Source organism: Bombina bombina, chromosome 5, assembly GCF_027579735.1.
Source record: "Bombina bombina isolate aBomBom1 chromosome 5, aBomBom1.pri, whole genome shotgun sequence".
NCBI lineage: Eukaryota > Metazoa > Chordata > Amphibia > Anura > Bombinatoridae > Bombina > Bombina bombina.
In genome coordinates this window covers 948,770,794-948,842,882 of record NC_069503.1, presented here as the reverse complement: position 1 = coordinate 948,842,882, position 72,089 = coordinate 948,770,794, and the positions used below count along the sequence as shown (strand labels likewise).

General features: G+C 36.5%; 1 long non-coding RNA gene across 1 annotated transcript; it reads right to left on the bottom strand.

Annotated features, from left to right (window-relative positions):
- Positions 1 to 23,414: 23,414 nt before the first annotated feature.
- Positions 23,415 to 53,521, bottom strand: LOC128659567 (uncharacterized). Its single transcript, XR_008402428.1, has 3 exons — positions 53,434 to 53,521; positions 25,589 to 25,807; positions 23,415 to 24,268 (listed from the first exon to the last, which is right to left on the bottom strand). It is a non-coding gene; the product is annotated as an uncharacterized LOC128659567 (long non-coding RNA).
- Positions 53,522 to 72,089: the final 18,568 nt, after the last annotated feature.

Here is a 72,089-nt window from a genome sequence, read left to right as displayed (position 1 = left end):
TCCTGTCAGTTTCTTCACTCAAGTGATTCCTCTGAAGCGCCTATTGAACACATCATACCTCCCTCTTGTGTGGTTGCTCAATTGAATACCACCCTTCTTCAAAGACTGCAATGTGCCCAATCTGGTAAACCTCCTAAAGCCCCCGTGGCTTCCAATATCTTTTTTGTACCTCTGAACCGACGCACTCTTGTGCTGTCCTGGGCTCATAATAGTAAACTCTCAGGACATCCTGGTTTGACAAGGACATTTAAGCATCTTTCCCAACATGTATGGTGGCCTACTATGAAGTCTGACACTCAGGATTATGTGAAAAAGCCTGCACAACTTGTGCTGCCAACAAAACTCACTGATCCTTGCCTCCCGACTTGCTCCAACCTTTGCCTATTCCCAGACAACAATGGACATACATAACAATGGATTTCATTGTGGGCAATCCTCCTTCTGACCACCATACAGTTATCTGGGTTGTGGTGGATCGCTTTTCCATCCTGGCTTATTTTGTACCCCTAACCAAACTGCCTTCTGCCCAAGAACTATCATCTCTTTTTCTCTTGCATGTGGTACGACTTCATGGCATTCCTGTGAATATTGTTTCTGACAGAGATCCACAGTTTATCTCTACCTTTTGAAGAATCTTTTGTAAGTTGATCGGAACCACTGTTTCCTTGTCTTCTGGCTACCATCCTCAGACCAATGGACTAACTGAGAGAGTAAACAGAATCTTGAAGCCTACCTTAGAGCCTTCGTCAACACTCTCCATACCAACTGGTCTGAGTTGTTACCCCTAGCTGAGCTGGCAAGAAACACTCATTGGCACTCTTCTCTTTGATTTTCTACATTTCAAGCTGCAGCAGGGTATCAACCTTGTGTCTTCCATCTTTCTGCTCTGTCCACAGGGGTTCCTGCAGCAGACAGACATGTTACTGAGCTCACAACTCATTGTCGACATATTTGCTCTTAGCTACGTTCAGCTATCTCTAGATATAAAAAGTTTGTTAGATCGTCATAGAGCTTCTGTACATGCCATCTCAGTAGGTGAACGTGTTTGGGTCTCTACTCGACATATTCGTCTATGTCAACCCTGTCACAAATTGGGGCATAGGTTTATCGGTCCTTAAAAAGTTCTGAAAAGACTGTCTCCTGTTGCCTACAGAATGGCCTTGCCCAAAACCCTGCACATACACACAGTCTTCCACATCTCAATACTCAAGCCTTACATCAAGAATAGATATACCGCGCTCCTCCTCCTCCGCTCCTGGTCCATGGTGACCCTGAATATGAGGTTGCTAAGATCCTGGACTCCAGATACCGGCGCAGACAACTGCAGTATCTGGTACATTGGAAGGGTTACTCTGTGGCGGATCATTCCTGGGTTCCTGCCTGTGATGTACATGCTTCATCTTTGGTCCCCAGAGCCCATGCTGCTCATCTTTTGAGGCCAACTCTGGTTCCCAGAGGGAACCCTTGAGAGGGGGGCTATGTTGCGCTGTGCCGCTCTAGCTGTTGCTAAGGACTCAGTGCCTGCTGCTCTTTGTGTAAGGGGGAGTCGGCTCCTGTCTGCGTGTGGTAGTATCGCCACACGCTCCCTTGTTCAGAAGCTGTTTAGTATCTCCGGTGGCACGAATCCTGCACCTATGTAAGCAACTATATTGCTACCTATCAATGCCCAAGTATAGGTTTTACTTGCTGTTCTCCTGGTTGTTATTGTATGCTGGACTGTTATACTGCTTCTGAACTCTGCTTGTCTGACCACTCTGCCTGTTTACCCCTTAACTGCTGGATTAATATACTGCTGCTTAACTCTGCTTGTCTGACAACTCTGCCTGTTTATACTTAACTCTGCCTGTTTACCCCTTAACTGTTGGATTGATATACTGTTGCTGAATTAAATGCAGGAGTAACTGCTCTTCTCTGAATAAGGAAAGAGGAATATGTGGGTCCCATGGGTGATAGATTCCTTAAAGGGGATAATCTAATAAATGTATAAAAAAAAGCGTACACTAGGACAAGAAGAACAGATAGAAATAGTCCTCTCTATCACACTCATGAAAACGAGAGTAGCAAACAAATAAGGTTTATCACAACGTATAATAATCAATGGAATGGCCTGAGGAAAGTTTTCAATAAAAAATTGGCATAATTTATAACTGCATGATAAGGTGAAAGAGGAAATTGGATAATTCCCACTCTTAACTGCCATAAGGGCACCAAATCTAAGGAATAAACTAGTAAGAAGTAAGTTTGTGAGAAGCCCATCTGAAACTGATTGGCTATGAAAGAATAGAGGTTTAAAGGGAAGCTTTCCATGTGTCAAATTCTCAGGTAATTGTAAGAAGGAATTTAATATACGTTTTTTCTTTAGTACAAAAACACTCAACCCTGAGCTGCGCAAAGGTACAAATGCAACAATAAATATAATATTATAATATTATTAAATATGTCAGAACTGTACTATGCCAGTAATTGATGTGTACACAATCTTACAATAAACAAAACTGTAACTACTATAATCTTTAGGTGTTGCTAATTGAATGAATCCTTAATAGGTATTACACTCAAAATGAACAGATTAGGCTAACCTCTTACAATTATCCACCAATGTGCCTCAGGGAGTATAGGTAGTATACTTTATTAAAGCTGTCTTGATACTGAGATCCTTTAAGGATAATAGCACTCACCTTTAATCAGTCACAGGTGCAGCTTCCAGAAATCTCCAGGCACCAAGGAGTGACAGGGCAATGGATAACTAAAAAACAAGATCACAGAAGTGCAACCTCGACTCAAGGTAGTAGTATCGCAATTTATTTGAGCACACACAACGCTATGCACTTACAGGAAATTAGATAACAAATGCCATAAAAAAACATGTATAGTTATGGCTCCAGGCTGCATAAATCACAGTTCACTCCCAAGAGTTCATTTTCCTCCAATAAAATGTTTTTTGGCAGTACCACTATTTGAGGTCACTGTAAGAGAACCCTCTCTCAAGCAGAAGAATGGATAAAAAAGAAGCTTAAATGTGCTCTTAATGCAAGCTGATCCTCATGGCAGTACACAGTTGGTCCAAAGTCGGTCCAAAGTCGTCTTGAAGAAGTCTGCGCAGGACAGATGAAACACGTAAACAGGGACAGGACTGGTGTATGCATCCATTCTTCTGCTTGAAATGGAGCTCTCTTACAGTGACCTCAATTAGCGGTACTACCGAAAAACATTTTATTGGAAGACAATGAACTCTTGGGAGTGAACTGTTGCAACCATTTCTCCCTTTCCTTGAAAGCAGGATTTACATGAATGTGGTATATCATATATCTATGTGATCAGGGTGTCTAGCATTAACTTTTTAGAAATATAAACAAAATTATACTAGGAGCGCTCAAATGGCTAAAGGTTTGTAGCAGACCTAGTGATGCGTGCAATTAATGCTTAAACAAAAATGATGGCGGTTACCAATAAAGTAGAAGTTTAATTAACCTCATATATATTAACAAACAATTTGCGGCAGATATAAAAAAACAGAAAAGAAACAATGTTAAGAATAATAAAAAATCGGATGTCTCCGATATTAAAACTGTATCATATATTGCCACCACCTGATTATAAAAAAATTCAAAAGCAGATGTGTGATAATCTAGCACTCTCCAAACTCATGGAGCTCCAATACTAGTTGTTCGTTATGCTGGCTGTCCTAGAGGTATAAAGTGCATATTACCTTGCTCCTTGAGTACAAAATTCAATACGGGAGACACCAAACATACAGAGCTGCTTAACCTCCATAGACGCTCAAATCCCTGATCGTATATGACCACGTGTGTAGGGGCTTGTCAAGGTGCTTAGTGCTTATTGGTGTCAGGGTGCCAGGAATCAGACTGAGACGAGAAGTGCAAAAATAATCACACCTTTATTAATATAAAAAAATAATAAAAAGTCCACAAGTCAAATAACAAGCCAGGAGTCAAAACCAGAGCTGGTAGTCAGATGAGCCAAGTCAGGAGCCAAAGCGAATAGTCAGACGAGCCGGAATCAGGAAGAAGAAAAACAGCAGAGTCAGGAACAAGCCAGGGATCAGGAACCAGGAAGGACGTCAGGCAGCCAGGTAATACACAGGAACTCTCACAAACAGGTCTGAGACAACGCAAAGGCAAAGCATACTGAACAGAAGCCCTTTAAATAATAAATGATGACATCACAATTCTGAGACAGCATCCTGTCTCATATGGATAATGCTCACTAGTCTGGCCATAAAAGGAAGTGCAGGAAATGAGCAGCATCCCCCACAATGCACCATAGTCAGGAAGAGAGTTGAGTAAAATGGCTGCCAGCAGCACATGGCAAACAAAACAGGGAAAAACCCTGACAGTACCCTCCCCTCAACTACCCCTCTCCCGCGGAAGGACAAAAGGCTTATTGGGGAAATGGGCATGGAAGGCACGGAGGAGGCGAGAGCATGAACATCAGAGGAGGGAACCCAAGAACGCTCCTCCGGACCGTAGCCCCTCCAGTGAACCATATACTGTACACGGCCCCTGGACATACGAGAGTCAATAATGCTGCTGACCTCATACTCCTCATGGTTGTCAACAAAGATAGGATGGGGAAGAGGCAACACAGTGGTTAACCGATTACAAACCAATGGTTTCAAGAGGGAGACATGAAAAACATTTGAGATGCGCATAGCAGGAGGAAGGTCAAGAGCGTAGGCCACAGGATTAACCCTTCGGAGTATTCGAAAAGGACCAACATAATGGGGAGCCAATATATTGGAAGGCACATGAAGGTTCAAGTTGCGGAAGGACAGCCAAACTCTCTCACCAACCTGGTAGGAAGGTGCAGGCAGACGCCTACGATTAGCCTGCATCTTTTGGCGCTGCATAGAATGATGAAGGCAATCCTGAATCCGCACCCACGTGGAACGGAGTTGCTGGAGATGCTCCTACATAGCACAATTCTCTGCAACAGACAGAGGGTACACCTGGCCCTGAGGAGGAATGGCCCCGGGTTGCAGGTCTATGGTTCAATCGTAAGACTGTTGAGGAGGCAACGTACCGGCATGAACCTTGTCAAAAATGTCTAGTAACTCTTGGTACTCCTCTGGCAATTGAGATACCGAAGAAGTGCACAAGACTTTAACTGGTTTCCAAAGACAAGTGGAAATACATTGCGGGGACCACAACAAAATTTCGGACCTGCACCAGTCGAGACTGGGATTGTGCTTTTGGAGCCAGGGATAACCCAGAACAGAGCAGCATCCCCCAAAATGCACCATAGTCAGGAAGAGATGTGAGTAAAATGGCTGCCAGCAGCACATGGCAAACAAAACAGGGAAAAACACTGACAATTTGCTGATGTCAATATTCTATTTCATATGACTTTCCAGCTGATTTTTCAGTCTGATCCTGAAGTAATAGCCAACGGTATTGGCTCACAAATGCCAACAGCACGCAGGATACTCAGAAGACACCCAAGGAAAATCCCATAGGAATCTTGCTCCAGCAAACGGAGGTAGAGCTTTAGCACCTAAACAGTGCAATGACTTGATACGCTGAGACACAGGCTTCAAATAAGTGTGCTGGTTTTGCGGGTGTAAGTCTTTGAAATGTACTCATCAGCGAGTCCCGGCAGGCAACTTATATTCCCAAAGGAGACTGTGTAGGAATTCAGGAATGTCCTACTGCAACTATAAACTAAACATCAACACGTTTCTCCCTACGTGAGGGCTTTTTCAAGATGAGGGAGTTGCGGTCCCAAGCTTCCTTTTAAAGTCTGTTCCACTGTTTTCATTGGACAAGCTTTCTAATTAATAATAAAGGTGGTATTGGCAATAAAGGTGGTATTGGCAATATATATATATATATATATATATATATATATATATATATATATATATATATATATATATATATATATATATATATATATATAGTGGAAACCATGGTTTAAGCAATGCAGTCTAAATATAAGACTAATTCAAATAATTAAATGGAATTAAAACAGACTACAATAATGCAAAGTTAACGTTTTATTATTATTGCATTATTCTGTAAACTAGTACAGTAACATAGGGATTGAATCCCACTATGGGGTTGCCCCACAGAGACTTAATAAAGGAATTTTTGATTCACTGATATTTAGTGCTGAATTACCTTTCTTTATCCAGAGCATATCAATATGCTCTACTTTTCTTCTTTTAAATATTATGAATATATATATATATATATATATATATATATATATATATATATATATATATATATATATGTGTACATTTGTATGTAAAGTATCTCACAAAAGTGAGTACACCCCTCACATTTTTGTAAATCTTTTATTATATCTTTTCATGTGACAACACTGAAGAAATGACACTTTTCTACAATGTAAAGTAGTGAGTGTGCAGCCTGTATAACAGTGTACATTTGATGTCCCCTCAAAATAACTCAACACACAGCCTTTAATGTCCAAACGTTGGTAACAAAAGTGCGTATACCCCTAAGGGAAAATGTCCAAATTGGGCCCAATTAGCTATTTTCCCTCCCTGGTGTCATGTGACTCATTAGTGATACAAGGTCTCAGGTGTAAATGGGGAGCAGGTGTGTTAAATTTGGTGTAATTGCTCTCACACTCTCTCATACTGGTCACTGGAAGTTCAACATGGCACCTCATGGCAAAGAACTCTCTGAGGATCTGAAAAGAAAAATTGTTGCTCTACATAAAGATGGCCTAGGCTATAAGAAGATTGCTAAAACCCTGAAACTGAGCTGCAGCACGGAGAGCAAGACCATACAGTGGTTTCACAGGACAGTTGCACTCAGAACAGGTCTCGCCATGGTCGACCAAAGAAGTTGAGTGTACATGCTCAGCGTTATATCCTTAGGTCTTTGGGAAATAGACGTATGAGTGCTACCAGCATTGCTGCAGAGGTTGAAGGGGTAAGGGATCAGCCTATCAATGCTCAGACCATACGCTGCACACTGCATCAAATTGGTCTGCATGGCTGTCATCTCAGAAGGAAGCGTCTTCTAAAGATGATGCACAAGAAAGCCTGCAAACAGTTTGCTGAAGACAAGCAGACTTACTGAAGACAAGGACACGGATTACTGGAACCATGTCCTGTGGTCCGATGAGACCAAGATAAACTTATTTGGTTCAGATGGTGTCAAGTGTGTGTGGCGGCAAACAGGTGAGGAGTACAAATACAAGTGTGTCTTGCCTACATTCAAGCATGGTGTTGGGAGTGTCATGGTCTGGGCCTGCATGAGTGATGCCAGAACTGGGGAGCTACAGTTCATTGAGGGAACCATGAATGCCAAAATGTACTGTGACATACTGAAGCAGAGCATGATCCCCTCCCTTTGGAGACTGGGCCGCAGGGCAGTATTCCAACATGATAATGACCCCAAACGCACCTCCAAGACAACCACTGCCTTGCTAAAGAAGCTGAGGGTAAAGGTGATGGACTGTCCTAGCATATCTCCAGACCTAAACCCTGTGGGGCATCCTCAAACGGAATGTGGGGGAGCGCAAAGTCTGTATTATTCACCAGCTCCATGATGTCATCATGGAGGAGTGGAAGAAGACTCCAGTGGCGACCTGAGAAACTCTGGTGAACTCCATGCCCAAGAGGGTTAAGGCAGTGCTGGAAAATAATGATGGCCACGCAACATTTCCACTTAGGGCTGTACTCACTTTTGTTGCCAACGGTTTAGATATTAATGGCTGTGTGTTGAGTTATTTTGAGGGGACAGCAAATTGACACTGCTATACAGGCTGTACATTGTAGCAAAGTGTCATTTCTTCAGTGTTGTCACATGAAAAGATATAATAATATATTTACAAAAATGTGAGGGGTGTACTTACTTTTGTGAGATACTGTATGTGTTTATATGTGTATATATGTCTTTAAATACATATATTCACATATAAATACAAATATAGACATTTACATAAATATATATATATATATATATATATATATATATATATATGAATATATACTGTATATATATAGTATATACACACATATCCATCTTTAGACATGTATATGTATGTATCTCTATTTTAAAGCCCTTTTCCTGCCTTTTTTAACACTTTAGACCTCATATCTTAGAGCCCTTATAACTTTTTTGTGCAATATTTTTTTTAAATAATTTTTGTTAGATGGTGTTATTATGAGTGTAACTGTACTTTGTAATGTATTTTTTTATGCAACCATTTTGTTTTGCAAAACAGTTACTCAGAGTTCAAAGGACCCTTAACTTCAAAGTTCTGAGGACCCTTAACTTCAATTGTGCTCAAGCGATCATGTTATACGAGCAGAAAATAGCACAAACACCCGGAGATAAACCCTTTTTCTCTTACTTGTAACTGTTTATGTGACACTCCGTGGTTGATAAACAGGACTTTTTAAGGTTATAAAGTAAAAAAGTGTATATTATGGGTTCAATGGAGCCTTTCTTTGTGTTTGGCATTTGACAAATAAGTCAATTCTGTTGTGGTGTCAATCTTTATAATTAGAATCCCAACTTCTTGATGTTCAATGGCTCTGACATGATTTGTAAAGTAGTTAAAATGCAATTGTTTAAAGGGACATAAAATGCATTATCAACACTGAAACTCATAAAATATAAACTTTTTAAAATTGCTACATAATGTTAAGAAAACCTGTGTTGCTCTTTTTAAAAAGTACAGAAGGCACAGCTGCCTCTGGCATTATCATTTTAAGGGCAGAATGCAAGCTCATGTTCCATATACTTAAAGGGATAAAAAAGGTCCAAATTAAAAAAAAAATATTCAATTTTAAATATAATAATTTTTGCATTATTCTTTTTTCATTAGCAAAAATACATTAAGTCAAAAGTTATTACTGTTTTTCAGTGGCATACACAAATAGGCAGCGAGGGCACGTTTACAGTATTCAAACTCCACACTTTCTCAGAGATTCAGCAATGGCTTGTATGATACAGATTAAGGGCCACTTTATGGCCCATATTTATCAAGCTCCGTACAGAGCTTGAAGGGCCGTGTTTCTGGCGAGTCTTCAGACTCGCCAGAAACACATGTTATGAAGCAGTGGTCTAAAGACCGCTGCTCCATAACCCTGTCCGTCTGCTCTAAGCAGGCGGACAGGAATCGCCGGAAATCAACCCGATCGAATATGATCGGGTTGATTGACAACTCCCTGCTGGCGGCTGATTGGTCGCGAGTCAGCAGCTCTTGTGAGCTGCTGGTGCAATGTTAAATGCGGGGAGAGTATTGCTCTCGGCATTTAGCGAGGTCTTGCGGACCTGATCCGCATTGTCGGATCAGGTCCGCAAGACCTTTGGTAAATTGGGGCCTATGAGTGGTGTGCTAACAGTTGCGCACAAAGAGACATTGGGTTTATCGCGGCTGTTTGCAATGGTTAGAAGTAGCGCATGTATTACAAGTTGAAAGTAAGCACTATCGCTTGTATATGTATATATATATATATATATTTATGTTGAAATTATATATATTTATATTGAATTTTGCAAATAAAATATACATTTGTCAAACATTCCGACTTAGATTATCCAATTGTTTGATGATACAATTCTCAAAAGTACATAATCTTGCAAGAAAAAATAACAGTCAAAAACAAACCTCTAATGTGTACAGTCATTACAGAATAATACTATTACTAGATATTAGCAAAAAAAAAATCCATTTGTAATTGCGATTGTAATTGCAGTTGTCGTGGGCATTTGCTCGTAATGTTATACAGAACTTTTATTGTATCATATTTAATCTCTATGTCTTCTATTCGATTCATAATACATAATGAAAGGTTCCCATCTTGTTATGAATCTCTCTGTATCGTTAAGGGTTTCAGCATCTACACATTCCATGTTGTAATGATACTCTTATTTGTTTTGTATTGTGTGATTGATTGAGACATAGCACCCTTTCTGTGGGGAATTCATGAGGCTTGGGGCCCACAACAGTCTAGCTAGGAAGTCGGTTTCCATAATGTTTGACTCAATATGGATCCATTGCATTTTATGATGTATTTTAAACCAATGCAGGGTCTGAGACATCCTTGTTGAATAATATTATGGAATTAAATTTGGTACTCCCACTCCTCCCTCCTTCCTACTGGTACACATCACTTCTTTATTAATTCTAGCTCTTTTCCCTTGCCAAATAAATCGTAAGATATTAATTTGAAGTTTATGTAGTTCTGGGTGAGGTACTGTGATAGGAAGAGCTCTAAACAAATATAATCATTTTGGTAGTAAGGTCATTTTAGTTGAAATTATTCTACCATATAGGGAGATTTTAAGTTTGATCCATTGTATGATTAAATCCCTAATGTGTTTAAACATGGGTATGTAATTAGCTTGGTAGAGGGTGTATATGTTGGTGGGTAGATTAATCCCTAAATATTTGATCGACTTTTTAGCCCATTTAAACGCAAAGTTTAGTTCAAGCAATTTTTTAGTGTGTTGTGGGAGTTTAATACTTAATGTCTCACATTTTTCCTCATTAACTTTATAGCCTGAGAGGTTTCCAAATTGTTGCAATAGCTGATACAGGGGAGGAAGGGACAACGGTTTGGATAATGATAGGATGATATTGTCCACAAATAGTGACAACCTGTGCTCCTGCTTACCGTCACCAATACCTGCATTATTTTGATTATCTCTAATTTTAACTGCCAGTGGCTCTATACAGATTGCAAATAGCAGAGGTGAGAGCTGGCAGCCTTGGCGAGTGCCATTATTAATATGTATTGATTTGGATTGGTAACCCGGCAATTTGACAAATGCAGTTGGGGATGAGTAAAGAGTAGCAAGGGCGTCATAGAAAGCTCCCATAATGCCTACTTTTTTAAGGACTGCAAACATGTACTTCCAATTAATTCGATCAAATGCCTTCTCTGCATCCAGGGCAAGAAACAGAGAAGGTGTTCCCCGAACAGTGGCAATAATGATCATATCTATCACTTTACGTGTGTTATCTAATGCTTCTCTACTGGTCACGAACCCTACTTGGTCTAGGTGTATTAAGTTGTTTAGAAGAGAATTAAGACCATTTGCTAATATTTTTGTAAATAGTTTTATGTCTTGATTTATCAAAGAAATAGGCTTGTAATTTTGGCAGTGTTGCTTGTTTTTGCCTGGTTTCAGGATCACTGAAATTCTTTCCTTTAGCATTTCTTTAGGTATTTCTTTACCTTGTAGTATGGAGTCAAATACTTGTACAAGTTGTGGTATCAAGATTGGTTGCATTAGTTTATAAAAAAAATCCCAAATACCCATCTTGCCCTGGTGCTTTTGAATTTTTTAAAGTTTTTATGCCTAGTCTAACTTCCTCAAAATTAATAGGGTTATTTAGGGATTCTCTTTCCTTTTCCGTTATTGATGGCAAGGCGCTATCTTCCAAAAATGTGTCTAATTCTATTTTTTTATCTGTGTCTACTTTGTTTAGCGGGAGGTTACATAGCTTATGATGGTATTCCACAAATATATTTGTGATGGATAATGGATCATTAGTTGTTTTATTATCAGGAAGTTGTAGTTGAGGAACTGTGGTAATTTTAGTAATCTCTTTCAGTTTGTTAGCCAGCATCTTGTCCGGTTTATTACTGTAGATATAATATTGTGTATCTATCATTTTGATTGACCTAATTGCATCTTTATTCAAGAGTTGATCTAGTTTTTCATTTTTCGTCTTAAATTGTTTTAGTTACCCTTTTTTGGGGTTATTTAGTATTTGAGTCTATATAAGGTTAAATTCTTATCTTAACTCTGTCAATTTCACCTCTCTAAGTTTATGTTGCTTACTGGATTCTATCATCAATAAACCTCTGACATAGTCTTTCAATGCTCCCCATTTGTAGATATGTTTTTAGGTGGTGTCTTTGTTAAGCGATATAAATTCTTGTATTTGTTGCTAAAGGCAGCTCATAACCATGCTATCCTGAAGTAAGTTTGAATTTAGTGTCCACGATTTAGTTCTATTTGGGTTAATCATACCTGACATAGTGATTTCCACTACGGAGTGGTCGGACAAAGCACAATTTAAAATTGTAGCTTTACTGAGTAGGGGGTATCAGCATCTGCCTCATAAATATATAATCAATTCTAGAGTGTGTTTTGTGCATGGGAGAACTAGAGTGTGTTTTGTGTATGGGAGAATAATATGTTTAATTGCGTGTACCATTGTTAATCATTCACCAGCAATCTATCAGATTGTGATCTAAAGAAAAATATTTTAAAACTCTGCTTGGTGGCTAAGTTGTCTTAGGTTGTGGGGTGTTTGGGGTTGTCCTATCCATTCTATTGTCCATAGTGGTATTGAAGTCTCCCCCTTTATTGGTCTTGTACATTTTCCATAGTGTGATTTGCTTACTGAGTCTTGAAAGAAATATAGATTGTTGCTCATTGGGAGCATATACATTTACCAGTAAAATTGGGGTGTATTGTATTAGGCCTTTGAGTATTAAGAATCTACCTTCTTTATCTCTTATTATTGATTCTTCCTTAAAGTTTAACGAGGAGTGAAGGAGTATTGTAACTCCACATTTCTTTTTCAAATTTATTGCATGATATTGTGTAGGGTATGTTCTATTCCAGTATTTAGGTGTATATGATCTGGTAAAGTGTCTTTCCCGTAGCATTACTACATGTGTTTTTAAAGATTTATATTCATTAATGGCCTTTTTACGTTTTATGTCAGGGTTGAGCCCTCTGACGTTGTGTGAAACTATCTTAATTGGCATAGTGGTGAAAAAGAGTGGCTTTAAGATAACATTACCTTCTAATTGAGAATTAACTTCATGGTATAAGAGGAAACCCTTGACTTGTTGGACTGCTTTACCACATAGAGAGACAAAATCCATGTAGAGCTGCTGGAATTCACTATTCCCAAGGAGGACTCCTATGTTATTTCTTTGTAAAAGATGAAAACTTTCAGTGAAAGCATATAGTATGTAATACCACATGTACATGAAACAATTGCATAGTGAATGGAGTATCATAATAAAGTATGATTTGGAATAAAAACTATTTTAACAAACACAAGAAACAATAATACAGGTGTAGGAATGTCAGTAATTCTGACGTACTTTATGTGGGGGAACTGATTGATGACATGCTTTTTAACAACTCAACTAAGCATGAACAGAACTATTCCTGGACAGGTACGTGGGAAGTAATGGAAAGGTGTATAATGAGGGCAGGTGGGTAGGAGGGGAAAGGAGGCAGGGAGAAGGGAGGTGAAGGGAATGGAGTGGGGAGATCCTAAGGATCTCGAAGTTACCTTAAGTTACAATGAAAAACTGAAGGACCAGAGTAACATGACATAAGTTAGCGCTCTGGAATACAAAACAAAGTTAAATAGTATTTAAGTCTCCAATAAAAGTAAATTAACAAACCGGAACTGATTAGCCTTGAACTCTCAATTGTGATTTACTTACTGATCAAGTGTTTGAGGAGCAAACATTCTTAATAAGGTAAGTTCACTTTGTATTGTAGTCACTTACTACTACTTTATATCAGTCTGGATCATCTTCTTCTAATGAGGATTCTAAATCTTTAGGGCCACTTGGAGTGGATTTTCTTTGCTTAGTGTTTGCAGACTCTCATACAGGAGTCAATTCTCTCTGGAATGTTTTCCTTGTTGCTTTCGTAGATGTTGGTATGGTGGTTGTTTCCATAGGGATCTTGCGTCTAGCAAGGAGAGTGTAGACTTCTTCTGTCGTTGTGCAGGTATGGGTGATGTTTTGAAAGGAGAAGACCAGTTTAAAAGGAAAGTTTCATCTATATCTTATGTGAGCCTTGGTGAGTGCTGTTGTTATTGGTTTCATTTATCTTCATTTTCATAGAATAATTGGAGCTAAGTCAGTGAATATTTGTATACTGTGAGCTTCATATTTTATGCTTTGGTTGGTTCTGGCAGCTTTCATGATGAGTTCTTTCACGTGAAAGTAATGGAGTTTGGTGATAACATCTCTTGAAGTGAATTGCTGTGGCTTTGTTAAAGCCCTGTGAACTTGATCCATTAGTAGCATGTGTGCTTCTATTTTGGGAACCAGTTGTTGGAAGAGGTCTGTTATGGTTTCATTGAGATGTAGGATTCAGGGAGAATACTGATGCGGATATTTGACCTGTGTGATCTATTCTCCAGAACTTCAATATGGTCTTCTAATTTAGTGATTTAACCCAAATTATCTTGTATAGAGTGACGGAGTTGGGGAATTTCCTCTGCTATATTGTCTAGTTTTTCTTCTAGTTCGGCTGTGCGTCCGCCAATTTCTCTAATATCTAGCCTTATTTCTGAGATAGCTGTTTTAATTCCTCCTGGAATAAGGATTTTATCTGGGTTAGGACTTCTTTATTAGGAGGTGTTATAATATTATGGTCAGCCTCTATATGTGGACTCGTTGTAGGGCTAGTGTTAGATGCAAGGCTTTTATCTAATGATTTTTGCTTTGCTTGAGACTTTGATAAACTCCCTAACTCTCTGCGTTTTATTCTTTATCTTAAAACAGGCCCTTTTACACCAATTATCACTTGTTTTATTTCTGCTTTACAAGATAGGTTAAGCTGGAAATTTTAATGTAGTCTTGAAAAATGCTCCAGATCAATGGGTAGCTTGAGGAAAAATCATTAGGAAAAACTGTCCATGCCTGCTAGTAGTTATTCAGATAAGTCATAGCGTTTTTCTACATTGCTGTATCTTGCCACCATTTCCCCTTTAAGCATATTGATTTACATTAAAGCTCCCTATTAAGGGTGAAAATGCTAGGATGTGCAGGTGGGGATCTGTGTTATCCACACTATGTCTGTTCCTTTCTCTAATGACTAATTTGGCCCTTAATTTAAGTTAACCACGCTGTCTTGTTCTGTAGTATATATCAACTCAGAGTCAAGGTAGGGAACTGTATTGCTACTTATAAAAGGGCCGTAAAAGGAACCTGATAGTTTGGTCAATAATCAAGATGTCATCAGAAGTTTAGGTGCTGTTATCCTGAACTGTAATACACTGTGTGGTAAGCAAACTTACTTTACTGTGAGAGTCAGCAGCTTCTATGTAGCTTGGGATGACTTATTTATAGCCCGGTATCTGTATTGCAGTGAGAGTAAAAAAAAATAAGATGGCGTTTTTTTCCCGCCCTGTCTATTTCACAGGCTGTGTTTCCACTGCAGTAGTATATGTGTCAGTAGGTCATTGGGGGATCAATGTTATTAAGTATTTCAGGCTCAGTCCTGTCCCCTGTATATTTGTGGTCTCTCATCTGGTCTCCCTATGTGCAGCATGGTTCAGATTTAGTGCTGGTATGTCGCAGCTCCCAAACAGTTCCAACTGTCTCCTTCGTTAGCAAAGCGGTCTGTGACAGTTGCAGTCACATGGGTCATCCTTTCTTAAGATGGGTGTGCGGTCTCCTGAGAAATCGTTTGAGCGGAGCCCCAAACCTCAGACGCTGCTATGCGGCCTAAATGGCCTTGGGCAGTTCAAGTTGTGTCTGAGGGTACCATGTGCTGTATAGAAATCCTCTGTGGACGTCTTGGGTGTTATCTGTCCCTTATTTGTTGCTTCAGGGTGAGACGTTTTGCTTTTAAAGCAATTAAACACCTAAATTAGGCAATCCTTTAGCGGAGCTCCTACAGGACACGTCTGTCTGTAATGGCAGTTGACTCCGCCCCCCCATAGATATATTTATATATGTGTGTACATATGTATTTATATTTGTATATATGTATTTACAGACATATATACACATAAAAACACATAAATACATATATAGACATATATATGTGCATTGGAGTCCTTTACAGTCAAGTAAATGAAAAAAATGTAAAATCATATTTATGCAATAATAATTTTATTAAAGTGTTTAATTATGTATTTACTGTAAATATTACTCGTGTTCTTCACATAGGGGAATAAGTATATATATATATATATATATATATATATATAAACTGTATACATCTAGACCTATTTATTATCATAATTATTATTATTATTATTATTATTATAATACTATATTTATTAAGCGCCAACATATTCCACAGCGCTGTCCATGGATACAATTCATTTAAGTAAAACAATACAAGACTTGTAAAATACAGGACAATATTTATAAACACATACAGTAGGGATTGAGGGCCCTATTCCCGTGGGAACTTACAATCTAGAAGGGTAGGAGGTTGAGAAACAGGAGGTGAGGACTGCAAGATTGAGAAGGATGTTAATACAGAGTTAGATGAGGGAAATGTTAGGTAAGTGAAATTCATTTATTATTGAGTTGGGTGGTAGGCTTCCCTGAACAGAAAAGTCTTCAAGGAGCATTTAAAGGAAGAAAAGATTAGGGTAAAGCCTGACAGCACGAGGGAGAGTGTTCCAGAGGGTAGGTGCTGCACGACAGAAGTCCTGCAGTCTAGCATGAGAGGAGGTGATAGTTGCGGATGCAAGGAGCAGGTCATTGTTGGATCTTAGTGGATGGGCTGGAGTATACTTGTGTAGTAGAGAGGATAGGTAGAGGGGAGCGGCGTTGGTGAGAGTTTTGTATGTAAGGGTGAGAATTTTGAATTTAATTCTGCTGTGAATGGGGAGCCAATGAAGGGACTCACAGAGAGGTGCAGCAGATACAGATCGACGGGAAAGGTGGATCAGCCTGGCAGAGGCATTTAGGATGGATTGAAGGGGGGAGTGGTGGGAAAGAGAAAGGCCAGCGAGTAGGTTATTGCAGTAATCAAGTCGGGAGATAATAAGGGAGTGGATTATTTGCTTTGTGGTGTCAGCGCTCAGAAAAGGGCGAATTTTGGAAATATTGCGTAGATGATTGCAGCAGGATGTAGAAAGTGATTGTATATGGGGGATGAAGGATAGGTTTGAGTCAAGTGTGACTCCGAGGCAGCGGACTTGGGGCGATGGGGAAATGGTGATGCCTTCAACAGGGATAGAGAAGTCAGAAGTTGGTGTAGAGCTTGAGGGGGGGATAAGAAGGAGCTCAGTTTTGGACATGTTAATCTTTAGGTGGTGAGAGGCCATCCAGGAAGAAATACCAGATAAGCAATTGCTGACATGAGAGACGACAGAGGGAGAGAGAGCAGGGGTGTCATCAGCATAGAGATGATATTTGAAGCTGTAACTGTTGATCAGTTTACCCAGCGAAGAAGTATAGATGGAGAAGAGTAGAGGACCCAAAACAGATCCTTGAGGTACTCCAACAGACAGAGGCATAGGAGAGGAGGAGTCGCTGGCAAATGACACATAAAAAGACCTGTGAGAAAGATAGGAGTGAATCCAGGAAAGAGCAGTGTCACAGAGGCCAAAAGAGCTAAGGGTCTGTAGGAGGAGGGGGTGGTCAACTGTGTCGAAGGCAGCTGAGAGATCAAGTAAGATGAGTATAGAGTAGTGGCCAATATTTTTAGCAGAAAGAAGATCATTTGTGACCTTGGTAAGGACAGTCTCAGTTGAGTGTTTTGGGCAGAATCCAGATTGCAGTGGGTCAAGCAAGGAGTTGGCGGACAGGAAGTGGGTTAGGCAATTGTAAACTAGTTTTCAAGGAGTTTTGATGTTAGTGGAAGCAGTGATATGGGGCGGTAGCTTTCAGGAGAATTAGGGTCGAGGGAGAGTTTTTTAAGTATGGGAGTGACTTTTGCGTGTTTGAAAGAAGATGGGAATGAGCTGGTAGAGAGAGATAGGTTAAATATGTGGGTAAGAGCAGGAGTGAGGGTAGAAGATAGGGAGGGTATTAGATGGGAAGGGATAGGGTCGAGTAGGCAGGTAGTGAGGCGTGAGGAAGATAGTAAGGAAGAAACTTCATTCTCAGTGGCTGGATGGAAGATAGAGAGGGTGGCAGAGGGAGTAATTGGGCCTGTTGTTGCAGTATTACAGGTTGGTGTTGGGATGTTGCTTCGGATAGTATGTGTTTTGTTTAAAAAGTAGACTGCCTGGTCTTGAGCACTAAAGACAGGCAGGGGTGGTGGAGCAGGTGGGTAGAGGAGAGACTTAAAGGTGGAGAAGAGTCGTTTAGGGTTTGAGGAAAGAGTAGATATGAGAGAAGAGAAGTAAGTTTGCTTGGCTAAGTGAAGGGCGGAAGTGTATGAATGAAGAATAAACTTAAAGTGTATGAAATCGGGTTCAGAGTGAGTTTTCCTCCAGACACGCTCAGCAGTATATTACCAAAATACCATCAGATATACTGTTTATATAAATACTGTATGTATTTATGAATACATAGAACATATTCTTGTATGTGAAGAACATTGGAATGTGAAATATTAATATTTTCATGTTGGTTTGCGTGTGAGTAGGGTGTTAGGTCTTTTTCCACTTTTCTTGCTCCACTGATTTATATGGGGGAATACGTTGACGTGATTGCTATATTCTAACTTCAGATTTTTTTCTTGTATCTGTTTAGCGCTTGTGTGAAACCGTTTAACTTTCAACATGTATGAGTGCTATATGATATGTGCAAAAAGCTTAGTTCTAGCACAGATAACGCACATAAGGGAACAATAAATAGCACTACACTCGTAATCTAGCCGTTGTTTTCACTAACGCAATATATTTCACTGCCAGCTCTCTGAGCAGTCATGCTCCTAGATTACGTGTCTTTGTCGGTAAGGCTTGTGGTGCTAACGAGCCTTTTTTTCCCACCACTCCCTTAAGACAACGCTGGTATTACAGGTTTTTTTAAACCTGGCGTTAGCCGCAAAAAGGTGAGCATAGAGCAGAATTTAGCTCCACATCTCACCTCAATACCAGCGTTGCTTAAATCCGCGGTGAGCTGGCTAAACATGCTTGTGCACGATTTCCCCATAGGAAACAATGGGGCTGAGCTGGCTGAAAAAAAACCTAACATCTGCAAAAAAGCAGTGTTCAGCTCCTAATGCATCCCAATTGTTTCCTATGGGGAAATGAATTTTATGTCTGCACCTAACACCCTAACATGAACCCTGAGTCTAAACACCCCTAATCTTACACTTATTAACTGCCGTCCCCGCTATCGCTATCGCTGACACCTAAATTATATTATTAACCCCTAATATGCCACTCCGGACACCGCCGCCACCTACATTATACTTATTAACCCCTAATCTACTGCCCCCAACATCGCCGACACCTACATTATATTTATTAACACCTAATCTGCCCCCCCCCCAACGTCACTGCAACTATATTAAATTTAATAACCCCTAATCTGCCGCCACCAACATCACCGCCACTATTATAAATTTATTAACACCTAAACCTAAGTCTAAACCTAACCCTAACACCCCCTAACTTAAATATAATTTAAATACATCTAAATAAATTTACTATAATTAAATAAATAATTCCTATTTAAAACTAAATACTTACCGATAAAATAAACCCTAAGCTAGCTACAATATAACTAATAGTTACATTGTAGCTAGTTTAGGGTTTATATTTATTTTACAGGCAACTTTGTATTTATTTTAACTAGGTACAATAGATATTAAATAGTTGAAATAAATACAAATATACCTGTAAAATAAATCCTAACCTAAGTTACAATTACACCTAACACTACACTATCATTAAATAAATTACTTAAACTACCTACAATTAATTACAATTAAAATAAAGAAACTAAATTACAAAAAAAAAACCCCCACTAAATTACAGAAAAAAAAAAGAATTACAAGAATGTTAAACTAATTACACCTAATCTAATCCCCCTAATAAAATAAAAAAGCCCCCCAAAATAATAAAATTCCCTACCGTATACTAAATTACAAATAGCCCTTAAAAGGGCCTTTTTGCGGGGCATTGCCCCAAAGTAATCAGCTCTTTCACCTGTAAAAAAAATACAATACCCCCCAACATTAAAACCCACCACCCACACACCCAACCCTACTCTAAAACCCACCCAATCCCACCTTAAAAGAACCTAACACTACCCCCTTAAAGATCTCCCTACCTTGAGCCGTCTTCACCCAGCCAGGCTCAAGTGGACCTCCAGAGGGGCAGAAGTCTTCATCCGATCCGGGCAGAAGAGGTCCTCCAAGCGGCAGAAGTCTTCATCCAGGCAGCATCTTCTATCTTCATCCATCCGGAGCGGAGCGGGTCCATCTTCAATCCAGCCTACGTGAAGCCATCCTCTTCAAACGACGTCCTAACACTGAATGAAGGTTCCTTTAAATGACGTCATCCAAGATGGCGTCCCTTGAATTCTGATTGGCTGATAGGATTCTATCAGCCAATTGGAATTAAGGTTGGAAAAATCCTATTGGCTGCCCCAACCTGAAAAGGGCATTTGGATGGGCATTGCCCTTAAAAGGGCAGTTAGCTCTTTTGCAGGCCCAAAGTTTCTAACCTAAAAATAAAACCCACCCAATACACCCTTAAAAAAAACTAACACTAACCCCCTGAAGATCGATTTACCGGGAGACGTCTTCATCCAAGCCGGGCCGAAGTCCTCAATGAAACCGGGAGAAGTCTTCATCCAAACCGGGCAAAGTGGTCCTCCAGATGGGCAGAAGTCTTCATCCAGATGGCATTTTCTATCTTCATCCATCCGGCGCAGAGCGGGTCCATCTTCAAGACATCCGACAAAGAGCATCCTCTTCATCCGACAACTAAAGCTGAATGAAGGTAAATTTAAGTGACGTCATCCAAGATGGCTTCCCTAAGATTCCGATTGGCTGATAGAATTCTATCAGCCAATCGGAATTAAGGTAGAAAAAATCCTATTGGCTGATGCAATCAGCCAATAGGATTGAAGTTCAATCATATTGGCTGATCCAATCAGCCCATAGGATTGAGCTTGCATTCTATTGGCTGTTCCAATCAGCGCAGTTTCTGAGTAGTGAAATATAGTTAAGTATCCTATTACAACATTAAGTCTACATATATCAACACAAATGATATGATGGATGCCAGCTCAAAAGAAAAGAAAATGCCTGATGCGCATTTGCTTGTAGCCAGTCTAGCAAACTTAATAGTCGACCTACTGATTGTTTATACCTTACTCAGTTTGGCTACCTGCTCTAATACAATCTTAATCTAAGTTTTAATACACCACACTTACTTAATTTCTATCATTCGATAGCATGACTGTTTTATATACCCTTAATAAAAGTTATATTTTATAATTCACTCAGACCTCTCTGCTCCCACATGCATGGGCATGTCAATATGTATAGATACTGCCTTTTCTGAGTGCTCAATCTTGTTGTCCATCTTTCTTTTGCCTTTGTCTATTAGATTAGGTGTAATTAGTTTAAATATCTGTAATTTGTTTATTATTTTCTGTAATTTAGTGGGGGGGGGGGTTTGTACTTTAGCTAATTTAATTTAATTTAGGTAATTGTATTTAATTTATTTAATGTATTTAATTATAGTGTAGTGTTAGGTGTTAGTGTAACTTAAGTTAGGTTTTATTTTACAGGTACTTTTGTATTTATTTTAGCTAGGTAGTTATTAAATAGTTAATAACTATTTAATAACTATTCTACCTAGTTAAAATAAATTCCAACTTGCCTGTAAAACAAAAATAAACCCTAAGCTAGATACAATGTAACTATTAGTTATATTGCAGCTATCTTAGGGTTTATTTTACAGGTAAGTATTTAGTTTTAAATAGAAATAATTTACTTAATGATAGTAATATTTATTTAGATTTATTGTAATTATATTTAAGTTAGGGGGTGTTAGGGTTAGACTTAGGTTTAGGGGTTTATAACTTTTATATAGTGGTGGCGACGTTGGGGGCGGCAGATTAGGGTTTAATACATATAATGTAGGTGGCGGCGGTGTCCGGAGCGGCAGATTAGGTGTTAATAATTATAATGTAGGTGTCGGCGATGTCGGGGGTGGCAGATTAGGGGTTAATAAATATAATTTAGATGTCGGCGATGTTGGGGGCAGCAGATTAGGGGTTCATAAATATAATGTAGGTGTCGGCGGTGTCCGGAGTGGCAGATTATGGGGTTAAAATTTTTATTATACAGGGAGTGCAGAATTATTAGGCAAATGAGTATTTTGACCACATCATCCTCTTTATGCATGTTGTCTTACTCCAAGCTGTATAGGCTTGAAAGCCTACTACCAATTAAGCATATTAGGTGATGTGCATCTCTGTAATGAGAAGGGGTGTGGTCTAATGACATCATCACCCTATATCAGGTGTGCATAATTATTAGGCAACTTCCTTTCCTTTGGCAAAATGGGTCAAAAGAAGGACTTGACAGGCTCAGAAAAGTCAAAAATAGTGAGATATCTTGCAGAGGGATGCAGCACTCTTAAAATTGCAAAGCTTCTGAAGCGTGATCATCAAACAATCAAGCGTTTCATTCAAAATAGTCAACAGGGTCGCAAGAAGCGTGTGGAAAAACCAAAATAACTGCCCATGAACTGAGAAAAGTCAAGCGCGCAGCTTCCAAGATGCCACTTGCCACCAGTTTGGCCATATTTCAGAGCTGCAACATCACTGGAGTGCCCAAAAGCACAAGGTGTGCAATACTCAGAGACATGGCCAAGGTAAGAAAGGCTGAAAGACGACCACCACTGAACAAGACACACAAGCTGAAACGTCAAGTCTGGGCCAAGAAATATCTCAAGACTGATTTTTCTAAGGTTTTATGGACTGATGAAATGAGAGTGAGTCTTGATGGGCCAGATGGATGGGCCCGTGGCTGGATTGGTAAAGGGCAGAGAGCTCCAGTCCGACTCAGACGCCAGCAAGGTGGAGGTGGAGTACTGGTTTGGGCTGGTATCATCAAAGATGAGCTTGTGGAGCCTTTTCGGGTTGAGGATGGAGTCAAGCTCAACTCCCAGTCCTACTGCCAGTTTCTGGAAGACACCTTCTTCAAGCATTGGTACAGGAAGAAGTCTGCATCTTTCAAGAAAAACATGATTTTCATGCAGGACAATGCTCCATCACACGCGTCCAAGTACTCCACAGCGTGGCTGGCAAGAAAGGGTATAAAAGAAGAAAATCTAATGACATGGCCTCCTTGTTCACCTGATCTGAACCCCATTGAGAACCTGTGGTCCATCATCAAATGTGAGATTTACAAGGAGGGAAAACAGTATACCTCTCTGAACAGTGTCTGGGAGGCTGTGGTTGCTGCTGCACGCAATGTTGATGGTGAACAGATCAAAACACTGACAGAATCCATGGATGGCAGGCTTTTGAGTGTCCTTGCAAAGAAAGGTGGCTATATTGGTCACTGATTTGTTTTTGTTTTGTTTTTGAATGTCAGAATGTTGAGATGTTATATTGGTTTCACTGGTAAAAATAAATAATTGAAATGGGTATATATTTGTTTTTTGTTAAGTTGCCTAATAATTATGCACAGTAATAGTCACCTGCACACACAGATATCCCCCTAAAATAGCTATAACTAAAAACAAACTAAAAACTACTTCCAAAACTATTCAGCTTTGATATTAATGAGTTTTTTGGGTTCATTGAGAACATGGTTGTTGTTCAATAATAAAATTAATCCTCAAAAATACAACTTGCCTAATAATTCTGCACTCCCTGTAGTGTTTGCGATGCGGGAGGGCCTCGGTTTAGGGGTTAATAGGTAGTTTATGGGTGTTAGTGTATTTTTTAGCACTTTACTTATGCGTTTTATGTTACGGCGTTGTACCATAAAACTCATAACTACTGACTTTTAAATGCATTAGGACTCTTGACGAGGTAGGGTGTACCGCTCACTTTTTGGTCTCCCAGGACAGACTCGTAATATCAGCACTATGGAAGTCCCATAGAAAAAAGACTTTACAAAGTTTACGTAAGTCGTTTTGCGGTAAGGCCAAAGAAGTGTGCGGTGATCCTAAACCTTCAAGACTCGTTATACCAGTGGGCATAAAAAAGCAGTGTTAGGACCTCTTAACGCTGCTTTTTACCTTAATGCACAACTCGTAATCTAGCCAATAGTATTTCAAATTTTACTTAGAAGTAACTAACCATTGCAAAAAAGTAAATAATTTTGCAGATTAACGTGTTTTGTTTCCATGATATCTCTTCTTATGAATGTAAAGTAAATTGTTTTTTATCAACAAATAAGAAAATAAGATTCACATTATTCAAAATTATTTCTCCCTAAGATCAGAAAAGTGTGGCCTAAAGTTCTAAAAGTGTATGAGGATTTCTTGGACTACAATATTTTTTGAAACAATGCTTGGCATCATTTCATTGAGTGGTTCATGAAGGATTTCCACACCCTTGACTGATTTCAAACACAAGAGTTATCTTGGAGTGAGGACATTTGAATGATCATTTTTCTGCCAGGGATTCCATTGCAGAGCATTTGTTAGACATCTATAAATGAATAGAAAGAGAAAAAAATATTTTAAATGTCATCTGTCATTTACTGTTATAACGCATTATATGTTACATAATAATAGCAGAAGACCTGATTATCAAAAGCTTTCTGCTCTGGTGATATTATCTAAGTCTCACTAATACAGTGAGGTCCTATAACAGATTTTAGAAAGGCAAATGTTACATTGAGAGCTGTTTACCTAGCTATGCAGGGTTCTGGGTGTGATCGAGAGACACCAACATTGCAATGTAGTACTGAAAAAATGCCAACGATTCTGTTGTATATCATTAACTGACTTTTTCTTGTGGCGTGAGTAATTTTTTGGGGGGCAAACCTTTGTATATAAAAAAAAATGTAGCCTTCATACCCATTCAACAGTGCCAATAGTTATTACCTTACCACCAAAATGTTGAGATTTAGCAGGAAAATGTTAGCATAAATGATAATTATTGGGTACATAGCATCTTAAAAAGACATGAAACCCAAAATATTTATTTCCTCATTAAGACAGAGCATGACATTTTAAAAAACTTTCCAATTTACTTTTTTTATCTTATTTGCTTTGTACTCTAAATACCATTTGATTCAAATCATACCTAGGTAGGCTCAGCAAAGCACTACTGGCACCTATATTCTGATTGTTGGCTGTACATATATCTTTTTGATTGGCTCACCTGATGTGTTTAACTAGCTCCTTGTAATGAATTGCTGCTCTGTCAACAAAGGATACTAACAGAATAAAGCAAATTTAGAAGTAAAAAACAATAGAAGTAAATTGGTTTAAGGTTTCTTAAAGTTATAAACTGTTATAAAAAAAATTAAAGAGACAATATTCACCATTAAACTTACATAATTCAGATAGAACCTCAACATCTAATCCAATTTTCTTCTATTATCAAATGTATATTGTCCTCTTGGTTAAAATACCTAGGTATTCTCAGATGCACGATATGGCACCAGTTTTTAAAACAATTTGTAACATTTATTTTGACCTTCATATTTCTTTAAATAGTTTGAGCTTGACCTCAAGGCTTATAAGCAGGAACTAGCACTAGTACAAAGTTATCAAGCAAACTCATACTAATATCATTTTTTTAAATAAATGTTTTTATGGGTAAACTAAAAGAAAATAATTAATTAGACAACAAAAAATATTTGTATTTCTTTGTTTGCTGCGGACACTATCAAACCAGACATGGCAAAGTAGTAATAGAAAAAAATCACAAGGGTCAGTATGAAGAAAAAGAAAAAAAAAATCAGCATATAAACATAAATCTTTAATAACCCAGCAAAACAATTTAAAAACTTTAACTTACAATACTTGCTTTGGCTTATTACATTTTTCAATCTGTGTTTGACAGGCTTCTATCCATCTTGCATCTTTGGACTGCAACCACGCTGCTTGATGTCATTTGTCAAATTAACAAAGAAAAAGGAAAGGATTTTCTTGTTCAGTATGGGATCTTGTAATGACTCAACCTGGTTTCAACACTTGTTTTTTATCTTGAGGAAAAACAACTATGAGGATTCGTGTTCTAAGGGAGACATAATTATCAAAATTAGTTGATAAGTTTGGTATAAAGGCATTTGCTTTTGAAGAATACATTAGTGTGTTCAAGCAGTACTTTTATGAAAGTCAGCAGAACTGGAGGAAGTTTTCTATTTTTGGTCATGTATTATGAAGGTAAGGAAACATCAAAATCATTGTGCAAATGTTAATTTTAGAACTAACTGGAAAAACACCAGTAGATACTGCAAAAAAAAAAAGCAGTAAGATGTCATAGCTTTCAAGTCGGAAATAACAGTCAGCTAGATTATGAGTTTTGCGTTATGAGTGAAAAAGCATCGTTATGCTTCATAGCGATGCTTTTTCCCTAACGCCGCTATTACAAGTCTTATCAGAATAGGTGTACCACACACCTTTTTGGTCGTCACGCATCTTCAGTATCACACTTTTAAAAAAGTCATTTTTTAATGGGACTCCCATAGCGCTGGTATTACGAGTTTTGTTGTGAGGCCAAAAAGTGACCGGTACACCATATAATGACAAGATCCATAATGCCATCTAAAGTCAGTAGTTATGAGTTTTATGCTACAAAGCTGTACCATAAAACTCATAACTAAACTGTCACAAAGTACACTAACACCCATAAACTACCTATTAACCCCTAAACCGAGGCCCTCCCACATCGCAAACACTATAATACATTTATTAACCCCTATTCTGCCGCTCCCCGAAATCGTCGCCACTATAATAAACCTATTAACCCCTAAACTGGTGCCCTCCCGCATCACAGACACTATTTAATTATTATTAATCCCTAATCTGCTGTCCACCAACACCGCCGCTATAATAAACGATTAACCCTTAAATCTCTGGCCTCCCACATAACTAAATATATTAACCCCTAAACCTAACCCTAGCATAACCCTAAGCCTAAATCTAACCCTAACACCCCCTAACTTAAATATAATTAAATAAATCTAAATAAAACTTACAATTATTGCCTGAATAATTCCTATTTAAAACTTAATACTTACCTATAAAATAAAACTTAAGCTAGCTACAATATAACTAATAGTTACATTGTAGCTATCTTAGGTTTTATTTTTATTTCACAGGTAAGTTTGTATTTATTTTAACTAGGTAGACTAGATAGTAAATAGTTATTAACTATTTAATAACTACCTAGTTAAAATAAATACAAATTTACCTGTAAAATAAAACCTAACATTACAATAAAATAAAATAAATTAAATTAATAAAATACAATTATCTAAATTACAAAAAAATAATTAAACACTAAATTACGCAAAATAAAAAATGAAATTATCAAAAATAAAAACTAATTATTTCTAATCTAATAGTCCTATCAAAATAAAAAAAACACCCAAAATAAAAAAACACCCTAGCCTACACTAAACTGCCAATGGCCCTTAAATAGACGATCAACTTAAAGTTTTTGAAGACCGGACACCCATCCTCATCCAGGTGGCAGAAGTCTTCATCCAAGCGGGCAGAAGTCTTCATCCAGACGGCAAATTCAATCTTCATCCATCCGGCGTGGAGTGGGTAAATCTACAAGACATCCGGCGCGGAGCATCCTCTTCTTATGATCGCCGCAGGAAAATGAAGGGTCCCTTTAAGTGATGTCATCCAAGATGCCGTCCCCTACTGGATCAGCCAATAGGAATTAAAGGGGAAAAAAATCCTATTGGCTGTTGCGATCAACCAATAGGATTGAGCTTTCATCCTATTGGCTGATCCAATCAGCCAATAGGATTGAGCTCTCATTCTATTGCCTGTTCCAATCAGCCAATAGGATGAAAGCTCAATCCTATTGGCTGATTGCAACAGCCAATAGTATTTTTTCCCCTTTAATTCCTATTGGCTGATAGAATTCTATCAGCCAATCGGAATGTAAGGGATTCCATCTTGGATGATGTCACTTAAAGGGAAACTTGCAGCAACAATCGTAAGAAGAGGATGCTCCCCGCCGGATGACTTGAAGATGGACCTGCTCCACGCTGGATGGATGAAGATAGAAGATGCCATCTGGATGAAGACTTCTGCCCGCTTGGATGAGGATGGATGTCCGGTCTTTGAAAACTGTAAGTGGATCGTTGGGGGTTAGTGTTAGTTTTTTTTAAGGGTTTATTGGGGGGATTTTTTTTAGCATAGGGTTTGGGCAATGCAAAAGAGCTAAATGCCCTTTTAAGGGCAATGCCCATCCAAATGCCCTTTGCAGGGCAATTGTTAGCTTAGGTGGGTGGTGGGTTTTACTGTTGGGGGTGTTTGTAATTTTTTTACAGGTAAAAGAGCTGATTTCTTTTGGGCAATGCAATGCAAAAGGCCCGTTTAAGGGCCATTGGCAGTTTAGTGTAGGCTAGGATTTTTTTTTTTATTTTGGCTGGGCTTTTTTATTTTGTTAGGGCTATTAGATTAGGAGTAATTCGTTTTTATTTTTTGATAATTTCGTTTTTTATTTTGTGTAATTTAGTGTGAATTTTTTTTTGTAATTTAGATAATTGTATTTTATTAATTTAATTTATTTTATTTTATTGTAATGTTAGGTTTTAGTGTAAGGCAGGTTAGGTTTTATTTTACAGGTAAATTTTTATTTATTTTAACTAGGTAGTTATTAAATAGTTGATAACTATTTACTAACTAGTCTACCTAGTTAAAATAAATACAAACTTACCTGTGAAATAAAAATAAAACATATGCTAGCTACAATATAACTATTAGTTAGATTGTAGATAGCTTAGGTTTTTTTTTAAAGGTAAGTATTTAGTTTTAAATAGGAATTATTTAGGTAATAATTTTAAGTTTAATTTAGATTTACAGGTAGCCCTCAGTTTACTCCGGGGTTAGGTTCCAGAAGGAATGGTTGTAAATCGAAACCGTTGTAAATTGAAACCCAGTTTATAATTTAAGTCAATGGGAAGTGAGGGAGTTAGGTTTCAAACTCCTCTCAAAATTGTCATAAGTAACACCTAATAAATTATTTTTAAAGGTTTGAAATTAAGATGTTAAATGCTAAACAGCATTATAAACAGTATCAAATAACCACACCACACAGAATACATAATTAAACTAAGTTAAATGAACAAAACATTTGCTAAACTGCATTATAAACCTTATGAAATAATCACACAACACAGACTTTACTAGCATTTTTCTGCAAACAGTTCTTTTTATGCATTCCACTCTGGACTGATTTATAGACAGGAAGATCTTGTTCCTATGAAAGCTGCTCGATAGCTCATGTCTAGCTAGATTAATTAATTCTAGCCTGTTTGTGTGCTTGGCTTTGCATATCTTTGCTGCAACACAAGCGGATATCTCCACCTACTGGCTATTTTAATCAATGCAATGCTTCTCAATGCTTTTCAATAGCAGTCACAAATTGACGGCGCAAATTGAACCGGCGTAAATCGAGGGCCACCTGTATTTTAATTATATTTAAGTTAGGGGGGATAGGGTTAGACTTAGGGGTTAATATATTTACTTAGTGTGGGGGCGGAGCCAGCTATAGAAGAAGTAGGACGCACAATTTATGGGCTCCTGAGAATCTTTTAGATTTGGAGATATAAAGCATACATTTTAGTAAAGTTTCTGACCCATAACTATTTCTGGGATGAGCAGCCATAGCGGAGACTGATCTGATAATTCTTTAAATGCACAACACAGCATTTATTTGGACCACAGGCACTCGCGGTGACCACGAGGTAACAGGGGCTGTCGGCCTCACAATCGCGGCTTGGTGCAGGAAGACCACGAGACTATACAACTAGAAATGGAGGATTTCTATACACAAGTATGGATGCTGCTTGGCAAATTTGCAGAAAAGGCGCAGCTTAACCTCGTTCACCCAAACACTGTACATGGCACTGAGCTCACAAGAGAGGTTGATGTAAAGGGGGCAAAGGCAGATAATATGGCCTACGCAGTGATTGCAGACACTGTTGACATAGCGGACTGTAAGCTGGAGCCCGTCAAGGAGAGCGTGTTACCTCCTATGGTCTCGTGGGCAGAGGCACTCCATGCAGGTGGTCATCTCCTGAGGAGTGCAGCGGCAGCGACTCTCTCTACACATGAAGCGGTGACCGAATCACTATACCAGCCCATACCAGTTCACTCATTCACTGCCCCACACGCGGATCCTACGACAGCTCTAACAACTCTGCACTATTCTCCACTACATGAGCGAGGGAAGCTGCGTTCCTCCATGTCACCAATTGCTCTGTCTTTGTGGTCCATCAAACTGGCACGGGGTCATGGACTTTGGACATACACTGTGACTTTGTTTGCAGCCTCCTGCTTTGGACCCTACCGTATCAAAGATGACAGTGGATGGCCATATCTGTGGGGACACACTAAAGTTGGAGTGAACTGTGCACCAGCGAATTGACAGCCCATACCTACCACAGCCTCACTATTTCTTATTTACCATTTTTTTGGACCGCTCTGAGTCTGAACATTTACCCCCCCCCCCCATTGTCTAATGGGACTGTTTGTCACGCTCCTATATATATTCTACTTGCTGCCGTTATACTATAGCCATAAGACCTTGAAGTAATCAGATATTACAGACAATAACTCTAATACTCAGCACAGTATTTACTGGATATCTTCTTTTTTATATTCTAACCACCTCACTAAGTACTCATTTGTTGTTTTCCATAAGTTTACTTTTTCTTGTTTTGTTTTTTGTTTGCACCAATATGCAATCTATGTACCCTTTATTTGTGTGTCACTCCAAACACTTCCTTTGGTATAACTGTACATGCTTATGTTGACATGATCTGGCACCATCTTATATAAGACATGTGGGTGTTAGGATTACTAGTATTAGATCATTGCTTCTTGTAGCTGCCTTAGATTTACTAATGTTGGTTAGAACCTTATTTTCTAGTTAATTTTCCCTGTATAGTCCCAAGCTGATAATTGTGTGGGATAAAGAGCTATTCACCAGACACAATCTTATTCTACTAGGGAATTCTAATAATGTTTCTAGGTAGGGCATTGTATACATATTTTTTGTAGTCATTTGCATACCTCAACAATACATATAGTTATAAATAATACCTAGGTTTGTAATAAGTGTGTTTTACATCGAGATCTGTTTGGAGCTCAGAATTATAGCTCATTTATTTTAGATAGATTTCTGTCAGCTAAAAAATACTTTCACCATAATATATTTTACTAGTAATATTTCTTTAGATACTTTAATATAGTTAGTCTCTTTTAGAATATCAGTTTAGACTTAATATATCAACAATTGTAAAGGTTTTTATTAATATGAGAAGATTGTTTCAATTAAAGGTACAGATGCGACTGTATGGGATTATACAATATGGGAGGCATATGCTCTGTGGGCATTTACTTTATGGTCTCTATACTCATGTACTAAACTTGTTTACATAATACTCATGGAGTATCTTATACATGATCATATTGTATTTAATGGGATGGATATAAATAAGGAAATATTGTGGATGGATATTTGGTACAATCCTATATAAGTTAATCTGGTGAGAGTACATGCACCGCTGGTCCTATATCCACTTTATGTATACAATGCTTTTCACAGATTTAAAGGTTAAAATTATATACTCACTTCTGATATCACTGACCTACCTTCCTACCTACTGAAAGTCTTGTCCCTATTTTATTCTGCACAAATTTTAGTGTTTAACTCATTTGAGCCTGTGTCATATTTGTAGTTGTCACTTCACATTATTTGAAAAGTATATTATTTATATATCTTAGGGGTCTGCCTTTTATTAGGTTGGTTTAGTGATATTAAACATAATCAACTTTGGCACAGAATCTTTGCTAGTTAAGATAGGTGAAAGATGACCATTTTATCATAGCAGTTATTTTGAATTATATTACACTTATTATATACTATATAATTGTACTACTGCCAATAGATTCTGTGTAGGAGGGTCTCCACACTGTTTTAAACAGGTGTGTCTCTCTGGGTATTCTATGTGACATTTAAATTGGTGTTGGTGCGGCCGTGTCTTCAGCGGCCGGGATGACATGGCTGGCACTACGAACAGTTGAACCCTATTATACCTACTATATCCTAGATGGATAGAATATTTACTCCCTCTAGCCCTTTATATATGAAGCTGCCCTCTGAGAATTATTCACAGTACCATATCCAGATAGACATACCATATAGCTGCTATAATTCGATGAGACATGTGTATATTTCTTTTCCATATACAAGCCCACTATGCGTATAGATTAACTCCCACCTAAATAATGCCTTATCACATGTTGTCCAAGTGGGACCTAGGTTCACGACATATCTGGTATATTACTCTTGCTACAACATGACTATACTTGTCATCTTACCTCTATCTTACCTCTATCCCTTCCCACCTAGAGATTATCTATTCTTATTCTGCTCTGATATGGGCGTGAATATATTACCCTATCTTTTGGAATTCCATACAATATATAAAAAATCCAAACACAGATCAATGCAGATATCTAGTTTTGTTTTAAATATGCACTTATCTTTATTTTAATTGCAATGGTTTGGACAGCAAGTTCAAGCTGATAGATTGGCTTGTATACTCAATGATGACAGTATTTATATCCCTGAGATATATAATATTACAGTTTGCTAAGCCTTCTTTCAACACATAACTCTCCCTAAATATTAATATCTGTAAGTAGGCTACCTATTTTTTAGACCGTTAAATTATTAGCACTGAGTTAAGTAATTATATTCTTCCGTTGAGCAGTTTTAAACACAGAGGAAATTTTTTGCTTGCTGGTGACCCCCACAGGTTGCTAGCATTTCATTCATGATACTCTCCACATAGACAGGTTGCTGAAACATGCTTATTTTTAGCCTTCAGGCTACAGTTTCCCATGTTCGTATATGAACGCACAATATTTCTCCCTCTGTTTGAGTAGGAACTATGTATCTTATCATAACCAAATTCGAGGTAGTAGTCATCGCATATAGTGGAGCAAAACTTCACCTCTAACCCTCATATCTCTAGTTTTGTATTGTTACTAGTCTGGGAGCATGGCATATGTAGCCCTACTGTGCTGGACAAACTACTGGTCTCATATGTAACCCATTCCTTTCTAACATTTCCTCGGAGTCTCAAATACCCATGTACTACTATATAAAGTAATATTGCTCTGTATGGCTATAGCCTGCTTATTTAATTCATATAACCTACTACATATATATACTCACCCCCCCCCCAACCTATAACGTGTCCCCTTGTTAAGGAGAACTAAATACGCGGCTATTCTTGCCTATGCCGCAATCCTTATTATAATTTTCAACATTACCTACAAATTGAATATGCTAAATAATTTTTCTCTCCTACCTTGAGTTAATATTTCAGTTAGGCCCAATAGTGGCCTATTGAGTTACAAGAAAAAGGTTTTAAGTTTATTTGGTATGCATAATATAAAGCATTATAAAAATGAGGTTTATCATTTGAGATCCATAAGTGGTCTCCTAGGTTTGAAAACACCTTTTTTTGCTCAAATATCTCTGCATATGTTAGAGGGTCCATGAGAGACCTACTATATCATTTAAAAGGTTCCTAGGTGACAGGCATTCCATTTATATAATGTTCACATGGTACATATACTATCAACCTTGTGTTTTTTTATAATCCAATTTTTGTTGTCGGTACTCCTTGTAAAACTGATATTTTATCTCATGTGACATAAGAATTTATTTATACAATGTTGTATGCCTTTAAATGAACTTCAAATAAAAAATTATTGTTAAAAAAAATATATATATATATTTATTTAGTGTTAGTGATGTGGGAGGCCAGAGGTTTAGGGGTTAGTAACTTCAGTATAGTGGCGGAGACATTGGGGGTGGCAGATTAGGGGTTAATAATTGTAATGTAGGTGGCGGCTATATCGGGAGTGGCAGATTAGGGGTTAATAGTTTTATTTCGGTGGCGACGATGTTAGGGACATCAGATTAGGGGTTAATAACATTATGTAGGTTGCAGCGATGTTAGGGGCAGCAGATTAGGGGTGTTTAGACCTGGGTTTTATGTTAGGGTGTTAGTTTTAAATGTAACTTTTTCTTTCCCCATAGACATCAATGGGGCTGCGTTACGGAGCTTTTGTTTCCATGATCGCAGGTCTTAGGCTTTTTTTTAGTCGACTCTCCCCATTGATGTCTATGGGGAAATTGTGCACAAAGGACGTCAAAACACTGCTTTTTATTTTGGGTGAGGTATGGCGATCAATGCAACCATATCGCCTGCACAAGCCGGGTTTTACAAAACCTGTAATAGCAGCGCTATAGGGAGGTTAAATACCGACGCTTTTATGGCAGTCATTCATTTCCCTATAGCGCTCAAAACTTGTAATCTAGTTGAGTAGAACTAATTAATTAGGTAAGAATATCAATCATCAAAACCTTATATACTGTAAAAATCTGCAAAATTATTTTCTTTTCTAACCCTAGAAGGTAAAAGAAAGCTTCACAGTTAATCTTCCACATGTGATGTTACTATGGGACCTATTTTTTATGGTGCGAGCTGACATGATCCGATATAGCGGATCATGTCCGCTGCACATCGATAAATGCCGACAGTATACACTCTTGGCATTTATCATTGCACCAGCAGTTCTTTTTGACTGCTGTTGCAATGCTGCCCCCTGCAGATTCCTGGCCAATCAGCCGCTAGCAATCAATCTGAACGTATTTGATTGCGTTGATTTCTGTTGATTTCTGTCCGCCACATTAGAGCAGGCGGACAGGTTATGGAGCAGTGGTCTTTAGACTGCTGCTTCATAACTTCTGTTTCTGGCAAACTTAAAGGCTCGCCAGAAACACGGGGCATCAAGCTCCGTACGGAGCTTGATAAATATGCCCCTATATGTGTATTACATGAAACCTCTGTAAGAATATTGCTTGCTATTCAAAAATCCATCCCATAACTCCTTAAGGCCCAGTCTATGTACAGCAGTGTTTCTACTGCAATCCACTAGTCCTACTTTGTTTAGGGAGACACTTTACACAGAAAAAGAAACTGCAACACCAACCCAAAGAGAACAACAGCAATAGGAACCTTGCAGAAGCTATAGAAGGTTTAGAGAAGCTGAAATCTTCTCCCCACAAAATAAATCTTTATAACAATAAGCATCTGAGGGATGTCAGCTGTGTAACTAGACCATAACTGGACCCTTAGAGGGAGAGGTGTCAATGACTTCTGAGAGGAGCCTGGGCATTGAGAGTATGGTTAGAGTCCAATAAAATGTGAGATGTAACGCAGAGATACAAGTAGCTCTATTGGTGGCTAAGGGGATGATGGCCATATTGTTGCAATAGAAAGATAATGCCATAGAACTCCCAGCTTTATAAATAAAAACAAACATTACAAGGTTTTTCAGAGTTACAATCTGTATTACCATATTCCAAATATGTATAACTAAAAATCTAGAAGAAAGTGTTTTATATAATAGAGGTGACCCAAAGATTTCCTAAAAGTTTTTCCTAAAGAAAAAAGAGATTCACACTCAACTGAGAAAGGACAAAAGATAAAATGTATGTACTTGTCTACAAGGCCAGTGCCACTGGAGTGCAGTCTCTTTTACCTGACTATGACTTCCACAGTGGACAAATATACTGTAGCATATTGGTCTGATTCTTCCAAAAGACAGTCCAGCCTGAAAATACCAGGCAATACTCCTCTGAACAAGGGAAAACAACAAACCCCAGATGTACGTTTCAGCCTCTATGAGCCTCATCAGTGAGGTCCAGTTGCATTTTCTAGGGTGAGCAAGGATCCCATGTCTGTTCCACTTTTACTTTTAGGGAGACCACATAGCAATTTGCATACACAAACAAATATAGAGATGCTCATAACTGAGACAGAACTAAAGATGGAAAAACATCTGTGCTTGTCCACAAGGCCAGTGCCACTCAAATTGTAGTTTATTTTAGCTCACTTTTCTTTACACAGTTATTACTTTAATCCAAGTAGAATGAATATTAATTCAGCTTTGACTGTTTCTCACACCTGCAGCACCAATGGTAATGAAGATGGATGCTAGCTAGGGGATAATAAATATGTATCTAAGGGCACAGACCACTGTTAAATATAAAAAAGGTATTTCTTGAAAAGGACATGTATAGGTTAAAATTTAATTATGACTATCATATTTACAAGTTTTTTTTGTCTCTGTTTTGATTATTACATTTGTAATTAAATGTGTCCCCCAGGATAATAACACTTAAATAAATAAATAAATAAATAAAAAATAAATAAAGAATATATAAATGAAATATGACATAGCACCAAACAAAATCAGATGATAAATTAAATCTGACTTTGCGAACATACTGCTTTTCATATTTAGTCATTCTCTATTTTTAAGCTAATATCCTTGTTATGCTAAATTATTAACTAATCACCTACATGTCTCTAAAAGCATCTGAAGATGTACTGTTTCTCATGTCTTAAGGCATGACATGGTCATATGTCATTATTTTCCCCCATGCACTCTCCAGGAAATTTTGGATCAAGATCAATTTGCCTTAACTCCAGATAATTTGTTATAAAAGTTGACTAGTTTTATAATCCTTGAACTATTTTCTGACTAGAGATTCTGATTGGAATCTGTTGTGACCACTTGCCACCTTGGTTTTTCTAAGGAATATTTACTATTGAGATTGTGACCTTTACTCACAAAGTAGATAAAACTAATGTTCCACTAAGAATTCTGAGGTAGTTTGTTTACAAGATCTTTACAATAATGTATCAATTAACAAGAGTTAGATGCATTTTAAAGAGCATAATCACTGAGGCACATACTGAATGTGACTGTATAACATTATATGAGGCAGTACAAAGCATTCAAGTTGCTATTTAGGTAATGCTGGTTAAAATGTTACACAATTTACAATGAATCAAGCAATTAAATGCAGCCTCAGGACTCACTTTCCATTGAGCCGTAATTAGGTTTGTGCAGGGTTGCATACTGATAAATTTGCTGTCGGGAGCAATTTAGTTTATCAACTGCTTCCGATGGTTAATACACTTTTGGTGGCTGTCAATACATTAAGAAAACTTACACCCAGCTTAACTAGGTGTAACAGAGGAAAAATTAGCTTTTTGAGGCCTATTTCCCATTGACATTTTAAATCTTGCAAATAATGTAAGTGTTTCCATGTAGAAAAAAATTGTAATATGTAATATATGTTGTTATCCCATGTTTAGGGATAGTTGCACTTATGTTTTTATGGAAATATCAGTATGTATTTATATATAGAAATATATGCATGCACATATCTACGAAATTCAAACTAGACCTGTGCTTAGGGCAGTGAGATTACAACTTGCTTTGACCTGTACTGATGTTATGCTCTTGATAAAGGCTTGTTTGCCAAAACGCGTTGAGCTATATTTGAGCTATATTTTAATAAACCCTCAAGCTGTATCTGAAGCCACCATTGTGATGTTTTTAATAAAAGGCTGATTTAAATTGATATCTTCTGAGTATAACCTGTGTGTGCGCCTACCATACTGCTTGAAACGTGCTACACCATTGTGAGCTTTTTATTTTGGAGGCGGAAGAAGCCAGGTTCTCAGAGGAAAAGAGTGACTATAGCCTCATGTATGATAAATAATGAATGCCTATTGCATTGTTGTTTTAATATGCTTAATAAACATGTGAGACATTTTCAACTGAGTTAATGCTCCTTGGACTGTGTGTTTCTTCTAGGAATAGCCAAATCTTACCTTTCCATGCTGGTCCTATTTGCATACTGCCCCCTTTTATCCTCAATGGACTATATTCAATAAAACCAGTTTTATTGTGTTTTATTGGGAATTGTATTGTTTTATTTATTTTTCTCCTCATTTTTTTATGCAAATACCTAATGTCCAGAAACTACTGCATGAAGAACTTCCCTACCAAAAGCCGCTTCAGAAGAAGCAAAAACATAAAAATTGTAGAATATGGTAAAGGTATGTAAAGAAGAACAAGCTGCTGGCTTGTACATTTGTTCAACAGAAGCTTTATTCTTAAAAGCCCAGGAAGTAGAAACGTATCAAGTAGAATGGGCAGCAATGTGTTTAGGATGAGACTGCCCCGCTTTCAGGTAAGCCTTGTGAATAAAAAGTTTCAGCCAAGAAGCGAAAGTATGGTTGTTGCTTTTTGACCCCTTTAAGAAGCAAAAAAAAAACAAAAAACTTGGATTGTATAAAATATTTAGTTGCCTGCAAATATGATTTTAAAGCTCTTACAACATCCAAATTATGAAGAAGTCACTCTATAGAATTCTTTGGATTAGAACAAAGAAATTGAACTACAATCTCCCGATTAATATTATCCAAATGCACCAACTTTGGCAAGAAATCAAATTTAGTCCTTAAAACCATCTTTTCCTGGTGAAAAAAAATATGAGGAGGCTCACAAATAAGAGTAGACAACTCAGAAACTCTTGCAGCAGAAAATATTGCTAAAAGAAAGAAAATTTTCCAAGAAAAAAGCTGATTATCCAAATTGTGCATAGGTTCAAAAGGAGAAACCTGCAAACATCTTAAAACCAAATTAAGGTTCCAAGGAGGAGAAATTTGCTTTATCACTGGCTTAATCCTGACTAAAACTCTGAATGTCAGGAATCTTAGCAATTTTCTTTAGTAGACGAAGAAGGCTTTTTTTAATGTTAATCCTTGTTCCAATTAGAAATTGATTTCCATTAGGATCTTGAAGGATTTTTGGTTCCTAGATTGACAAAAGTAAAAATAAAAATGTCAGTAGCCCTGTTCTTTCCCTTCGACTACTTGTCCTGAGGAAGAAAATCTCCCTTTCCTACAGTAACAATAGAAATAATGATGTCAAGACCAGGCCCAGACAAAATATTTCCCTGAAAAGGTAGAGTTAAAAGTTCCAGAATTAGAAAAACATGGCAGCTGACCATGTTTTCAACCACAAGACCCTGGATAAGAAACACATTGTGGGGTTAAGCTACTAAAAGCAACAAAACAATAATTGAGAAGATCTGCTAAGTGGGAGATGATGCTAAGCAGGGATGGGCCCATAGGCAATGCTGGTCTAATTACACAGATGAAGGGTTGCACTGCTGCGCTGGATGATGTACCAAGTTTTTGGTGACACTAAGTAGTGCAATACTACTGAAGAGTTTGCAGTGTTCACGCTGAAATAAACTGTATGGATGTAATGTTTATTTATGTAATGTTCCCAATCCCATGTTATTGCTCTAACTGATCCAGTCTTTTGCCATGCAGAAATGAAGAAGGCTGCCTAGCGTATATTTAAGATATGTACTAAATCCTTATATTTAAACATTTTGGATAGAGGCACATTTTGAATATTTATTTGTGTTCTCTTATTTTCTATATCATATATCATACATCTCTATATGATAGCAGGACACTCTCCTTTGAAATAGATATATTCCTCTTTAGCTGTAGGATAGCTCAAGATTTGTAGCTTGTTAGTATGTTACAAGGGGTCTCCATCTAGATCAATTTACCAAGCATTGTGATATATGTTACTCCTTCACTCCAGCCCCTGTAATTCTACTCAGTTTTCCCTATATTTATAATGATGTATAGTGGTTATAGTATTCCTTAATTTAGAGGTGTAAAATGATTAATTTGCAAACTGCTATAATTAGACTGTCTATTTTTATGATGGGAGCTATAAGTTAACCTTATTTACTCTATACGTCTGTATAGTATATCTGCAATATGTTATATTTCAAAATATATTTTCAAACTAAAGATGCTCCAGATTATCTAATTGTTTACTATATTTTCTTTAGATGTCTATTATATCAGATCCTAGAGTGGTCTCCTTAATTGTCAGTACAGGTATAATCTTCCTGGATATTCAGAAGGTCCAAGAGTGGGAGTAACCTTCTGAGAAGTTCAGATGTTTTCAGCTTAGATGATATATTATAAAAATATGAAATGATGAGATAAATGAGAAAGGGCAAAGACTCCTCTTTGTGCAGTATTATAAAAACAGTAGTAAAATGTATTATGAACAGTAGCACACTCACGCTTTCAAACCTCAACAGATATGAGGTATAGTAAAGGCATCAAAACATGTGTAGTCCCACAAGAGAGTCCAATAGGATATCCCAGTACAAACTCACACTGTTACCCAGATCGTCCCAGGCAGCATAAGAATGTCCAGCTGTAAAGTCTTGTCCTATGGCTCCAAACAGATGGGCAGACTATGATAATCTAAACCACCACAAAAAGAAAAAGCTGCACACCTTCTTTATGCTACACTGAACAGCTGAACCAGAAGCCAGGTTTCATGGGATCGGCTTGTTCTTTTTGTGGCGGTTTGGATTATTGTAGTCTGATTATCTGTTTGGAGCCATAAGACAAGTATTTACAGCTGGACATCCTTATGCTGCTTGGGACGATCTGGGTAACAGTGTGAGTTTGTACTCTTGGACTCTCTTGCAGGACTACACGTTTTGATGCCTTTACTATACCTCATATCTGAGGTTTGAAATTGTGAGTGTGCTACTGTTCATAATACATTTTACTACTGTTTTTATAATACTGCACTTAGAGGGAGTCTGCGCCCTTTCTTCTTTTTCTTATCATTTCAGCTCTATCCAGCACCCAGTGCTGTGTTTCAAGAGTAGCTGCAACTCTGGCCATTGATTTGACTACACAACGGCTGTCATATATGGTTAGATATCCTTTGTTGTATGGAACAATATTACAGGGCACTCGTGTATTGCTTACTTACTTTCTATTATTAAAATATGCATTTTTTATATAATTTTTCCTTAGACCATCTTCTACAAAAGATAAAAAATAGTTGAATAGAGGATTCCAGACTTCGCTACTGGTTAATTTACTTTTGATATAAGTAACTGGTTTTGATGTATGTACCATGTCAGCTGTGTTTCTTTTTGTTTTGTGATGTCTGTATGTTAATGCTTAAACCTCAATAAAATAATTTTTTTAAAAACTTACCAAACAAACAAATGAAAAGGAGAAAAAAATCCCTCTACAAAACAGTCAACTCTAACATATGTAATAGACAAATAAATAGAACAATACAATAGAAAATAACAACTAGACAACCTTTTCATCTTTATAAAAGCTACTGAGAGATTAAATACTTTAATCAGGCAGTAGAGTATTTATTAATTCAGCATAATGGGTCTAAGTGTAGATGAAAAATCCTGAACACACCTCTATAACATCCTGGAATGCTCACTTCCAGTCCCTCACGACACCTTTCTTTCTACCCAGTAAAACTACTTTATTACTATAACAAAACAGACATGAAAATATTCTACAATAACAAAAATTTAAATAAACCATTTTGCAAGTGTGTTGTGTTTTCATGTTAAAGGATTGTGTTTGATCTGTGAGACATCATGTATTGGCACTCTTATGCAACTATATATGTAGATGTAAGGAGCGGCCACTAAAGAAAATCTAGAAAATATAAGTGAAGTGATGTGCAATAAATTTACAAGGCCCCTCATCAATATTATGAGCATCTAGGGTTCTAGGCCATTAAAAAAACTAATGAACAAAATAATAAACAAATAACAACAACAACAGTAATAATAATAATAATAATAATAATAAAAAAATAAAAAAACGTACAGTTTAGATGAGTGTTATCAATCCTGTATAAACCCGAATTACTGTTTCATCACAGCTTTAATCTACAATATACAAATGCTGGAAAACAGTGACATTTTCATTTCAATTCAAGCACAAGTGAAAAATGAAGTGAATGATCTGAAAGACAGGTTGTATTTTGGGAACAGGGATATTAGGTGATTCCTATTGTTCCACTGATATTTTTGTCTTAAATCAGAACAGCTAAGACTGATATGTATATTCCACATAGAGCTTGGGTGTCCAAACCTTTTAATCATGACACATTACATTTTGCTAGGTTAGTGAAAAAAATGTATTAATATAAAGAAAGCATATATATTTCATATATTTTGTTTTTTTAACAAAATATTGGCTAGATTACGAGTTGTGCATTAGGGTAGAAAAGCAGCGTTAAGAGGTCCTAAGGCTGCTTTTTTACACCCGCTGGTATTACGAGTCTTGAAGGTTTAGGTGTACCGCACACTTCTTTGGCCTTACCGCAAAACAACTTACATAAACTTCGTAAAGTCTTTTTTCTATGGGACTTCCATAGCGCTGATATTATGAGTCTGTCCTGGGAGGCCAAAAAGTGAGCGATACACCCTACCCTGTCAACAGTCCTAACGCATTTAAAAGTCAGTAGTTAAGAGTTTTATGGTACAACTCCGTAGCATAAAACTCATAACTAAAGTGCTAAAAAGTACACTAACACCCATAAACTACCTATTAACCCCTAAACCAAGGCCCTCCCGCATCGCAAACACTATAATAAAAATTATAAACCCTAATCTGCCGCTCCGGACACCGCCACCACCTACATTATATTTATGAACCCCTAATCTCCTGCCCCCAACATCGCAGACACCTTCATTATATTTATTAACCGCTAATCTGCCGTCCCCAATGTCGCCGCAACCTACCTACACTTTTTAACCCCTAATCTGCCGCCCCCAACGTTACTGCCACTATAATAAACATATTAACCCCTAAACTGCCGCACTCACACCTCGCAAACATTAGTTAAATATTATTAACCCCTAATCCACCGCCCTAACATCACCGCCACTACCTACATTTATTAACCCCCAATCTGCCACCCCCAATGTTGCCGCCACACTAATAAAGTTATTAACCCCTAAACATAAATCTAACCCTAAATCTAACACCCCCTAACTTAAATATAATTTAAATAAATCTAAATAAAATTACTATCATTAACTAAATTATTCCTATTTAAAATGAAATACTTACCTATAAAATAAACCCTAAGCCAGCTACAATATAACTAATAGTTACATTGTAGCTATGTTAGGATTTATTTTTATTTTACAGGCAAGTTTGTATTTATTTTAACTAGGTAGAATAGTTACTAAATAGTTATTAACTATTTAATAACTACTTAGCTAAAATAAATACAAAAGTACCTGTAAAATAAAACCTAACCTAAGTTACAATAACACCTAACACTACACTATAATTAAATAAATTAACTAAATTAAATACAATTACCTAAATTAAATTAAAATAGCTAAAGTACAAAAAAACCCCACTAAATTACAGAAAATAATAAACAAATTACAGATATTTAAACTAATTACACCTAATCTAATAGCCCTATTAAAATAAAAAAAGCCCCCCAAAATAAAAAAAAACCCTAGCCTAAACTAAACTATCAATAGCCCTTAAAATGGCCTTTTGCGGGGCATTGCCCCAAAGTAATCAGCTATTTTACCTGTAAAAAAAATACAAACAACCACCCCAACAGTAAAACCGACCACCCACACATCCAACCCCTTAAATAAAATACTATCTAAAAAAACCTAAGCTCCCCATTGCCATGAAAAGGGCATTTGGATGGGTATTGCCCTTAAAAGGGCAGTTAGCTCTTTTGCTGCCCAAACCCTAACCTAAAAATTAAACCCATCCAATACACCCTTATAAAAACCTAACACTAACCCCCTGAAGATCGACTTACTGGGAGATGTCTTCATCCAAGCCGGGCCGAAGTCCTCACCAAAGACGGGAAAAGTCTTCATCCAAGCCGGGCAAAGTGATCCTCCAAACGAGCAGAAGTCTTCATCCAAGCCGGGCAGAAGTTGTCCTCCAGACGGTCAGAAGTCTTCTATCTTCATCCATCTGGCGCGGAGCGGCTCCATCTTCAAAACATCCGACGAGGAGCATCCTCTTCATCCGACGACTAAAGCTGAATGAAGGTACCTTTAAGTGACGTCATCTAAGATAGCGTCCCTTCGATTCCGATTGGCTGATAGAATTCTATCAGCCAATCGGAATTAAGGTCGAAAAAATCCTATTGGCTGATGCAATCAGCCAATAGGATTGAAGTTCAATCCTATTGGATGATCCAATCAGCCAATAGGATTGAGCTTGCACTCTATTGGCTGATTGGAACAGCCAAAAGAATGCGAGCTCAATCATATTGGCTGATTGGATCATCCAATAGGATTTGTTCTACCTTAATTCCGATTGCCTGATAGAATTCTATCAGCAAATCGGAATCTAAGGGACGCCATCTTGGATGACGTCACTTAAAGGTACCTTCATTCAGCTTTAGTCGTCGGATGAAGAGGATGCTCCGCGACGGATGTCTTGAAGATGGAGCCGCTCCGCACCGGATAGATGAAGATAGAAGATGCTGTCTGGATGAAGACTGCCCGTCTAGAGGACCACTTCTGCCTGGCTTGGATGAAGACATCTGCCCATCTGGAGGACCACTTCACTCGGCTTGGATGAAGACTTCTCCCAGCTTCGTTGAGGACTTCGGCCCGGCTTGGATGAAGACGTCTCCCGGCAAGTCAATCATCAGGGGGTTAATGTTAGGTTTTTAAGGGTGTATTGGGAGGGTTTTATTTTTAGGTTAGGGTTTGGGCGGCAAAAGAACTAACTGCCCTATTAAACGTAATGCCCATCCAAATGCCATTTTCAGGGCAATGGGGAGCTTAGTTTTTTTAGATAGTATGTTATTTAAGGGGTTGGTTGTGTAGGTGATGGGTTTTACTGTTGGGGGGGTTGTTTGCATTTTTTTTTACAGGTAAAAGAGCTGATTACTTTGGGGCAAACTATAATGTTTATTATAGTGTCGGCGACGTTGGGGGCGGCAGATTAGGGGTTAATAAATGTATATAGGTTGCTGCAACATTGGGGTGGCAGATTAGGGGTTAATAAATATAATGTAGGTGTCGGAGATGTTGGGGGCAGCAGATTAGGGGTTCATAACTATAATGTAGGTGTCGGCGGTGTCTGGAGCGGCAGATTAGGGGTTAATAATATAATGTAGGTGTTAGCGATGTCAGGGGCAGCAGATTAGGGGTTAATAAGTGTAAGATTAGGGTTGTTTAGACTTGGGGTTCATTTTAGGTTGTTAGGTGTAGACATAAATTTTATTTCCCCCTAGGAATCAATGGGGCTGCATTAGGGAGTTTTAAGCTGCTTTTTTGCAGGTGTTAGACTTTTTTTCAGCTTGCAATCCCCATTGATTCCTATGGGGAAATCGTGCATGAGCATGTTACACCAGCTCACCGCTGACTTAAGCAGCGCTGGTATTGGAGTGCGGTAATGAGCAAAATTTTGCTCAACGCTCACTTCTTGTCTTTTAACGACGGGTTTCTGAAAACACTTAATACCAGCGCTGCAGGTAAGTGAGCGGTGAGACAAAACTGCTCGTTAGCACCACACAGCCTCTAACGCAAAACTCATAATCTAGCCGTATGTGTTATAAGCCTACATGTATAAAACAAATATATAAATATTAACATCTGATCCAACCCAAAATTAGAGGAATGGAGCACTCTGTATGTTTTAAACAAAAAGAGATTAACGAGGAAAGTACCAAATTAAAAAATTGGCTGGGATGTGAGCCCAGGTTGGAAGATCCTGATATATAGAGAGCATAATCAGATAAACCAGAGAATAATATGTTTTATTATGGAATTTTTTTTTTTTTTTTTGCTTTTTTAAGTTCAAGCTTCATATGTTTTATTAACACAACTGCAGTAGTGTGATATGATGATTGATTTACTAGTTTAAAATGAACACTTCCTCTAATAATTTCTCTGCCAATTCAAAATTGCTACAAAAGCAAAATCAGATCTGGTAGTGAATCTCTGATTTACCATTATAGGGCTAAATTACAAGTGGTGGGCTATTTTGCGCTCCCTCTATAGCGTAAACTTTGCAAGACAGAGGCTTTTTGTGTGTCGGTAGCATGCGTGTTACAAGTTTAAAGAAAAAGTTTGCAAGATTACAAAATATAACAACAGGTTTAACCTCTTCTCTCCATAGAAGTCAATGGAGAGCAAAGAAGAATAAAAAACTAACACCTAATGCTAACCCGACAGGAGTTAGGAATAGTACACATTCCAATGTTCTTCACATACAGAAAAATTGACTTTTTATTGTAAATACATATTTCTATATATACCTAAACATCTATATCTACTCCTTTAGATATATAGATTTCTATTTTACATAAACATTCTCAGATGTAAATAGAAATATATATTTAATAATACAAAGTACATTATTTTCTATGTGAAGAGCAGAGGAATGTAAAATATGCGTTAATGCGCATCGGGGTTTGTGATTAGGTGTAACGCGATCTGGCTAGCGCGCAAGAATAATTGCTAACTTCAATGCACGTTATTGAAATATTTAATATAAAATATTAAAAACTATTAATAAACAATGAACTTTTTATTATTAAATATCTAATTCTATATATATATATCTGATAATGTTAATGTAAAATAAATATCTATAACTATATATCTATAGGAATAGATATATAGGTATAAATATATATAGATTTATATAGAAACATGTATTTACAATAAGAAGTACATTATCCTGTAAGTTAAAAACATTGGAATGTTAAATATGTACAGTTAATATACGGTAAAACACATAAATACTTAAATACATAGCTACACACATATGCACACACACACACTCACACATATATATATATATATATATATATATATATATATATATATATATATATATATATATATATATACATACATACATACACATATTTACTGTCTTTATATGCATATATATGTTAAAGTCTTTGGCAGCCCTTTTTTTTTCAAACACCTTATACCATAAATCTTTGAGCCCTTATAACTTTTAAATATGTTTTTGAATCATTTTAAGCAAATAGTGTTTATATGAGTGTAACAGTAAGTTTAAGTGTATTTCTGTTGTATTTAATGCAACTTTCTCCCCCCTATTCAAGCTCTCAAGTCACCTGATGAATATAAATCACGATTGCGCTCCAGCAAACGCGTTTACTTTTAACTCACAATGCTTCTGCTATTTCTGTCTTGTGCTAAAAGCCCATAAAAACACGATATTGATTGCACACAACAGCGTTTCAATAGTAATCTAGCCTCTAATTGCAAATAATATGCAAATGTATTGAATACTGCTGAAGGTGTAATTACATATTTCAGTAATTATCTTGTTACAATAAAAGTATACACATTTACAAATACTAATAAAAACGAACTATAGAAATAAAAACTAATTTACATTTAAAATAACTCAAACAACAATTCTAGTGTAAAAATAAAATGCTCTGCTTACCTAAATTAATGTGTATATGACCAGTGGCTGGAGAACAGGTGCCTGCTCCTGATTGGCTTAGCAAGTGCATTCTAATCACAAGTGCACAACTTTGACAACATATTTCACCTATTTGTGGGGTTAAACAAAAAGTAAAGGAACGCAGTTTATTTTTAAAAATGGTCTAAATAAAAGAGAGCACTTTATTTTTACACTGGAATGTACCTTTCAAACAAATAAAAAAAAATGGCTAACAACTTGTTTTTTGGTGACGTAGTGTGAAGAACACCACTCTTATCCATGTAAGGCTTTCACGTTCTGAATGATTCCTTGTTATATCTTACTTAGTATTGATCTTACAGGCATCCCTACCTATACTTTACCCAGTGTGGTCATTGAACAGTATAAAGGTTCAATAGGAAGATCAGCTCCTCATCCACTTTTTCTCAAAAGCAATTTGTATTATGGATTTATTTTAATAGTGTACAGTGGCAGTTGCTGTTTTTACTATTAAAAAACGGTTTGATTATCTGACCTTGCTTACTTTATCTTTTTAGGTTCTGTGCACAGGCTTTAAAACTAATCAATAGACGGGAATTCCTACACAGCATTATGTTGAAATCAATCTCAATTCAGACTTATTTATACTTCCCTTGCATGATTCAATCTCTTTTTTCCACCTAATTGTTTCTGCATTTTTTAATAAACTATTCCTGTTACAGAATAATGCATGCAGTTTTGCAAGTTCAATCATTTTAGAATTTCTTGGAGTAAATAGTAAAATTAACTTAAATCCTCCAGCAAAGTTGTTCTAAATTTGTATTCCATGGGAGTACAAACTGGAACTGGGTAATGACCTTTTTCTGTTCACTCACTACATAGCACAATAAATATTCATCATTCCTCCTTGCAGTTTTCACATTATTATTGTTCCTTGAGCCTCTGAATATACCATGTTCAAAATAGTATACAGGTTAAAAAAATATATAAATAAAGCAATAAATATGGAAATAAAATTCTACATTTACACAAAATCAGTGAAAATAGCTTAAAGAAATGTGTTTATGTTAAACATAATCAATTACAAACGTCTGTCATCAGATTTGATCTTAATCCCATGTGAAAGGTATGAAAAAAAAATAATCTTTTAAATTCTGTTTTATCCTAACACAGTCTTCGAGTAATAACGGTTACTCATAAAAAATGGCAATAGATTTTGTTCTTACTAAAACTAGTCACATAGTGGTGGTGATAATAAATACAAATTTAAACAGTGAACACACTGTTTGTATCACAACAGCCAATGTTATGGCCCTATCGAAAGCCAAAAACTATTTTGTACCTCAGTAGAATATTAATTATTATTAATATTAATAATAATTAGATAAGAATCACATTTGTATTATTTTAATTTTTGTTTTGTTTTTCATATTTTTCATTTTAATTTCTTATTTTTGTTTTTTACTATTTTTTTCTTGTCCTATGTGTTGATGTGTTTGTTTCCTACTAAATCATTTATTAATAAATAATAACTAAAAACAATTTCTGCAAAAAGGGTATCTGTCATTATAAAATGCATACAGAAAAAGAAGCGCAGTCTCAGGAACGAACACCAGCTCAATAACTTGTTAGCTTGTTCTATGGCGATTTTACTACCTGTGTGCAGCTTCTTTTAGCCCAATAATGCTTTTCACAGAGAAGAATTGGCATTATTATTCATGATCATCACTTAGGGGCCTGGTATGAAAATAAATCACTCACTACTCAGTGGAAGATAATTTAGTTAGTTACACAATAGTCCTAGAATTAGTAAGGCTCTTAGCAATTAATGGCCAACACATATCATTCAAAGAGTTGAATATGTTGGTCTTTAAAAAGCCACATAGTAATTTTAACCTATATACTAGACCCACAACAAAATCTCTGTTGCAATTTACACATTTACAAGAATGTCAACAAATGGAGAATAGGGAACCGAGAAGTGCACTGTATGATAAAATACAGGATGTATGTTTTCTGGCGCATAGAATGAGGATTACAGGGGGGGACCTACCTACCTCAATCTTATGCAAAGCTCAAGTGAGAAGCCCCTTGATGTGTGGAACATAGATTCAGATTTTTTTTTTAACACTTTACATTTTAAATAACAAATCAACTCTTAACAATGCACTGGATTAAAGGTACACTTAATTAAAAAATGTTCTATCATCCATATGAAAATGCATAATTTAAACATGTTAAATTATATATACTTTTTTTTTTTACTTTTCACATGGTACATATAAATAATAAGCTATTAAAATTTAAACTGAAACAAATACATTTGGGTCTTGTCCCTTCGTATGCTAGTTTCAACCCACGGGCCTCTATTTATCAAGGTCTGGAGGACCTGATCCGACAGTGCGGATCAGGTCCGCCAGACCTTGCTGAATACGGAGAGCAATACACTCTCCGTATTCAGCATTGCACCAGCAGCTCACAAGAGCTGCTGGTGCAATGCCGCCCCCCTGCAGACTCGCGGACAATGGGCCGCTAGCAGGGGGTGTCAATCAACCTGATCGTACTCGATCGGATTGATTTCTGGCGATGTCTGTCCACCTGCTCAGAGCAGGCGGACAGGTTATGGAGCAGCAGTCTTTATGACCGCTGCTTCATAACTGCTGTTTCTGGCGAGTCTGAAGACTCACCAGAAACACGGGCCATCAAGCACCTTTCCGAGCTTGATAGATAGGCACCATAGCCTCACAAAACTTGCAGGGAGATTCAAACTCTTGTTCCAATTATGTGCTAGGTTACAAGTCAAGTGCAAAAACGCTGTATGGAGCTAAAGCATCACTGGAATGCAATCCATACTGCTTGTATTTTGCACTGGCATGGTTAATATTTATTGTGCGTGTGTTAGTATAGTGGGTGCCTTTTTCAGGTGTGATAGAGCAGGCGCATAATTTCACTCAGATAATAGATTTCTTTCAAGGACTGCAATAACATTTATGTTGGATAGTGCTCAAGAGCAAAGCTGATAGAGTGCAAAAATTGCTTTCAAGTTGTGGATGTTATTTGTTATACAGCTTCTCTGTTTCTGAATGAAAAATAGTATGTGGTAACAGTTGGTTTTCAAAAGCACTAAAAGAGTAGGGGATAAAATTATATAGTTAAAAATTTTAAGCAAGAAACTTGTAATACCTGACTGTGCATTAATAATTATGCAAGGCCAAGCACAAGCTCCACTTATAATTTAGGCCACAATGTATAACCTCAGACTGCAAAGCCCTGTAACCCCTTACTGCAGCTTAAGACCTCAGGTGAGATGCATAGCACTGCACCTTTCTTTACATCAGCTATATACCTACAGCTTTAATATCAGATTCCTGCACTGTCTTACACTAGCAATACATCTATCATTTCAGATAAGATGCATGACAACCCCTTATGTCACTTATCAGCCATTTACCTCAGGCAATATGCATTGTTCTTCACCACTTTATATAATGTATACGTTTAGGCCCTCAGATAAGATGCATGACCCTTTGCCCCAATATGCCTCTACATTCCTTTACCTTGATATTTTACTTGTGCTTTTATTGCTGTTTGCCTGCTTCTAATATCTACTGCAAACTAGGGCTGTAAACCTGGCACCTTTGCTGCAGACCGTCACCTAGCATGCTGTCTAAGCTTGCTAATAGTACCTCATATGAGGACAGAAAGAAGAGGGAATAAAAGGGAGGAGAGATCTCTATACCTGGCGTTGGCATAACAGCTATTGGCATAGAAAGATTAATTGTCATTGATAAACCAAGAGTCTAATTCCGCATGTAATGTGTTTAGTAAAGAATAGACATGAACATTTGGCTTTGGAGAAATTAGTATTCATCTGAATTTATACTGATTCAGTTATTAACTTTAAAAATGAATCACCAAATAAAATAGTGAACAAAACAAATGAAGAACAAACAAATATGTTGTTCATTTGTTTTTGGGTAGTTGTCATGCAAAGTGGAGGGAAAAGGAGAATGAAGCTGTTTGGCTAATCAGCATCTTCATTTGCAATGGGTCTGACCATTTATGTGTCTTATGTCCCCTCCTACCATGGAATTACTAATTAATGAAGTTAGGGATAACCAGTCAGGCACAAATGTTAATTTTAGTCATACAGGCTTGAAGGCTCAAACCCTAATCTAGCATAGAAAAGTGGAAGACTAGGGGAAGGGCTGCCAATTTAAATCACTTTGACTAGAGCTATTGGTACAGTTGTGTGCTCAAGGATTGTTACAGTTATTCAACATCTTGTTTGCTCTCCTCAAAGAATATTTTGCCAAATTCCAATATGGAACTTATTAGACTTGCTCCCAAATTTATACACATTTTGAAGGGTCAATTAACATTTACTTTATCTATGCAAGGATGAAGGGGCAAAGCTACATAGAACGCTGTAGCAACTTTAAAAAAGTGACATCTGGGGATGTTAAAATTAGTTGTATATTTTGCTTCCCATTGGAAATAGTGGGAACAAATTGAAATAATCAACACATTTCTTTAATGAATATTCTGATTAAACAAATGACTGCACAAACAACATTTTGCAGATCCAAACTTTGGGAAAAATCAGAAATGTATTTTATTTGACTAAACAAATTTTCTTGTATATAGAAAACTGAAAAATAAGTGATCAAGCATCCACATATTATAAGGGGAATAGTATATTTAGTGAACAAGTTCAAGTCAACAAGCAGACGGCATTATTATTTTTTAATAGTAATCTGTAAGAGCTCAGATTGAAATGTTTTAAAAACTTACAAAAAGATTAATAGCTCATTTTGCAAAGGATTTAAGGACAAACAAATAGAAAGGGGAAATTATTTGCACATAGCTTTTGCTTCTAAACAAATTTCACTTGTGTTTATAATTGACTGACTGTATACCCACAATTCTTCATAAATCTTTTGCTAGTTTTTAATTTCCTAAGCAATAAACACACAGGAGTAGTCCTGTGTGTTTATTGCTTAGGAAATTAAAAACTAGCAAAAGATTTATGAAGAATTGTGGGCATATATCACATCCAAGGCAACTCTTCTCCCAAAAAGACGTATATATTCATTGTGTGGTACTTTGCCTCTCTTACCACACAATGTATATATACGTCTGAGCTTCAGGAAGCTCCAGAAGTGTCGGCTGTTAAGTTACAGCTGAGAGCTGGAGTTTCTGAGTTCCAAGCATCTGCCTACATATGGAACTGGAGCATGGTCCGGTTCCATATGAGGGCAGATTCCAGATCATTACAGATGCTGACACTGATATTTTGCTTGTACCGGCGGGAGGTGCAGGAGGGAATCCAAGAGGCTGGTGGGAATTCCAGCAGCGAAGGAGGGAGGCAGAGAAAGGGGGATGTCCCTAAATAAAAAATTAAATAAATAAAGGGTGAGGGAGGTATGGGGACTCAGTGCACTACACTACAGAAAACAGGTTGGGTGGGGGGTTGCAAAAAGGGGGGAGGTGAGCTACTACATTACAGAAATCAGAATTTTATTTTAAATATTTAAAAAGGAAAATAATAAACTGTGTTTTATAGGTACTGGCAGACAGCTGCCAGTAACTAAGATGTTGGGAACTAGTTAGAGGGGGGAGAGTTAGAGACCTGTTTTGGGGATCATGGAGGTTGGAGGGTAATTGGGGATCCTACACTGCAGAAAATATATAAAAATATATAAAGAAAATCATTTTAATTTAAAAATAATGCCTTACATTTTCACATTGGCAGACTGTCTGCCGGTAAGTAAGATAAGGGTGACCAGTGGCGGGTGAGGGAGGGAAGAGAGCTGTTTGGGAGGGATCAGGTGGGGATAAGGGGGTTGAATGTGTCAGGTGGGAGAGTAATCTCTACACTAAAGTCTAAAATTAACCTTACAAGCTACCTAATTCACACCCTCACTGCTGGGAATAATAGAAGCGTGGTTCACAGCTGCAATTAGCGACCTTATAATTACCAAAAAGCAATGGCAAAACCAAATATGTCTTCTATTTCTAAACAAAGGGGATCCCAGAAAAGCTTTTACAACCATTTGTGACATTATATTACACAAGTGGTATGTAAATAATTTCAGTGAGAAACCCAAAGTTTGTGAAAAATTTAAAGATTTTTTTTTTTTTTAAATATATATATATATATTTTTGACAGGTAAATAAAAAAAAAAACAAGGCTCTATTTCTGTTTAAATGGAGTGATAGCAAAAATGATAAATATTCTCCGGTATTTTGGGCAAGTTCTTCTCTGAAAGTCTCGGTAGTGAAGGTATTAAAGTCAACACAGAATCTACCAAAACTTACAAAGTGATTTACAGTTCATGCCAAATAACTGCAACCAAATAGTGAACAAAAATATATCTTTTGCTGTACCAATATTAAATAATGAAAAGATCACAGGTTAAAAAATCATATTTACCTGCTGCAGTAGATTTAAGGTGTGCTTTATGATTGAGGCCATCTGGATTTCAAAATAATGATTGGTCTGTTGGATCTTGAGATTTTTTTAATGCTCTGACATTGATGTCAATTCTTTTTTTAATTTTCAAGGATATATCTGGGATAACAGATTGTGAGAAAATAATAATAGTTATATGGTATAAAAGAGTAAAATTTTATAAGCTCAGACTCACCAAAAGAACAATAGAAATGTTTTAATCTGCTATGTAGAAATACAATAGAAGTTACATTTTGATACAAATATTTGGGGATTTTAGCAAATTAGCTGTCTATTAGTGTTTTCAAATGTCTTTCTTCTTGTACATATTAATGTCAAAATCTGTTGTTTTGGATGAACAAGAAAAAAAATCTATATTCAAACATCAGATCAAGGCTAAAATTTTCTTTTTAAGTAGCTAAATGATTACAGAAAGGAATCACATTTTCATAATGCCTCAGTTCAGAGTTTAAAAATCTAGATTATTTTGCAATGGAGCCTTGCAAATATAACTATGAAAAGCAAATCAATAAAATGTCTATTCCTATCTATTCACTGGGGACCTCAGCTGCACAGCCGTACAAAAATCAATGCAACAAATTATTACAATTTCCAGGCACCCACTAGAAGCCATGGACAAGTATTTCAGAAGCAAAAGACTTGTGCTCTGTATCTTGTTATATTCTCTGTGCAGTGTATTCCTCATTAAGATACAACTCACTATAATGAAATTCACATACCTAATTTAATTTGAGAATATCTTACAATGTGAGATATATTTTTTTATAAATAATTAAGCATTAAAAAAATTTGTGTGTAAAACACAAAATTATTAATCAAAGAATTCTTCATAATAATTTGAATTATGGCCAATTATTTGCCGTTAAGGCCAAATTATATTATTGTGTATGGATTAATAAATATTAAATAAATTATGTATTTTAGTGATCATGTCTTATTTTTGTATATAATACTAAATAAAATGAAGATAAATGCAGTCGTTTAAAATATTATTTATCAATTACCTGTGTTAAAAAATATTTTCTTAGTAAGCTGCTACATTAAACTGTTTGAATATACTTTTGTCACAAATGTAATATTAATTTCTTACTTTCCTCTGCCAATAAAATTCATAGTTTTGGAAAAGTGTTTATTCAAATTAACTAATTCATGCATACTAAAAAACAAACAAACAAACATAAATATAGTAATAATACAAAACATATGGCATTGACTCTAAATATAGTAATAAAGGAATATCACTATTCACATAGTAAGAGGTGACTGTTAGTTTTCAGATATTGTTAGATGTTGTAGGGCATATTATAACTGCTTTCTAAAACATAAGTATTATATTTATTTTACTGGAGATAAATTGCCTATTGCACAACAACACTGAACAGATATTATGACTATAGCCATATTCCTCTCTTTGAATTAAATTATGTAAATCTATTATCTGCACTTAATATTAGATAACTAATACTCCAAAAGTTATAAAGACTTAAAAAAAGAAATCTAACACTTTCTTAAGTCAGAACATGCCCATGTGTTTATGCATGTGGGTGCGTGCATTTTTTATATGTTTATATTTAATACAGAAGTGGTAATATTTCACTATAGTTTAATAGTTTACCACTAAGTTTTAAAAGTCACTAGTTCATTCAATGTTAGATATAGGAAAATATCTAGTTACTTGTTTGTCCAACTCAATTTATTACTAGTCCAAGACTAGTGGAAATTTCATGGGCTGGAAAAATGCACTAGTCACAAACTAGTAATAAATTACAGAAGCTGAGAAAGAAATTACATTTTTACCTACTTGTAACATTGAGTGTACTAGCAACATTTTTAAATAACAGCATTACAATATTTATATATACACACGTTCTTTAGGTGACATAGGAAACAAAATTCTGCAGCCCAGGGTTTGAGAAGTAGTATGGATGATATATTTAGAAAAAAAAAAATAATATATATTTTAAAAAATCATACTAATAAACTGGTGTATATACAACATGTTGAACAATTTACCAAGATTTATATTGTAAATTTCTCAACATAAGAAAATAAATAACTTGCATACCATTTCCTGAAACATAGTAAAAGCTGCTTGCAGGTTCACATTGAACATTATTAAAAAAATTGTTAAATTGTCTGTCTTTATAAACTTTTAAAATGTATTAAAAGCATTCATTTAGAATTTTAAAAGATAAAGAATTGTTTTTTCTTACATTTCTTAGTATTTTCAAATAAAAGAGATTTGTAATATTCCCTAAAAACACACAAACATATATACTGACCATTTGTGACCAATTTAATCAAAGGTGGCTTTTTTTTTTAACAATTTCTTTTTCATTGAAAGAAGAGGCAACAGGAAAGCAATTAAGCACAGAATTTGGTATAATTTGGTTCCATCTTGAATTGAGTCAAATACTTTGGCAAAGAAACGCAGACAATGAGAGCCATATGTAACCTTTGTACTTTGTAGTGTTCTAAAATTAAAGCTTTTCCTCCACATCTTTGCATTAGAAAACTTCTAAAAATGCCCAACACCTTGATGATTTAGTAAATCTTTAGTCAAATTAAATTAACGCAAACCTTGATCTGAAGCACAACACAATGTAACAGAAATGCGGACTTTTACAGAGAATTTACAGGAAAAAAGCAAAAACAGGTGACAATAATATACAAATGCATAAATAACAAAACACAGTCTTATATTTTAAAAGTTTTTTGCAAACCAATTTTCTTTTTATCTTTAAATAATAATAATAAAAAAAAAATATTCAAGAGGAGAGCCCTAGTATGCTTAAAATATTAGTGACCACTCACTTGTATTCTCTTTTTTCTTCTTCTGAAGATCTGATACGTTCTTTGAGGGTCTTCATGTCTGTCTGGCATTTTCTGCTGTTCTGTTCTTGGTAGACTGTTTCAGCTATTTGCTTGCTTAGCTGCTCTTGAGTAGTTTTCAAGCTGGAATCCAAGAGAAGAAGTTTTTCTTCTTGACTGGCAAGTTCCTGAGTTAAAAGATACCAAGGTTATGACACTGTAAGTTTTAAATGAACATATATTACAGTGTTACTTTACTCAAATGAAAATGACATAAAAAAAAGCTTAATGGTAGATCAGTCAAATAAAATTATGTTGCAAGCGTGTGACTTTAATAAAAATAGTATATTTAAGTGGAAAAAACACACACTTTAACTCTTAATATGTGCTAGCTGTGAAGTTGTACCTAAATGTATTCTTTATTATTTTATTGAAAACAAAATATTTTGTATATTTTTATGTTCTTAAATGAATACATTTTATTAACAAATATATATATTTATATTTTTTCACACTGATAACCTGATTTTAATTAAACTTAAATTATTGCTTTGCAAAGGCAGTCTAGTAAACTCAAGGTCAACCAATAGATGGCGCTCAGTTATCAGACCAAGGCTGTACACGGCAATTCTGATTTTTTTTTTTCCTTCAAAAAATAAGCAATTTTAAGACAAAGACAGTTCCCTTTGTTCTTTTCTGACCACAGTCCAAAATAATATGAGATGCCAATTTAAATGCAATCTTCACTATCTAACACACATTACTATTGTCTGTTTATTGGAAATATTAAACAAATAAATAAAAAAACTAATTTAAAACACATGCAAAGTACAATTATATTTAATACCTATCAACTACAAAATATACTACAAAATGTAGCAATACCATTTACCCCATTCTATGCCTGTTATACAGTACCTTGGAAGCAAATCTTGAATATCATAAAAAATTAAAAAAACAGGACATATATAAATAAAATAAATGAAAAAAAAAAAAAGAAAATGGTCATATAAGCAAAATACAAATAGCATGATATGAGCACATTGCTACTTTTTTCCCCTTGATCAAATGGGGCAAAAGAGAATACATCTCTATCCATCTATCTATTATCTCTCTATCTCTATATATTTGTTTAACTAGTCTGATAATTGATAATAAAATTGGCTTTTTTCTTATACATGCATGTGTGTGTTTGTGTCTGTCTCTGGGTCTTTGTATATTTATACATTGTATCCACCATACAGTAAGTATGTGCTAAAGAGTTGATATTGATTGAAAGCCCTATGTGTTTTGTCTCCTTTTTTTTAACTTAACTTGCCTGAACCTGAGAGACAATCATGTTAACTTAGTGAATTATCATCATCTATCTAGAAAAGTTGGGTATCATGCTGCTTAACACCTTCTAAAGAATAAAGGCACTTTTTTTTATTATACTACCTTTTAGCTTTACTATTTAGCTCATTTTAATGATTTAACTATGGCTTCTGTGTGAGTGTGTTTGCAAAAGTATGTATTAGAGTATATCTGTGAGGCCCTGTGTGTATTGTGAAAAAATGTGTGTGTGTGTGTGTGTGGGGGGGGGGGGTTATATGCAGGCCTGGAAAAATGTTTGTATGGTTCACCTGACAGAAAATACACTACTGTCCCCACAATACTGAATAATTTTAATAGCTTGCATTGTCCTGTGTTCAAATGATGTGTGATTATTTCTATCATTCAAACCTTATGTGTTATCTATCTATATATCTGGGCTACTTAAATGTTTATATGAACACTGTAAGCTTTTACAGTGAATGATGCACAATATCAAAATAAAATGATGGGAGAAAATAAAAAAACATATTTGTATATATATGTGTGTGTGCGTGTGTGTGTAACACAACATTTGGACCTAGCTTTGTAATGTGTATGTTATGTTTATTGCTTGTGTTAATAATTCTCCCCACTTGTATAATTATCTATAAACATTTACAATAGACAGTCACTCAGTGTCTAGAACCATCTTAATACTAAACATAGGAAACAGCAACTATTTTGAATTTCACCAAATCTTAATTTACTTTTACTAACTAGTAAAGTGCAAAAAATACTTGGTTCATATTGCTATATTAAGCTTTTTTTTTTTTTTTTAAAAGCCTGCCATGTCCCATAAAACAACAGAGGGTTAAGTTCCCAATACATCTGCATCTCTTTGAGCAAATGAGTGGAACGTTTAATAATTTCAACACGTGTTGAAATACGGACGCAATCTAATGAACAACTTTAAGTGAGACTCCTTTCAAAATCTAAGATAAACCCTCCAGGCTGTAAAACAAAATCTCACTAAGGGGAAAAAAAGAGGGGGGGGGGGGGCTGCTGCCATTACCCAATAAAGAAAATGTAATCACACAGTAAATCAGCTTTTTTTTTTCTCCCTCCAAAGCAATGTTTTTAGGCTTTGTAAGTGTCAAGTCTTGAATGTTTTAGATGAGGCAACATTTTGTTCTCTAACCAGGTGTGTATCAGCTTATGTAGAAAACATAAACGTTTGAAAAGTAATCACGTTTTCCTGACTTTCACAGCAGGAAATATATATAAAAAAATGAAATACAAATGGGAATTATAGCTTCATGTTCATTGCCCGAATTTCTGGCAAATTACAAAAATGAAAAGAAAGCTCTTTGGATCAGGATTTCATACATCACAGTGGTTGATGAAAAAAAAAATGTCTGGAAACATGTGTTAGCAATACTTACACATGAATAATTTGAGATTAATAAAAAGATACACAAACACCGAACAACAATACTAGAGATTGTCAAAGAGAAACAAAGGACAGAATTTCTGCAAAATAAAAAAAGAAATAAATATGAAGGCACATGTAAAATAGATGTAATATATATGTATACCTATCTATCTATTTATCTATCTATCTATCCATCTATTTATCTATCTATCATCTATCTATCCATCTATCTATCTATCTATCAATCCATCTATTGTATATCTAAATGTCTGTCTGTCTATCTATCTATCTATCCATCCATCCGTCAATTGTGTATCTATCTATCTATCTATCTATCTATCTATCTATCTATCTATCTATCTATCTATCTATCTATCTATCTATCTATCTGTCTATCTGTCTATATATCTATCTATCTATCTGTCTTTCTGTCTATCTAACTAGCTATCCATTTGTCTGTTTGTCTATGAGTGTGTATATATATCAAGTGACTATATATAGGGAGACATAGACACATGCCCACAAGTGTAAATAACAGACATGTCCAGACAGCACAGTATATATCAGCAGCACTTTCTACTGTGCCTGTGATAAAATGGGGACATTTATGATCCTGTAAAATGGAACTCAGAAGATTGTCTGCCAATAAGAGTTGTCCTAAATATGTGTTTTCACAATAATGCATGCACAATAAAAGTGATTGGAATTGCATGCTCTCATTCAATAACAATGTTATATCACAAAGAGAACAATTACATGCAATTGTCAGCACCAGGAATAAAAAAGGCAATAACAAGCACTTCCCTCACAGCAGTGCTCACATGTTGTTTGCTACTAGGTATTTCACAGCTTAAGAAATAACACATACAATTAATGATTATGAAACAACAGATGGAATAGCTCCAAAATACAAGCATTAAAAATAACGTAAACAAATTCTACGTCAATCAGTTTTTAATAAATCAATCTGAATAAAAAAATATAGTACATTTGCTTTCAATTCAAAATAAACTGATGACAACAAAGCAATTTAAGCTAAGTGACTTTTTGTGCTAGATCAAAAAAATAGCTGTATTACCTCAGTAATATGTTTGTGAGTAAACTAGTAATATCATTATGCATATTTATTTATCTTATTATTCACACGTTAAATCTCTCAAATAATCATTACAAATAAAACCCAACAAAACACATTTTACTTTAACATAAAACATAGCTTTGTGCGCTTAACCTGTAAGCATTTATGCATTTACAGTGGCTTGTAATTCATTTGTGTTGGTAGTGGGTTACAGCTAAGGGAGTGTGTAATAATTTATTACCCATTGTAGAGAAAGGGTTAAATTAGTTTGCATTTACCTATGCCCTGGACTTGAGCTCTAGTTGATCCCAAGCCAAAGGCACTAGCAGCTGCATAGTTTATTTACAATCCCTTTGGCAGACTTACAACTGCCCCAGGCTATAACACAGTGTACCTAATGTTCAAACTGGCAGGTAATCTCATGTCAAACATACTTCTTTGATTTAAAGTGATCAATAGATTCTTGTAAAGAGGTAATTTCTCTGATGTTTCCACCTTGCCTTTCTTTACAGGTGATTCTCACAAAAGCTTACTCATATGATGTGTGAACAATAAACAGAAAAGGTACAGTCTTTTTTTAATTTTTTTTTAAGGAAAAAAACCATGTTTCCGGTGAACAGCAATTTCAGATCAATACCTTGTGTAATACAATTATCTGCAATGATCTGGTTGTATTGAAAAATAATTTGCAGTGGACCTCTTGGGGTTTATCTAGAAACAAGTATCTGCTTATTCTGTGAATAGGGAAGGAGACAATTAAGGTGCTGACATTGACAGTATATTTCATAGTAAATATCTTTATTAAAATTTGACTGGCAAATATTATGTATGGTTTTATTCAATAATTTCAATGAATTTCTAACATTAAAATATTTACATATATATATATATATATATATATATATATATATATATATATATATATATAATTTTTATTAACCAAAATATGAATTTAATAATTAAAAAAATGAATATTTTTCTTTCCTTTTGAGTGTTATATTATTTCCTGGTTTTTAAAGCACATTACTAAACTAAATACACATACAAATAGAAATACAAATATTCTTGATATTACTGTTATTAATCCCTTGTCAATCACAGCGGTTTGCAGTACATTTCAGGGGATTTTTTTTATTTCAACAATTTTATAAAAACATTTTTTTCTACAAGGGCACGGATGCCTTTCATTTGAAGCTAAAAACACTACATTTGTTTATTTTTTAACTGTATACTATTTTAAAAAAATGTTGTAAGTTAAGAATGTTTTTTGCCTTCTCTAATGAGTAACCCATAACAAGAATTGAATGCCCTCGTGGCACATTTGCTGACAAGAAGGTGAGGTTCAGTTTATTGTTTTCGGTATTCTTTATATATTTTATTTAACATATGTTACAATCAAAGGAAATAAATATGACAGTCATAAACCATGACTTAGCTATGATCATAACTACAAAAGAACTGAAGATTTGCTGTTCTAAATAAACAGCCCATCAATATTGATCTGACAGATATTTATTAATTCTTATTTTTGCTGACATGTAAAATATTGTTTAATTTAATAAAATTAGAACTTTTTTGAGATTTTCATAAACTCAGCAAATTTTATATACAACACCACATTTTAGTCAGTATCAGAATGTAGCACAATCAGTAGCAGATCTAGCAATACATTACTATGCATCAGCATAGATTACCATGCAGTGGAATCTCATATTCCCGGGGGTAAAATTGCCTTGTGAACTTACTAATAACCAACAAAACCATAGAAAAATCAAATATTGCATTTGTAAATGTGCTTAATAGTAGAAAATAGACAGGAAAGTTGCAACCGGTTTTCCTTGCTTGATCTCTACTACTCAATAAAAAATACGAAAACATAATAGACAAAATAATATTTATTCATTTTGTGGGTATTCTATAAGATGAAGGCATAAAACAATACGATGAATATAGCACAGCTAGAAAAAACATTAAAATATTAATCACTGACCATCCTTTGTCTAAATTGTGTATTTCTTTAAGTGATATAAGTTCAAAGCCGCCAGTTATAGTGAACAATATATTAAGATATCTTTTTTCTTTAGTGAATTTATATGTTTATACCTGCACTTGTTAGTCCCCTCATTGGAGGAAGAAGTGGCTTGACACACATTACAAATAGCATTTTGTGTACTGCTTACGGGAATGAAAGAAAGCATAAGCATCTCTTAGCAAAGTTCATATAACTTTTAATACAAAATAAATTAATAAAAAATAAACAAACAAATAAAAAAAGTTGAATCAGAAATGTATCCCTTGGCTGGAAGACAGGGTTAACGCTCTATAATAAATGTGCTTACAGTATATGAGAAACATTTGAATTCTTTAAGGAACCCTCTACTATTGTGGGCATTAAATTGCTGCTACATATTCCATTTTTTTCTGCAATGTTTTTATCTAGTTCTCTTTACAGTTTATACAAATTCTGTAGCTCTTGTCTACGTCCCTTATTGCTGGCCTTGTACTATCAGTACTTGTGGTTCACACGGGATGCTCTATTACAATTTGTTGACTATCCAGTCAAGACACTCCACCCAGTCATTTTTACTTCATTACTTTCTCTGCTCCCCCTCCAGCTCTGTAGTGGGACATGATGGGACCATGGGACCCAGGTGGCTTTTGACAAAGGCGGCACATAGGGAGAGCAGGGTTGCTTTGAATAATATAAATGAGCTCCTGTCACTTGTATTTAGCTATTTTACCTTTATGATTATGCAATGAAATTGTATGGTTGGGTTTAGATTGTAGTGGAAATAGAGCTGGGGAGGTATTATTGTCATTTCATTTTTAGACCCAAGCAGCACAATGTTTTTGCTCTGACCCGTAGCAGTTCAGCATCTGACTTCCATAGAAGATCATCTCTTCTGCTTGTTATCTGCAAAGATTTGTTTCCTCTTTCCTATTTTAAAAGGTTGTTTTTTTAACAATTTAATAATGTACAATAAGTTGCGAGATAATATATTAAATATATATAAATGAATAATATGCAGAAGTAATATGTGTGTTTGTGCATATGTGTGAAACTGAAATTCTTCATCTAAAGGAATTATGCTTAAAATATATTATTTGGTTTTTCTATGAAATGGAAGTAGCCAATAAAGCAAAATTCCACATGGGACCCTGAAAATGGTGGCTTTAGAATGTCATCTCCATAATTGACATTCAGAATGGTACCCTCTTGCGTTTAACCTTTGTGGCTGCATTGCATTTCAGTAGCACTGTTAAATCATTGCACCAGTCAGCAACATTTCAACAGGAATTAGAAAATAAAAGCTATATTCACAATGTTTCTTTACATGTCAAGCTATAAAAGAAACAGGTTACACAAACTTTGGTTAATGTTCACTCTACTCCACATGGTGTATTTTATGTATGGTGGGAGATAGCAGAAAGTTCTCTAATCGTAGTCTAAAAGTGTATGTCAGAAGTGTTTCATTAGCACCAGATTAAGTGTCAGATTATGTTAGTATCAACCACTGGTTTTCAAACCTGCCCTCAAGCCTCCCCAGCAGTCCAGGTTTTCTAGATTACCTTGGATGAGAGCAGGTAACATAACCATGGTTACTAATCAGCTGATTATTTCACCTGTGCTCTAGTTTTGATATCCACAAAATGTGACCTGTTAGGGAGGTCTGAGGACAGGTTTGAAAACCAGTGGTATAAACTAAACCAGCACTATGCATTCTAAAGCAATTTAAGTTTATTATGTAATCATCCACAGTTATCACTTAGATATGCAATAAAAGGTTAAACATGTATTTATTTAAGTTCAATAGAATGCAAGGGAATCAGCTGAGTACATCCTACTAATGTTTATTGGCTGATAGCTGCAAATACTAATTGGAATGAAGTACATGACCGAAACTGCTGTATTAGTTTGAATTTAATTTTCATTTCACATTAAAAAAAACAAAAACATTGAAATGCTGTCCTTACATATAGCTGACAGAAGAAATTGTTTCCTTTTAAAATGTGCATCTTAAAAAAAGTAAAATAATATAATTATATTTTAAATCACAAAATACTTTATTGATGAATGTCTATTTTTAAAACCCTTATAAAAATACGTCTATCAAAAAAAATAATAAAAAAGAAAATAAAAATGACAGTGTTCTTAATGCGATGGAGTTGATTGACGGTAAGCTGAGGAAAGATATGCTTTAAAACCTCCTCCTCTATTATGCAGACTTAGCTTTAAAAAAAGGGATTTACAATAGGTCTGCATGATAGTGCACAATAGCCCCATGTACTGGTAAGTACAGAAAGAAAAAACATAATCTGGGACTAAAAAGGTTTTATGACTGAAACAGTGTACTCATATTTCTTGTGGCTAAATCTTATAAAGTTTTACTAATATTTTTACAATCCTCATATCTAAAGCATGAATTACAAATCTGAGTAGTGTTATGTAATTTTACTTGCATGTTTTATATAAATATATGTATTATAGTTTTCCTTACATGTATATATCAGTTTGCTAGGATCCAGTAAAGAAGCATTGTATGTGCAGATATAAGGGCCGATTTATCAAGCTCCCTATGGAGCTTGATGCCCAGTGGTGGTTCTACATGGGGGCCTACAGGGGCCAGTGCCCCTGTAAAAATGTTACTGCCCCCCCTGTGGCCCCCCTTGAGCTGTCCGGTAATATCTATTAATAAAAAAAAGGACATAGCTCTTACCAGGATTCATAGTGTGTTTCAACTGTTTTACATCCGGACCAGGCCGCATCCAGCTTTACCCAACCATAACCAGCCCGTGTTCCACTTCCACCCACAACCGGCAACCCTTCTAGCCTGCCACTCAGCTGAAGCAAGACTGATTTCGGACTACTAGTCAGACAGCAGGCACATTTTACTTCCTGATCTATGCGTGCTGTGAGACTGTCGGACTTCACATTATCAAGCATGTGACGTCACTTCAGCGAGAAGACCCGCACTGTGAGGGGAGTATCAGTAAAACAGGGGTGATTTAGCATTTATGGATGGTATATCTGTGTGTATTTGTGTGTCTTATGGGGAATATATTACCTCATAAACAAAATAAGCCACATCAGAAAATATTATGAATATATGAGCAATATACAGTCACCATTTGAATAACATTCTGTGTATAATTGTCTGCAGCAATGTTATAAGCCAGACTGATTCTCGCTTCTACCTACTGCAGATGAAACCAAACCAAAATTTTAAATACATCCAATGCATTTCTTATGTTTTTTTATCTTTCTTTTTTATTATCTCCAAGAAGTTTTAGTTTGGACCATTCCAATTAACGTTTTCAGTTTTGTTTTGTTTTTTATGGGCTAGATATTGTACTAGGGGGTGATTGTCCCCATGCTGGTTATATATTACTAGCAAATATTAATAATGGTTTAGGTTTATGTGATCTGCTCTCAATTTGTTCCTATATACCATATACTATGTAAATAGTGGGATTTATAATATGTTTCTATGTTCGTAAGGCTCAATATGATGCTAGGGTTGCCAGCTGTCCAGTCAAATCTTCACAGAAATAATGGACAGTTAAATGTCCAGTATTTTAAACTGAATTTCGATAAATAATACATTTATTGCGTAAAGTAATCAACAGTATCTGCCCGTGTTTAGTAGAGAGGGATGGTTACTTGTGAAATGAGACGTATGCCTCTATGTTGTTTTTCTCCTTCTAGTAGTTTGTTTCCATTTGTTTATGTGCCCCTCTAATTAAACACTGGCCCCACCTTGGCCCCCGAGTAAAATTTGTTTCAGGCTCGCCGGAAACAGCAGTTATGAAGCAGCGGTCTAAAGACAGCTGCTCTATAACTTGTCCGCCTGCTCTGAGGCCGCGGACAGAAATCAACCCGATCCTATATGATCAGGTTAATTGACACCACCTGCTGATGGCCGATTGACCCCAAATCTGCAGGGGGCGGCATTGCATCTGCAGTTCACAAGAACTGCTTGTGCAATGATAAATGCCGACAGTGTATGCTGTCGGCATTTATCGATGTGCAGCAGATATGAAACGCTACATTGTATCATGTCCTCTCACACTATGATAAATCTACCCCATGGTGTGGTAAGTAATATCACACTTCCAAAAGTGGCAAAAATATATTACTTTAAATTCTACATTTTCTTTACAATATCCCTTTTAACGTTAAAGGGACATTAAACACTAAATAAATGCTAGATAGGATGATGCATTCAAAGAAAAGATTAGTCTGAGAATAACGTATTTATTAAAGTTTCATTAGCTGTTTAAATATTGATAAAATAGTTGTACAATTTTAATGTCTATAAAACAATGGGAGCTGCCATGTTGTAACTTAGCTTTCTTTCTCTGCTGTGGCCAATTAGAGACAGTTATAAATAGGTCACTAGAGTCTGTAGCCAATAGTTGTGTGTAATATCACAGTGTTCTAAACTTCCATTTCTAACAGGAACTGAAAAGCTCACAATTTCAGAATGGAGTTACAGGAAAAGGGGACAAAATAAATAATAAAAGTATATTGCAGAGGTTTTTTTTACACATACGATTTATAATGTTATATTACCAACTCAAAGGGCCTGAATTATCAATGTCCGCCGCACATCGGTAAAAGCCGTCAGCATATGCAGTCGGCATTTATCATTGCACAAGCATTTTACTAGAAATGCTTGTGAAATGCCGCCCCCTGCACATTTACGGCCAATCGTCCGCTAGCAGGGGGTGTCGATCAACCTGATCATATGCGATAGGGTGGATTGCTGTCCGCCACCTTAGAGGTAGCAGATGAGTTAAGGAGCAGCAGTCTTAAGACTGCTGCTTCTTAACTCCTGTTTCCGGAGAGCCTGAAGGCTCATGCGGAAACAACTGCATTGGGGCTAATACGGGGCATGATAAATCGGCCCCAAAGTGTTTAATGTCCCTTTAAGGTTCAATACTCAGGGCCGCCACTAGAAATTTTGGGGCCCCTGACTTAACCATTGATCAGGCCCCCCCCCCCCTCCTTTGACATGTGCAATTTTTTACCAAGTGACTAAAACGTATATGCACTTTATTCTTAAGTGTCTATTTAAACTTGGAAATGTTGTAAAGGTAGTAACATACACAAACACAGACACACACACTCACACATAAAGATTTACATATAGACACTATAGCAGACATGCAAAGAAACACACTCAGACACAGACACCCAAACAGACACTCAGCACTTGTTTACATTGACCTGACAAGTAATGAGGTAAACTACAATTTTGTGAAAAAAGAAAGATTTATGCACCTTGCATCCCCTAAATCAACAGTGTGTGACATGCATGATTAAAAAATTGCAGCAATTAAGAGATCATTTTTTAAAGAATCATATTTTTAAATGTGCAAACAAAAATAATTCTGTGAATTCAAAATTATACATTAATGATCTGGGTAGATTGCTAGATGAAGAAAAGTACTTTTAAAACGTTGACATATGTTTGTTTGTTTTTTCCCCATTTTCCCCAACCAAGAGCACCACTTCAAATATAGTGTACAAATGTTCCCATCTATCAGCTGTACCTATGGATTTTTAAAATGCTGTACTCTATATGGTCTTGGTGGAACCATACGCTGTGGTTCTCATACCATTAGATCTGGTTAAATGCAGGATTTAGGCTTGTTGTTATGTATTTCAAAATTAAGTCAGCTGTAGTGTAAACTGACCAGTTTTAAGTTAACCTTTCTCATTTCAAACACTGAGCAATCTTAGTCTGAGAGTATAACATTTTATGTAGATGTAAAAATATAAATGATAAAATGCCTCCTTGATCTGGAATGTCCTTGCATAAATGGGCAGTAAACTGGAATGTAATATATATATATATATATATATATATATATATATATATATATATATATATATATATACACACACACATATATACACATATCTGCCAAAAGGGCACCTACCATTTGTGTATTGAAGAGGAAACATTTCTGCATGGTTTTAAATATATAATTTTTACAGCATTGTCAAATAATCATAAATACACTGCTGCTAAAAGAAAATGTGTTTTTATGGACCCCTGTCCCCACCATACAACTACTACCACAATGGAGTTACAATCTGAAATTGCACAAAGAAATAAAAACATTTGTTTAGTAAGTCCTACCTCCTCTGCAAATGAAAGTGATCTGCCGTCTGACTCAGGCACACACTGTACAAGCAAAGTGCCAAGTCTGTCTCACACTGTGCATAGTGATTTAGTGCACACTCAGAAATCCTCTCAAATGCTAATACTTTACTCCTTGTAATAACATTTCCCATGCTCAATTAGCACTCTGCTGTAGTACCAGCTGGTGGCTGCCAAAATTAAAAAAAAAATATATATTTTTTTTTAGTTCTTGCCTCATGGGGCCCCCTGGCCCATTGAACCCCTGACAACATGGTGTGGACAGGGCCGGGCGTGACACGGGTGGAGTCGGTCGAGATGTGGGCGGGGCTGGGCGTGACGCAGGCGGGGCCAGATGTCAGGCGAGTGCACAGTGAGTGATTGAGAGTAGACAGAGAGCTCTAAAAAGAAGGGGATAGAGAGAGCAGAAGAGGGGGGATAAAGAGAGGGGGGAGAGTGAGCAAAAGAGAGGGGGGAGAGAGCACAAAAGAGAGGGGGGAGAGAGCACAAAAGAGAGGGTGAGAGCACAAAAGAGAGAGGGGGAGACAGCACAAAATAGAGGGAGAGAGCACGAGAGAGAGCACAAAAGAGAGGGGGGAGAGAGTACAAAAGAGAGGGGAGAGAGCACAAAAGAGAGAGGGGGAGAGTGAGCACAAAAGGAAGGGGGAGAGAGCACAAAAGAGAGGAGGAGAGAGCACAAAAGAGAGGGGGGAGAGAGCGCAAAAGAGAGGGGGGGGGAGAGTGCAAAAGAGAGGGGGAGAGAGCGCAAAAGAGAGGGGGAGAAAAGAGGGGGGAGAGAGCGCAAAAGAGGGTGGGAGAGAGCAAAAAAGAGAGGGGGAGAGAGCGCAAAAGAGAGCGAGAGAGCGCAAAAGAGAGGGGGAAAGAGACAGCAAAAGAGAGGGAGAGAGACAGCAAAAGAGAGGGAGGGAGAGAGCAAAAGAGAGGAGAGGGAGAGCAAATGAGAGGAGAGAGAGAGCAAATGAGAGGGGGAAGAGAGAGAGCAAAAGAGAGGGAGAGAGACAGCAAAATAGGGAGAGAGACAACAAAATAGAGGGGGGAGAGAGAGAGAAAAAGAGAGTGGGAGAGAAAGAGCAAAATTGAGGGGAGAAAGAGAGAGCAAAAGAGGGGGGAGAGAGAGAAAAAAAGAGAGAGGGAGATAGAGAGAGCAAAAGAAAGCCAGAACGACAGCAAAAGAGGGAGCGAGACCACAAAAGAGGGAGAGAGACAGCAAAAGAGAGGGGGGAGAGAGAGAGCAAAAGAGAGGGGGAAATGAGAGGGGAGAAAGAGAGAGCAAAAGAGGGGAGAGAGAGAGCAAAAGAGAGGGGGAGAGAGAGAGCGAAAGAGAGGGGAGAAAGAGAGAGCAAGAGAGAGGGGAGAAAGAGAGAGCAAAAGAGAGGGGATATAGAGAGAGAGCAAGGGGTGGGACCGCTGTACAGCAAAAAAATGGCCAGTGTACACAGGCTTTAGGACTAATTCTATAATATAAAAGGCAAAGTGTGTTTGTCCGAAGCTGTCATGCAAAGTAAAGACTGCACAAGGACAAACACACTGGCCTTCAACAAACTGACCTGGGCTGGCTGCTGACACCAAATCCATGAAGGGGGCAGAGAGAGGGGGTGAGAGAGAGATAAAAAGAGAAGGGAGAGGGAGCAAAAAAAGAGGGGGAGAGGGAGAGAGAGAGCAAAATATAGGGAGAGAGCAAAAGAGAGGGGGAGAGAGAGCAAAAAAGAGAGGGGGAGAAAGAGAGAGTACAAGAGAGGTAAGAGAGTGCAAAAGAGAGGAGGAGAGAGAGCAAAAGAGAGGGGGCGAGAGAGCAAAAGAGAGGGGGGAGAGAGACCAAAAGAGAGGGGGGAGAGAGAGCAAAAGAGAGAGGGGAGAGAGAGCAAGCAAAAGAGAGGGTGAGAGAGAGAGCGGGCAAAAGAAAAGGTGAGAGAGAGCAATCAAAACAGAGGGGGGAGAGAGAGCAAAAGAAAGGAGAGAGCGCAAAAGAGAGGGGGAGATACAGCAAAATAGAGGGAGAGAGAGAGCAAAAGAGAGGGGGGGAGAGAGCAAAGGAGAGGGGGAGAGAGAGCAAAAGAGAGGGGGAGAGAGAGAGCAAAAGAGAGGGGGGAGAGAGAGAGCAAAATAGAGGTGGGAGAGTGCAAAAGAGAGAGGGAAGAGAGAGATAGCAAAAAAGATGGGGGAGAGAGAGCAAAAGAGAGGGGGAGAGAGAGTAAAAGAGAGGGGAGAGAGAGCAAAAGAGAGGGGAGAGAGAGAGCAAAAAAGAGTGGGGAGAGAAAGAGAGCAAAAGAGAGGGGGGAGAGAGAGAGCAAAAGAGAGGGGAGAGAGAGAGAGAGCAAAAGAGAGGGGGGAGAGAGAGAGTGCAAAAGAGAAGGGGGAGAGAGAGAGCAAAAGAGAAGGGGGAGAGAGAGAGCAAAAGAGAGGGGAGAGAGAGAGAAAAAGAGAGGGGGGAGAAAGAGAGCAAAAGAGAGGAGAGAAAGAGAGAGCAAAAGATCATCTATATATATTGGTATAGCTATATATTGTACAAAAATACCATTATATATATATATATATATATATATATATATATATATATATATATATATATATATATATATATATATATATATATATATATATAAATGTATTTAAGAATAAATATTCTGCTATGTGCAGACCATCGGGATATGAAATATTCATATGTTCATGTCAGGTTAGCAGTGCACATGAGAATATCAGGTTTGCTCATGAGTTGGGTGTTGTTTTCTTTCCACTTTTTGCTCCTAAGTTCAGCTTTTTGCACGTGTCAGGTTAGTGCAAGAGTTGTAAACTTTTTACTTTCAACTCGTAATACCAACACAACCCGACACGCTCAAAAGTTTACAACTAGCGCAATTAGTGCTCTAGCGAAATGGATAAATAGCTAGCACTCCACTTGTATTCTGGCCCTAAATCTTCTTTACCTTTCTATCTACTGATTTTGAAATACACAAGAACTGTATGTTTGTGAACACCTTGAACATATAAATAAATTAGCTGACTCTAGGGATATGCGAATGTTTCTAAAAATTCGAAATTTAAAACGAATTTGGATACATTCGTTCATTCGAATCGAATTTCGAATGTTTATATAACATTCTAACATTCTATTTTCGAATTTCCGTTTTCGAATTTTTCAAGAAAATTAAAAAATATTTGTTCGAATAATGTTTAGCTATGTATTCATTCAATTTCGAAATGTAATATTCGAATTCGAATGTGACATTCGAATTTGAATGTGACATTCAAATTTGAAATAGTATTTCTATTCTACAACTGTGTTTAATAAATGTAATATTCGAATTTGAATGTGACATTCGAATTCGAATGTCATATTCGAATTTGAAATAGTATTTCTAGTCTAATACTGTGTTTTAAATGTGATATTCGATTTGAATGTGACATTCGAATTCGAAATAGTATTTCTAGTCTAATACTGTGTTTTATAAATGTAATATTCGAATTCGAATGTGACATTCAATTCGAATGTGATATTCGATTCGAATGTGACATTCGAAATAGTGTTTCTAGTCTACAATTGTGTTTTATAAATGTAATATTCGAATTTGAATAACATTCGAAAATCGAATTTTTAAGAATATTCGTTCTTATCAAAATTCTATTATGTAAATCGAATTTCTACAATAACATTCGTTCTAACATTCGAATTCGGATATAAACACATTCACCCATCCCTAGCTGACACTCTCTCTCTTACAATTGCATGAGAAACTGTAATATGAACAGATCTCAAACTACAGCTGATGAGACAGTAGATAAAAAAGCAATTGAACTGTCTTTTTATATATATATATATATATATATATATATA